This window comes from Citrus sinensis, chromosome 9 (assembly GCF_022201045.2).
Source record: "Citrus sinensis cultivar Valencia sweet orange chromosome 9, DVS_A1.0, whole genome shotgun sequence".
Taxonomy (NCBI): Eukaryota; Viridiplantae; Streptophyta; class Magnoliopsida; order Sapindales; family Rutaceae; genus Citrus; species Citrus sinensis.
The window spans coordinates 13,079,420-13,151,508 of record NC_068564.1 but is presented as its reverse complement, the minus strand read 5'-3'; the positions used below and the strand labels follow the sequence as shown (position 1 = coordinate 13,151,508).

General features: G+C 34.9%; 2 non-coding genes across 2 annotated transcripts; both read left to right on the top strand.

Annotated features, from left to right (window-relative positions):
* The first annotated feature begins 27,391 nt into the window (after positions 1-27,391).
* On the top strand, positions 27,392-27,495 carry LOC127900142 (small nucleolar RNA R71). The gene has a single exon (XR_008052162.1). It is a non-coding gene; the product is annotated as a small nucleolar RNA R71 (small nucleolar RNA).
* Positions 27,496-41,026: 13,531 nt separating this feature from the next.
* On the top strand, positions 41,027-41,130 carry LOC112496410 (small nucleolar RNA R71). Its single transcript, XR_003062959.2, has one exon. It is a non-coding gene; the product is annotated as a small nucleolar RNA R71 (small nucleolar RNA).
* The last annotated feature ends 30,959 nt before the right edge of the window (positions 41,131-72,089 follow it).

The following is a 72,089-nucleotide window of genomic DNA, read 5'->3' as shown; positions in this document are numbered from 1 at the left end:
TTGCACTAAAGCCAATCGCTATGGTATCTCATACCCATCTTCTCAAGATGACGATCTAACTGCTGTTGAGTAAGTGCTTTAGTTAGAGGATCCGCAGTGTTATCAGCGGAGGCTACTTTCTGCATAGTGATATCACTCCTTCCAATGATTTCTCTGATAATGTGATATCTTCTCTCAATGTGTTTGGACTTCTAGTGAGACCTTGGTTCCTTAGCTTGTGCTATAGCTCCATTGTTGCCACAATATAATGAGAGTGGCAATGCTATGGTTGGAACCACTCCAAGTTGTTGAATAAACTTCCGTATCGAAACTGCTTCTTTTGCTGCATCTGATGCAGCTATATATTCCGCTTCAGTAGTAGAATATGCAGTAGTTGCTTGCTTAGAACTTTTCCAACTTACTGCTCCACCATTGATAGTGAATAAAAATCCTGATGTAGATTTTCTATCATCTACATCTGACTGGAAATCTGAATCTGTGAAGCCAATTTTTAGCTCACCCTCTCCATATGTTAAGAACAAATCTTTAGTTCTTCTTAAGTACTTAAAGATATTCTTAACTGCGGTCCAATGTTCCTCACCCGGATTACTCTGGTATCTGCTAGTGACACTCACTGCATGAGCTATATCCGGTCTAGTACATAGCATAGCATACATAAGACTTCCAATTGCAGAAGCATATGGAATCTTATTCATTCGCTCTCTCTCATCATAAGTTTTAGGACTCATGCTTTTAGAGAGATTAATTCCATGTCTGAAGGGTATAAAACCCCTTTTGGAATCCCACACATTAAATTTCTTTAATATCTTTTCTATGTACTTAGCTTGACATAGACCTATTAATCTTCTGGATCTATCTCTATAAATCCTGATTCCCAAGATATACATTGCATCTCCTAGGTCTTTCATGGAGAAGTTTTGAGAAAGCCAAATTTTGACAGAAGACATTTGTCCAATGTCATTTCCTATAAGCAATATGTCATTTACATATAGCACAAGGAAAGTTATTGCACTCCCACTGACCCTTTTATAAACACATGGTTCATCCTCATTCTTGATGAAACCAAATGATTTGATTGCATCATCAAATCGGATGTTCCAGCTCCTGGAGGCTTGTCTTAGCCCATAAATGGACTTTCTTAGCTTGCATACTTTATGAGGATTTGTCTTAGATTCAAAACCACAAGGTTGTATCATATAGATATCTTCCTCAATGTACCCATTAAGAAATGCAGTTTTGACATCCATTTGCCAAATCTCATAGTCATAATATGCTGCTATAGCCAATAAGATTCTGATGGACTTTAGCATGGCTACTGGTGAAAAGGTTTCCTCATAGTCTATACCTTGTATTTGACGATAACCTTTAGCTACCAACCTTGCTTTATAGGTCTCTACCTTTCCATCTAAGCCTATCTTCCTCTTGAAGATCCACTTGCATCCGATAGGTATAATACCTTCGGGTGGATCCACTATAGTCCAGACTTGGTTGGTTCTCATAGAGTCCATCTCTAAATCCATGGCTTCAAGCCATTTCTTAGAGTCAATATTTGATATTGCCTCTTCGTAACTAGTAGGATCATCTCTATGATCCGTATCACCCAATAAAAATATATCGTTCATCTGATGAAGTAAACCATATCTTTCTGGTGGGTGAATTATCCTACTAGATCTACGGAGCTGCTGTGTTCCTTGTGTTTGTACTTGAATAGGCTCTTCATTGGATTTATCCTCATTAGAATTCTCAATAAATTCTAATTTTCTTCCTTGTCCACCTTCTTGAATAAACTCTTTTTCAAGAAATATGGCATTTCTACTGACCAATACCCTTTGGTCAGATTGGATGTAAAAGTAATAACCCAAAGTTTCCTTTGGGTATCCAATGAACCTCCCATTATCCGCTTTAGCTTTAAGTTTCTCACTCTTGAGTCTCTTGATAAAAACAGGACATCCCCAAATCCTAAGATGATTTAGGCTTGGTTATTTACCATACCATATCTCATATGGTATTTTAGGTACAGACTTGGAAGGTACTCTGTTTAGTACATATGTTGCAGTAAGGAGAGCATATCCCCAAAGAGAAATTGGTAAGTCTGTATAACTCACCATTGATCGCACCATGTCTAACAGTGTGTGATTTCTCCTCTCAGATACTCCATTAAGCTCTGGTGTACCTGGAGGTGTCCATTGTGAAACAATACCATTTTCTTTAAAGTAAGACTGGAATTCTCTACTGAGATATTCACCACCTCGATCTGATCGTAAGGTTTTAATAACTTTTCCAATCTGTTTCTCTACTTCATTTCGGTATTCTTTGAACTTTTCAAAGGCTTTAGATTTATACTTCATTAAGTATACTGAACTATACCTTGAGTGATCGTCGATAAAAGTTATGAAGTAGTAATATCCATCGCTTGCCATTTCATTAAATGGCCCACATACATCAGTATGTATAAGTTCAAGTAAATCAGTGGCCCTTGTACTTCGTCCAACGAAGGGTGCCCTGGTCATTTTTCCTTGAAGACATGATTCACAAGTTGGATAAGGTTCTAAACCAAATGGACCTATTAGTCCATCTTTAGCCAATTTTGTGACTCTATCTTCTCCAATATGACCTAGCCTTAAATGCCACTTATATTTGGGGCTTATTTCTTCTCTTTCACGTTTATGTGTTATGGTATTTACATTCACAACATGCTCATTATTTTCTTTCATGTTTAGTACATAAAGATCATTATCTAAAGTACCATGTGCAACATATTTATTCTCATGATAAATGTTACAAATTTTATTTCTAAAATAAAATTCATAATTGTCTTTGCATAAACATGAAATTGAAACTATGTTCCTTACAGCAGAAGGAACAAATAAACAATCATTCAAACTTATTACATGCCCAGATGTCATTTTGAAGAAAAATGTCCCTATAGCTGAGGCAGCAACCATTGCTCCATTTCCCACTCTAAGAGACACTTCTCCTTGTTTAAGTCTTCTACTTCTTTTCAGATCCTGCATTGACATACAAATATGTGTGGTTGCAGCAGAATCTAAAATCCAAGAAGTAGAATAAATAATTGAAATATTAGTTTCAATAATGAGCATACCTTCAGAAGGATTCTCTTTAGGCTTGACTTTCAAGCTGTTGAGGTAAGCTTTGCAATTCCTCTTCCAATGCCCATCCTTACCGCAATGGAAACATTTTCCCTTGTCATTGGGCTTATTAGCTTTCCCCTTCTTAATCCCACCTTTAGCCTTGGGTTGAAACTTTTTCTTTTTACCCTTTTTAGTTGAGGGCCCTTCTATAGCCATAACATCTTTTGGCTTCTTTATGCAACTTTCAGCAGTATTAAGCATCTTTAGCAGTTCAGCAAGACTGCACTCCATTTTATTCATGTTAAAATTCATGATAAATTGAGAGAATGAGTCTGGCAAGGATTGTAGGATAAGGTCGATAGCTAATTCCCCATCCATTGAGAAATTAAGAGCTTCCAGCTGCTCTATGTAGTCAATCATTTTTAGTACATGCTCATTGACCGATCCTTCAGTCATTCTCATTCTGAACAGTTTCTTAGATATCTTATATCTAACTGTTCTGCTTTGTTCACCATACAACTCTTGTAGATGAAGTATCATGGAACTTGCATTAGGCATATTTTCCATGTTGCCTTTGTAGTTCAGTGGACATCGATGCCAATATATAGCTTTTAGCACTTAGGTCATCATCTTGCCACTTCTGATAAGTGACACGTTTTGCCTCACTTGCTCCCTCAGGAATTTCATTTGGCTTAGGTGTATCAAGAACATAGCTAATTCTCTCATAATTAAGAACAATTCTTAAATTTCTGAACCAATCAACGTAATTGGGTCCCGTCAAATAGTAGTTTTCCAGAATTCGTGCCAACGGATTATTCATTATTAAATATTTCTGTAGAAAATATAAATTAAATTATTAGCATTTTATTTTATTATAATCTATTTGATTTTGGTCTTTAAACCAAATAGTACCTCCCACTATTTTATCATTTCATTACACTCCCATATGCACGAAACGGAAACTCTCATTGGTAAAAGTTTCTAGTAGGAATCGGATTCTCATTAGCATAAGTTTACCTCACCTAACAGTTCTTGGCTTACTTATTATAATGAGTAGGTAACTCTTACCAAATGCATCTCATGCATGTACCGATTATCCTTCGGCCTCTAAATCATTAATACCTCACCTAACAGTTCTTAGTATAAATGATTTAGTTAAGTTTACCCTAATACCCTTGCATATTTCAAAACATCTTACTAACCTCACCTAACAGTTCTTGGTAGCTTAATGTATGAATTATGCATCATCGTATGATATATGGTTTGTTTTCAACATTTTAATGAATGAGTAGCCCATGTATCCATGACAACTAGCCCAAGCATAAAATATTTTAAATATTCCATTGGTATTAGTAGGCCGTGATGGATATTCTCAATATTCATCATTACAACTTAACAATAATTATATTTATTTAATTAGGGAGTATTTGGTCATTATTATGGTCTCACTTTTTAGCATGTTATTCCATTTTCAATATTCAAATATGTCTAAGCACCCTAATATACATCTCATGCATATTATAGACAAACCAACCAAGGATGATCATGGAATTTTCTAATAAAACCAATTTGAGCCAAAATTGGTTTTAAGGTCCACCTAGGTATCAAGCAAACAATAATGATTATGAGACATCTTATGCCTCAAATTATTACAATTATTAGATTCTATTTGAGAGGCCAAAATATCATTGGAAGTGCTGCAACGATCCATAAAGTCTTCTTGCTCCAACCTCCAAGGCATTGTAAATACATCGTCCCTCCTTTTACAATCATCTTGTAGAAATTACATATTTAGAAGAATTGGGGTACAAATTTAGGGGTAATGGGATACAATCAGATCTTAATAGAAGGAGAGACATGCAAGTCCCTATTTAAAAATATTACAACCATTTAAGCCTTTAGAAATCGGCCAAATCAACAAATAAATCAATAGCTCATTCAATCACGCATATATTCAATCATCACATGACATAAATATATCATAAAATATCTAGGTCTTTCCATGATCATCCTTCATACCATTATAAATGGAAATAACATAAATCATGCTTCAAAAATTCAAAATTGAATGAAGATGGCTCTGATGCCACTTGAAGGACAACATTTGTCCATGAGGTTCCTAATAAAGCAACTTTTGTGCACTAAAATTAAAACGGATGGCGGAAGCTCTAGAACCCTCGGATCGACTTCATTCAAAAACGTAAATCAAGAGGAAAGATTGAAGTTTAATTACCTCACTTGTAGTTTCAAAAATGACTTCATGAAGTAGGAGAAAATGACTGAAAACAGCAAGCTACGAACACTGTCCAGAAAATAGAGCTCTGCACGAACAGCTTCTGTTTTGCCACGATCTGAGATCCTTTAAGCACCCCAATTGTGATTCCTCTAGTCATTCCACACTTAGAAATGTTCTAAGAGTTCATAGGATTTGGAATCTCGAAATTTCGTTTAGAAATGAGAGAGATAATGAAGAAACATGAATGCTAGTTCATGATGATTCATTCCACCAAATAAAGCCACCATTATCTCCAATAATGGCACCAAACATTATCATGTGCTAGACCCACCCACTTTGCCATTATTTATTGAAAGTGATCTTATCACTTCAATAAATTATTTAATCAAATAAATAAATAGATAAATTAATTAATTTCATAATTTTAATTAATTAATCCCATTTTGATCAAATCAAATAGTTAAATGTGGGCTTCTTTTGTGACATGTTCTAATGCTTTCTCTTAATCCATATTAGATCCAATAAAAACCCAAAATTCTAAACCCAAAATTGATCTAGAAGTCCATAATCATATATGAACCGGAACATGTCCAAAATGGTCATTTTACGTGCTCGATATTACATAATGTTTAATTGAGGATTTATGAAATTTATTTTGTTCCTTAAACTATTTATGGAACATCTAAATTTCTATCTTAAATCATATTTAAGATATATTTATATATATATTCATTCTTAATGAATTATAATATAAATATTGATTTTCCTAAAATTAGGAAATTTAACTTCTCATTTTCTAGTAACTCCTTTTTCATTTCTATTTGGTGTGTGACCTTTTAGGTTCTTAGTTATAAGGTAGTAGAACTATTTTAATGATAACTCTTTATTCATTAAATGATGTTAAACTCTTTAATCATTAATTAGAACTTTTCTAATGACCTTAAGATGCATTGGTAATACGCTATACCAATATTAATCTTAAGGTTTCTACAAGTCATGAGTGATACCTAGCAGTATATCACAACTATCCAAATAACAAGAATTGTTGGATCTATAGAACCTATTCCATTGTATCTCTATGTCTTGGTCTCTTCATCATCCATGTCTAGAGAAAAGCACGGCTTATGGTTTATTATGTTAAGCAGTTATGCTTTATCTCAAAATAAATCTAAATGAACTTGGCATGAAAATATAATTTGAACTCCTTCAAATATATTTCACCTTGGCCAAGGATTTCTCATGCCAATTCATATTATCTCATAGGGACATCCTTTTTGTATATTACAAAGTGATGAATTCCATATTGGCCATACACTTGTCTTCATACATAGCCAACCATGACAGCTATTGCTAGATCTATTCCTTGATTAGGAATCAATCATTATACTTTCACATATCAGAGATTTCTATGTATAAGACATCTGTTATGCCTCAGGTCTGAAGACCATTACTAAACATAGTGTCTATTACAATGTATAATAAGCCATTAACACTCAAAACCATATGGCTTACTATATTTGGTCAAGTTCAGTAAACTCATTCTCTCAATAAGTACCTATGTGTTTGACTTGACATCTCATGTCAATAATATGAAACTCACCATTCATTTTAGTATCACATACCATAAGGAGTCATAACACATACTAGTGTTTATAGAAATTTATAATGTCCAATCATAAATCCACCACTAGGAACTATTTTAGAAGTATAGTACAAAGGATGCATGTTTCATATTCTCGACAAACTCGAGAATGTGTTCCTTAACTATTTTACTTCTTGGACTATATTCATTAAATTAAATTTATGAATGTTGATAACTTTGCCATTTTATAAATATCAAAATGCTATTCAAATACAATAATACCCTAAACAAACAAACACCATTCGATTGGCCTTTAGGGCATATTACTAACATGGATATTGTCTTGAAGGTCGGAAAGAATTTATAAGCCTTTAAAGTTCTAATTTTGATTGTGATTTTATGTGATTGATTGAATGATTTTGTATGTGTTGTATTAATAAAATTGTGAAATGTATGATCATGCATTCATTTAAGTGTTATTGAGTGGAAGTAGTGCTATTATGTTATCCTCGAAACTCTAAATAGTAAATATTGAACATCATACGACTGCTATTTTCATTGAGTTTCATGCACAAAACTTTATAGATTATTAAACTAGAATCTTCATCTTTCTATCTATATATTTAATGTTCAAAAATTCATTGTATATTAATTGTTTTTATTTTTCGAAGTTGGAACACTGATATTGGAAAATTACTATTTTCATTAGTAATTCTCACTTCTATAATTTATTTCATAACCTAAACGACTTTTAAAAATTCTGGGAATTTTTAATTACTGTACACATTATGTCTAGTTTCTATCTTCTCCCTCACCCAGATAATTTCTCTTACTATATTGATATGGATAGTTTTGATGAACTTTTTATCGGTGGTAGACGTGTTAAGAGATTGTTAGAAACAGAAGGTTGGAAGTATATTGGTAGAGCATTTTATTCAAACATGGAGATCTCTGCCTCTACACAAAATAAGATTCTTACTAATTTGGGTGGAGTATATATAAAATTTGATGTAGGGGGATCAAACTCATGTTCAACCATTTTCTTCATGTTAATGTGGTTAGGAACATTTGTAGGCGTAGCAACCATTTCGATGATATTTGCCACCTTCCTTTCCATTCCCAACTCTTACCCTCATAGGTTTGAGTACTTCACAGCATCCTTCAACATTTTGTTACTCCTAGGAAAGGATATGCTAATAAGGTTACTCGTTTGGATGTTAGGTTATTAGATTGTATCATTCGTCATCAACTGATCAACCTTGAGTTTGTAATTATGAGATATATGTTGAGTACTCCTAGGGTCAGTAACATGTTGCTTCCTTATTGTAGTATCATTACCAGAATTCTACGACATTTTAGAGTACCCCTTTATGAGCCAGCTTATAAGGAGTCCAAGATGTTAAGGGAAGAGGCCATTATTGCATCAGAATTTCATAGGAGGAATGTGGAATAGGTTAAGACCACCTCTATTAAGAACCGGGATTTGCTAGTAACGCCTGAAGATGACAAAACTTTCAACAATATTGACTCAACCAATCAGTTACTAGATTTTGGACTGAGACCTAGATCTTAAGAACCTCATCGAACGGCAGCAGCATAGGCTAAGGAGCTAGAGGAACCAAAATGATATGACATGGACAACATGAGCCTCCAATTTCTAAGGGAGTTCTGTAGTAGTTGATGAATGAGGTTCGATCTTTTTTCGAGCAGCAGCAGTAGCTTTAGTCTCAATTTGCTGCTTTCCAACTTCAGTAGCAATGTTCTCGATCAACAGCAGTAGTTTTTGGATGGCCAGTAGCGCATTCGTTCTACTCTTCATGTTCACTTGCCAGCTCTCCACCACATCCATTACAATAGTTTTCTTTATTCTCCGTCACTTTGCTTTTCACACAAGCATTTATCATTTCTTGTTATGTTAACTTTATATTACACTTTTATTTTAATTTAGGAGATTGGATATTGGTTTCTATGATGATGGTTTGAACTTTTTATTACATGATTGTTTGATATTTGAAGGATTTGTGATGACTTCAATGATTTTGAGATGTTAGTATCTGTACTTTGATGATTTGGGTGTAATGTTGCTAAAAACGTTTTTTAGGGGATGCTTGTTGATAGGGGGAAGTTTTGCTGCAATTTCAACTCAGATAAAATTTTCTGCAATCTAGGTGTAATGTTGCTAAAACTTTAGATTTTCATTGCAATTTCTTTCCCTTTAACACTAAATAATTTTTTTTTTATGATGAAGGGAGAAAATAATACAAGCATTTAAACTTTAAACTTGTTAAATTGGCTTTTTACTAAGGAAATTGCATTGTTAAAATTGATGTATACGCATGCACACACGAAAGGGGATGCTTTTAAATTGATTAAAATTGGTATAACCTGTTATATTGACACCAATTAAAACTTCTAAGATACTAAGTGGAAGCTAATATTTTTTAACCATTCACGCTATGAATACATGTAAGATTTGTCATCATAAAAAAATAGAGAGATTGTTGACATAATATACTTATAATATTGATTTTGATGATAACAAACCATATGTGTCATAGGTTATAAAATGTTGGAGTCTTTAAAATTGAATGAAATTCTTAACCTATATAGTGTTTTGAGACAAAATTAAGGTTTTAGAAATAAATGGATTATCGCTAACTTTGAAATGGTTAACTAATAACTTAAGGTTACTTTTTGATTGATTATGGATGATAACTGATAACCGATAATATGCAAACAGCAAGCTGGCTTCGAATAGGTGAGTTTCTAGAGTAAAGCAGCAAACCATTATGCAAAAACGATAAGCCGACTTCGATCAATAAACTCTTTGGAATTAAAAGAAAAACCTTCATGTGAAAATGGGAAGCAGACTTCAATCAGTAAAATCTTTATAATCAAATTGTAAACCTATAATTCTAAATAGTGATTCGATAATGGTTACTTGGCACAAGTTAGAACGACAAACTGACTGAGGTTAAGGCAATAATTTTCAAAAAGTCAACAACGGCTAGTTTTCTTCTTTAACCATAAAGGCTCAATCAAATTCAAATTTAGGTGAGATTCAACAATTGTCATAAAGCTTGCTTTTGCATATTCAAACTATATTGAGTTCAAACATGTTTATTCTTTCATCAAATTGCTCTTTGAGCTTTCATTTGTAAATGCATACACTGTGTGAGGAAAATCTGTCTAATATTCATCTCAATATCAAAATCGAGTGATGGTAAGTGTGGTAAACACGTTGAGAAATGGGTTAGAGGTCATCTCAGATTGTAAAGGTTTTATTGACACCTTAAGCATTTTGAAGCCTTAGGTTGTGAAAGCTTGGATAGTGGAATCCTCAAGGTCTGTTAACTTGGAGATTTAGACATAGGCGAAGTTTGCCGAACCACATAAAAATACATATTTGCTCTCTTCTTCTTTATCTTTTAAATTTAATTATTGTTAAATTTACTATTATTGAAACTCTTAAGGAATTAGTTTAAATATTTGTATACTTTTACTATTTTTTTAAAACTCGTTCACCTCCTTCTTGGGCTGCTTAACTGGAATTTCAAAATGCATGGAACCCAAAAAGGCTGCATATCAATATCGTGTCTCTGGGTTATTCAACAAAAAACTTCACCAACAAGCTTTTAATAAAGGAGATCTAGTGCTCAAGGGGATATTTGAGAACACAAAAGTGGTTTCGAAATGAGTTTTTAGGACTAACTAGGACAGTCCTTATCGAGTATGCAAGCTGGTCGGTTTAGGTGCTTACAAGTTACTAAACATAGATAAGACTCTAGTTAAGTGCCCATGGAATGCAGTTATACTGAAGAAATATTACCAATAGGCCACTCTGATCACTACTCTCTTTATTTGTTGTTCTCTTTAAATATATATTTGTAATACTATGTGTAGGCCTTGTCAATACCACACTAGCTCCCTACAATAGTCAGTTGTTCTTTTCAATTCTTAGAAATTTTTACAACAAATCAAGAGGCCTATAAGTTTCGCCTCCCTTAGGTTAACTCCTGCCATGTCATGTAATGATATAAGCTCTCATTACCTAGAGAAAAATCATCTATGAATACATGTATTTTTTTATCTATAAATGCAGCTATTTTTTATCGTTTTATGAACTAATTGAATAATTAATGATTAAACTCAATTCGTTGAGCTTATCTCTTTGCTTGATGATATATTTATTATCTTATGGTTACTTACTCTTGAGTGATCTCCAGTAACAATTCGCCATATCTTGATGCTTTTAAATCCATGTCCCAAGTTAGCATGATTGTTAAGAGACTAACGTCATGAAAGCTAAAAATACTGCAACTTTGTGTTAGGAGTAGAGATCATAGAAGACCTAAGCATAAAATCAAATCGTGAAGAGCCTATTAAAGGTAATTTTTAGAATTAAATCGCACACACACTCTACCCAAATTAATTAAAGGCCATTCGGCCAAAAGATTAATGCAAGCAACCACTATGATAGTTAACTGAAAATGATATATGAGTTAGCCACCAAGCGGGCTAACCAAACAATGAAGAAAGGCAATGAGCCTTTATGAGTTCACGCCCACACGAGGGAAATGATATTGAAGGAGACACAAATGCTCCCATACTTGTGACAAAACGAGTTAAAAAAGCCCTTGAGAGAGCTCAACCACTCTACGATGCCCACAAGGCATCTCTTAAAATGTCTTATTTCACCATTTATCTTATTTACTGATTTGTCACTTATTTAAATCACCTAGAAAGATGAATATCGCCCTATAAGATATTGCCCAGATGAGATGAACTCCCATATAGTTTATTAAATTAATTGAATTCACCTTGAGTGAATGGATTGAGAATTCCTCTCGATGAAAGCATATTTTATTTGCCATTCAGAAGCATATATGTGTACAGGCATGTATGGTAAACATCCTAAACATGTAACCAAAGCACCATGTGGAAATTTAAGCTCCCCTAAGTGTCTAAAAAATAAGTAGAGAACTCCTCCCCATCAATGGTTTTTCTCTATTTGGTTGATAAGTGTAGATTGCTATGACGAGATGCAAGCCCCCAAGAACACACAAAAAAGAGTTTGAATAAATTTTGACCTAACTGCTCAAAAGGAAGAGCTCTAAAAATTTTCCAAACTGAGAAAAACCATAAACACTGTCAGTAAAATAGCCAAATAGTACTACTTACATAAACATCTTAGCTTAAATCAAACTTCAACGAAAGTTCCTGATTAACTCACCAAGTTTAGGTACCTAAAACAAATCAAGAGCAACTTAACCAAACAAATACAAAATAAAGCCCTATAGGAAGTGTTAATATGGAAATCAGTCATTTGTACCACCTTGAGAGGGTTACGATCTCCAAGGGGGGAAATTAGGATCGCTCAAAGGCAAAAACGAAGATCGCCAAATGAGAATTGAGGACCCCTCAAAATTAAAAATAAGAAACTCTAGATCGAGACCATGAATTAGTCAAAGGCACTAAGCCATTAGGGTGAAAATGTAGGGACAAGGCTTATTAATAGAAGAGAATCATGGAAACGAAATAAAAATGGATGAAGAAGTTGACTACCAAACTACCAAGCACACGAAAATAAGGGCACGACCCCTACTCCTAAAACAATACTCCACTTTCTTTTCAAATTGACTAGAGTCGGATTATGCCGGCTACGCCATCATCTCATGATCTCCTAAAATACAGGAAATGAAGTCAATAACTCCTCATATTCACCAAAATAAGGGACCTACTCACCTATAAATATGGTACACTATAAATACTCCATTACTTTCACAAAGAGAGGTAAGGTTCACTAGAACTCCAATTTTATAATTCAACTTGAATTCTCTAGCCACTGACTTTGACTTAAGCATTGGAGTAGGATCATCGGAAATCCTTTTTTCTAACCCTATCTCACCACTTTTTTTTGTTACTATATGCGTAGGCATACCTCTATAAACACACCTCTATCTGTTACACCAGGTTCGACCCTAGGCAGGAAACAATTTAAGTATCAATAGTTGGAGCTAGAACAAGGGTCTTTATGCCAACACAGTTATTGATTACAATGATGTAGTAAAAGTCACATCAATTGTCGAGTTCACTATAGTAATTTACTTTTAACTTTAACATGTCTTCCGAGACACAAGTTGTCCTAAAATTCACCAAATTTCAGCAAAATTAAAAAGAAGAGGCTATCAATCTAAAGGGCTAGAAAATATCATTCCCTTGGCGAACTTCATAGCATAAAAAAAAGGAAAATACACACGTAAATTTAGGAAAGCAAAAGGTTGAAGACAAAGGATTTCAACATAAATAAAAGAGAAAGACGCATATGAAGCTAGTCAAAAGCATAGGATTTGGAGACTTTAGCTTCCTTAGGAGAGTAAAACTACACTAATCAGAAATTTTGCCGCAAAGCCAAACTTTTTCCTAGAATGTTAAGTGTTATGACCACCTTAATGGTCACCAGATTTTTTTTTTAATCTATTAGCACCTATATCTTTTGAATTGACAATGATTACATGTAAACACATGCTATATGAAGTTGACCTGGCTTAAAGAAGCTTATGTATTAGCACTAGGAGGAAAGCACACATGTATTATATAGCTTCCAGTTAGGAAATTTCATTACATGAATAATCTTAATATATGAAGAAAATTGTATTACATGCCACCTTAAAGCTAAAAGTTCAGTACATTTACGAGGTGAATTATGGCATTTTGAGCGGGTAGAAAATTCTCTTATTATCGGCTAAGTGCGACATTTTAACACCTTATGGAGTAAAGATATGATAGTTTTAAGCTTGATATGGGATAAGTTATGAAAGCAAAATATGAAACTATGGCAAAAAAAGATTGAAATTGTTAACCTACAGTGTAGTTGAGAAATCATTATCACCAATATTTGTTTTGTATTTGTGCTATTAAGCTCAAATTTTGGAAGAACGAATTATTTAACTAAAGGTAACAAAATGTCTATGTAAAGTCATTTACAATTTCAATTTTAAATAATTCATAGATGTTAAGGGAAAACCCAACATTGTTAGCTATCTATAAGAGCATTAATCTCACGCTTGAAATTTCAAAATCTTTGATTGCAATGTATATCATAATCATTGTTCATTTGACATGTGACTATTAAAAAAAGAATGTTAAAATTTTACTTGTTTGTACGCTAATCTATCTTGACAAGCATCAATTGAGGGAAGAAAACTCAGAGTTGCATCAAGTATGTGAAAGCAAATATTATTAAATGATATGTTTTATATACTACTGACATTTGCTTGATATAATGCTCTCCCACTATTAAGCGGTGGAAAAAGCATAGATATGAATAGCGTCCCTCATCTAAGCAAGTGTTGGCAAGGTGCACTGCAAAGATAAAATACTTCCGCCTAAGAAAGAAGAAAAATAATAAAGAAACTAGAAAGCACAACTTTAATTTTGCCAAGCGTCGGATAGTTAAACGGGATAACTAGAGCGTAAATGAAAATGACAATAAAGCTCTTCCGGGAACTCAAAATTTGAAGTCTACAATGGCTACTTCTATTACTCAGTTGCAACTATATAAGATGAGCTTTATAGGTCTTGTTAAGGGGAATTTCATCATCAAATTTCATCTTATAGCAATTTTCATAGTTTCCACCCTACAACATGCTAGACAAAGGGGAGACCACATGAAAGATATTGCAACAAATTGTTCATGACTCATGGATGGAACCCTCAAAATTGATTAAATCTTTTATTCAACAATATTATAATTGAACATTTGAAAAAAGCAACATGGGAATCAGCACAATTAAACTATATGAGGTCTAGTATCATTGAGCTTATTTATAAGTTGTAATGAGGTCAGAGCTTGAGAAATCGATATGCTGACTACTTAACTTGAAAGTTGTTTAGAATTTTTTTTTTTTATATTATATGCTATGTTGGAACAATCAACACTTGGGCCAATTAATATTAGCTGAAAGGGAAGAACAAACCTTTACGGTTAAAGGAGTATTATATATGCATTATGTTTATTGTTTACTTGGAAATACAAAATTAATGATTGTGTTAATTAACTTTATTGCACACAAATTACTTTTGAGAAAGTTTGTGTTCCAAATTTAAGGAATCATTCGTTCTTACATGAGCATTTACCTTTAAGAAAGATCTAGCATCATGCCAGCCCACATGGGAAGATCATGACCTCAAACGTGGCAAATTATAAGTTTCATCCTGAAATTTTACGAGAGGATTGATGACATATTTCATTGCAACAAGGTGCGTGTATATGTTAGTTAAGCAATAAAAGGAAAAAAGAACATTGATACAAAGTCTCCATGAGATGAAACAACCAAGCAAAAATGAAAAGTGCTATAAAATAATCAAATGTAATGCCTGAAGAAAGGCCACTAGCTCAAGACCAGATGAGGGTTTTCAATTTAACCATGAAGACAACTATAAAACAGAGGATTATAATGTTTGATTAAGGAAAAAAGAATGCCCACAAGTGCCTACAATTACCGTGTTCTTTTATTTAAAGCAATTTAATTTCCTCACCCTAATTATAGTTTTCTACAACATAACGTTAGCATAGCGAGAGACGAATTTAGATAAAAAAATGGGATAAAGTTAGTGTACCTATAAAACTTAGTAAAATAAGAAAATACTTAAAGGACGACAAGTCTGCATGTCTGTCTAGATAGTTACAGCCTTAAATAAAGTGGAATTGGATGGTCTCTGTGAGTGCTAGAAAGTGTATATTTATAAAGGAAAAAATCATCATTTTACACTCCAAGTCTCACTAACATCCCTACTTTCATGTATTTAAGTCCCTTGTGATTTAATTATGTGTGTTTTTATTATAATTAAGTGTTTTATGTATTTTAAGGGGGCATCATGGTCATTTCACAATGACCAAGAGATCAGATAGTAAAACGGACATCAATTTTGAACTCAGGACAATTGAAAACCTTAGGAGGAGCATAAAAGGATAAACGACACCGTTCACATATACGGTACTATTCATGACACTATTGACATATGTTGTACGATGACGTGGCATTGACCGATGATGTGGCAGCATTTGATTGGATGAATGATGTGACATTGACTGCTTATGTGGTGTTGATTTATGATGTGACATTGACCGATGATGTGTCACAATCTTATTGGACTGGTGACGTGGTAGTTGTTGTGCAAATTTTAATGTACTCACAAGCGCACGAATCTATTGTAGTATAGATCAATGGTGACGAGTGTCGATCCCACGAGGAGGTGGATTTTAATTGTGTGTAGAATTAATTTTATAAATGGGTGATTGGATTTGTGGTGGAAATGATTTGGAATATGCTAAAACTTAAATTAAAATGGCGAGAATAAATTCTAAAATTGGAATTGAAATGACGAGAATAAATTGAAGAGAATTCTATTGAAATGAAGCACTTGGGTATCCGGATCCGTATCAACATGCCACATGGGCTAAATAATCCGTATTAATGTCAATTAAATCATGAGGGGGGAATCCACACCTCATGAACCACGCTCTAATTAATATGGTGCTAAGGGTTTATCGTACCAAATAATAATAACCTTGTACTAGAGGGCCGGTGAAACCAAGGCGGTACTAGACAAGATTAGTATTATTTGTCGACGAGAAGTCAAAACATCCACAAAAACTAGAGGGGAAGAGAAAATTAGCCACTCATAATTGAACTAGGGGCAAAATGGAAATTTATTAAAATACGAAGAAAATACAAGATAAGAAAGGAATTACAGAAAATAAATCCCAAAAATGGATTCAGAGATATCAAATTAGGGGGGAAGGCCCCCTTTTTATAGATACATGGAGTAAATCATGGCCATCGGATTAAAAACAGTTTGGACGCTTAGGATTGCGCCGTGTCATCAGTCAACAGTACGCGGTTTGACCACGCGGATGAACAGTAACACAGTTTGACCTGGGTTGAACAGTAACGCGCGTTTGGTTGAAAATAATCCTGTGTGATGCATGTACCGTACGCGAGATTTTTCGTCCACTGATATGCTGCCACGTCACTATCAACAGTATATAAGAATTTTAGTCCAACAGGATCGTGACACCTCATCAGTCAATGCCACATCATCAGTCAATGCCACATCATCGATCCGTCTATGTGAACAGTGTCGTGAACAGTAACGTAGACAGTACCGTACACGCGAATAGTACCGTACATGTGAATAGTGCCATTTTTCCTTTTATGCTCCTCCTAAGGTTTTTGACCGTCCTGAGTTCAAAAGTGATGTCCGTTTTGCCGTCTGATCTCTCCTTTATTGTGAAATGACTATAATGCCCCTAAAATACATAAAATACTTAATTAAAATAAAACACATGTAATTAAATCACAAGAAGGTTAAATACATAAAAGTAAGGGTTGTTAGTAAGACTTGAAATGTAAAATGACGGTTTTCTCCTTTATAAATATGCATTTTCTAACACTCAACACACCCCCCAACCAGCTTATTGCTAGTCCCTGGCAAATAAAGCGAAAACAAAATTCAAATTCAAAATGATTTTTTTTTTTTAGAAACACTCGTGTTTATTCAATCAGATTAATGATAACAATCAAATAAAAGTATAAGCATTATCTCCAGTCTAAAGCAACATCACACCCACATCAACCATCCACATGAATCAGCCCAGTAGACTTTGTTATAGCTACTTTCAAGAATGACATGTCAAACCCCAAAATCTCACTGGAAGTACTGACACTCTCACAAAGAAATTAAAACCAATAAAAATAGTCACTCCAATGAATGGTAATTGAGAGAGAAAATAATAAAAAAGTGATATCACATGCTCTCACCAAGATGAAATAAATATGCCATCAGCTTAGAAATAATACGATCTCAAGTCAAATAAAAATGCTAGTCAACCCAATTTATTTATCTTTTTTTTCTTTTATTTATTTATTTATTTTTATTATGCACCACTACATCTTTTTAGCCCATATAACTAGCTCCTACTTCAAACTATAGTTCCCTAAAATTAAGAAGGACTTTTATTAGGACGTAACGTAGGCTAGGGATATGGATAACAAAGAAAGGAAATAAGGAAAACAAAGTGTATGTTTGAGAAAAACGCAGAGATTTTTTTTTTTTTTTTGGAAGTTGCAAGGTGGATTTCACCTATTATTGTTATTTTTATTTTTTTGAAACAACAACTTTTGTTTTTTGTTTTGTTTTGTTTTTTTTTTAACTTATTTCGCATAACTTCACTGAACAACATAATTATTTACATTTTCTCAAACATAAATAGGTGATGGAACTTATAAGACATCGGGTAATACTCCAAATCGGAGTGGGTCAAGATGATAAGTTGACAAAGAAAATGGTTTTTTTTTTAAAGGCTCAAAAGGGTTAACTATGGATATTTAATAAAAGGGATGGCTAGAAAGGCTCAAACGGATCAAAGATGGCCTTTCCATCGTCTTTTAGGGTTCTAAATAATCATCCATATCTACTAGTTAGACGGGCCTCCCAATGTAGCAACACACATTTTTTTTTCTTTTTCTTCTTTTTTTTTATTTTATCATTTTTTTAAGGGTTAACTCAAAAGAAATCTAGAGATCGTGTATAAAATAATAAACTGCTAAACTGTATAGATAATGGGCAAAAGGGTTACTCTCCAAGAAAATGATAGGCTCAACAACTCACTTGGCACTTATTTATGACATGTTCATTCCTTCAAGCAACTCATATTTGTCTCCGACATCAACATGTAAAGTAGCAAACATAGCGTAACATCACTTAAGACCAAAGATAATACATATACTAAAATTTGAAATTAATCATGTCATCCAATGTTAAAACAAATCACACAATGTTTTTTTTTAAACAACATTCTACCACCCAACCTATTCTAAACATGAAAGGAAAATATGCATGCAGAAATGTGAAAATGATGCATAAAAACTAATTAGAAAAGTTACACGTAAAATGATAGAAAACGAAAATGGGTTTTTTTTTTTTTTAAGAAGATGCGTTTCTAGAGGCACTACACTCCATATTCAGCCATCTTCGACTCAAAAGTTAGAAAATGTATATTTATAAGGAGAAATTAAAAAGAAGAAGAAAAATGAACATCAAAACATAATAAAGAAAAAGAAAATGTCTGAATTTTTTTTTTAGTTTTTTTTTAACGATGAAGATGCGTTTCTAGAGTCACTATACTCCATATTCAGCCATCTTCAACACAAAAAGTTAGCAACAGTTAGTTTCTACAACAAAAAATTAGTAAAAACTTAACCAAAATTCCACAATTGTCGACTATTCCCTCCCCCCAACCAGAACGAAACATTGTCCTCAATGTTTGAAAGGAAAGAAGTAGAGTTTAGAAGACATCACTTGGGTGGTGCAACACAGAAGAAAATATTTACAAGCGGAGAGTTAAATCTAATTTGTACTTCTTACTACGGCTACTGTTACCATCATTATTTGGGCGCTCCAACACAAAGGTCCAGGGGTCTGGCTCCGGTTTATAAGCTTGTAACAGATCAAGTAGCTCATTAGCAGTGTGAGCACAAATAAAAAGTTTTTTCACATTAGAAGGAATGAAATAGTTTTTTATTGCATGGTTAAGAAATGTGATAAAGTCATCATAAAAGTTATTGACATTTAATAAACCAATGAGTTTCTGGTGGATGTGCAGATGGGCCCAAGATGCTAGTGTGATAAGTGCCTCTAGTGTTGCAAGATCTCCTGGAAGGAAAATAAAAGCATCAGCATGATTAAGCATTTGAGTTATTCTTTCTTGCATACCTAAGACGACTAACTCTTCTCCAGTTGATGAGTCAGATGAACTGCCCAATGGTTTTAGGACTCTTAGGATGATGCCTAACACTTGACTTCCTCTGACAAAAGCTGCTTCAGAGACCATTTTTGATAACTCTCGGTTACCGCCTCCATACACCAAGTGTAATTTGCTCTCTGTTATACTTCGACCAAGATCGATCGCTGCCTCAACGAACTCTTTATGTTTGTCATAGGTAAATTCAGAAAGCACACAAATGTTCTTGAATTGTCTATTTGGAGTAGTTGCCATTGTGATACTTCTCAAAAAAATAATTTGTGAGTGCTAAAAAAAAATCACATTTAAGAGTCTTGGTGACAGTGAGTCACAGTTGTGTATGAGGTAACATGTCAGTGTCAAATAACGCGTAAAGCACGTGGCTCGCGAGTCAAAAAGGAAACAGTAAAAAGGAAAAAGCAAACAGTAATAAGGAAAAAGCAAACAGTAATAAAATTATTAAAGACAATAATGCACACAATAAAACAATAGTGAAATAAAATAACAGTAAAGTGAAAGGATATTTACAGGTAGTTGCGACTGTGGCTCACATCTTCCTCTGGTTTTACGTCCAGAAACGGCTTGAACGCCCTCTATGGGTCGAGGATAGGCTTCCTATCCAGTTTTCTTATAAACTGACAAACAGGGTCGTTTATTGTCAGATTCCCGAGACTATATCGTGCATGCTCTTTCTGGAATAATGGCCATAACTGGAGAATCGCTCCTTGCACATATCTACTGGGATGCGTTTCAAGAGACAAAAGGATATCATCTAATGACTCCTTATTCAAGCCATCCCTAATGAATTGAATCTTATCTTCTCTGTTATCAGACACCATTCCTAAAGAACATAGGTTTTTATTGCAACTCATTCTGGCACACTTATGACAAGCAACAGAAATTCTTCGAGCTCATCGTTTTCTTGCATAATTTCCTTTACCACAACCAGGCATGTATGCAATAAATTTTGGAGGTAACTCACCTGCCGATCGTACTTTAGCCTTGATTAACCAACGGATGTCAGCAGGTATGTTATTCCTCATGAGTAATCGCATGCATTCGAACCGAGCTTTATAGATCGTAAAGAGGGCATTCTGAGAAGTGAAGGGAATCGCTTGTGAAGCTTCTCTAGAATCTCGTTTCTGTCCATACTTTGGCTTCAGAATATCAGTTATTATGGGAAACTGAAGTAACCGACTTGATTGTCACGGAGTACCGTTATCCGCCACTTCACCGGGGTAACAAACGAAAGCATACAAACAGAGAAACAAATTAAAACACACAAAGAAAATTAAAATCGTCCTCTTATTGAATTTACCTCAAGCTCCAACTGGATGTCGTAAACACTTCTCTCAATGTCTCTGAGTTGGCTTTCTAGACCCTCAACATAAGTACTAACTCTGGTGGTTGTAGAGCCCAAATGTGATGTGTTTTACAAAATTGAATCTGCCTTTTGAGATGAGTTTTGACACGTTGAAGTGGTTTAAGAATGTTCAGGAGGAACGGTCTAAGTAAAGTACTCATGATTAAAAATGATAAGAGAAAACTTAATAGTTAAACAAACACACTTATGCAAAAATAATTTCAATTAGCAAAAGAATAATATAAAGCAAGAAAAAAAATCAAATCAACAAAAAGAAAAAAAATTAATTCAAATCTGGTGGGTCACTCAAATTTATTTCGGTGTCTTCTCCATGTGGTTGGTATTCTAGATATGGCTTTAATCTTTGACCATTAACTTTAAACGTGACACCGTTCGTTGGGTCCTTAATTTCAATTGCCCCATGTGGAAAAACAGTATGAACAATAAATGGGCCAGACCAACGAGAGCGTAACTTACCTGGGAATACGTGCAAGCGAGAATTGAATAAAAGCAATTTCTGACCTGGAGTAAAAGATTTTCTCATAATTTGCTTGTCATGGAAGACTTTCATTCGTTGCTTGTAAATCTTAGCACTTTCGTATGCGTCATTGCGAATTTCTTCAAGTTCTGCCAGTTGTAATCTTCTTTTTGAGCTGGCTTGCTGCATGTCAAAGTTGAATTTCTTGATGGCCCAATACACACGATGCTTGAGTTCCACAGGTAGGTGGCAAGTTTTTCCATACACTAACATGTAGGGTGACATCCCAATCGGGGTCTTGAAAGCCGTTCTATATGCCCATAATGCATCATCAAGTCTTAATGACCAATCTTTTCTGTCCGGCCTCACCATCTTTTCTAATATGTGCTTTATTTCTCGATTGGAGATCTCAACTTGGCCACTAGTTTGCGGATGATACGGGGTCGCCACTTTATGAGTGATTGAATACTTTGTCAAAAGAGCTTTGAATGCTTTGTTACAAAAGTGGGCACCACCATCACTGATTATTGCTCGAGGGAATCCAAAGCGTGAGACAATGTTGCTTTTCAAAAATGCTATCACCACCTTGTGATCATTGGTCCTACATGGAATTGCTTCTACCCATTTCGATACGTAGTCAACAGCAACCAATATGTATTGATGGCCAAAAGAAGGGGGAAAGGGTCCTATGAAGTCGATACCCCATACATCAAAAATCTCAACCACTAAAATTGGATTTAGTGGCATCATGTTCCTTCGTGTAATGCTCCCCATTCGTTGACACTTATCACATGAAGAACAGAAAGTGTAAGCATCTCGAAATATAGTTGGCCAATAGAAACCACATTGTAAAACTTTAGTCGCTGTTTTCTTAGCACTAAAATGGCCTCCACAAGCTTGTTCATGGCAGAATGAAAGGATATTCTGAATTTCAATTTCTGGGACACATCGTCTAACAATTTGGTCTGCGTAATACTTGAACAAATACGGGTCATCCCAAAAGAAATTCTTTATCTCTACAAAGAATTTAGCCTTGTCTTGCTTGGTCCAATACTCTGGAAGTTTACCTGTAACAAGATAATTAACTATATCAGCATACCAAGGTAATACTTCCACACTCATTAATTATTCATCTGGGAATGACTCATTCAATGGTAATGTATCCATAATTGTGTCAAAATGGAGATGAGAGAGATGGTCCGCCATGACATTTTCTGTCCTTTTCTTATCTTTGAATTCAAAGTCAAATTCCTGCAAAAGTAACACCCAATGAATTAGTCTAGCTTTTGCATCTTTCTTTGTGAGAAGATATTTAATAGCAGCATGATCTGTGAACACGATTATTTTACAACCAATGAGATAAGATCGAAATTTCTCTAATGCAAACACTACTGCTAGCATTTCTTTTTCAGTAGTTGAATAGTTCAACTGTGCATCATTCAATGTCATACTAGCATAGTAAATAACGTGGGGAATTCGATCAACTCTTTGTCCTAATACTGCTCCTACTGCATAATCAGATGCATCACACATGAGCTCAAATGGTAAGCTCCAATTTGGGGGCTGAATGATGGGTGATGATGTCAACAACTGTTTTAACTTTTCAAATGCCACAAGACATGAATCATTAAAGACAAAAGGTACATCCTTAGCAAGTAAATTGCATAAGGGTCTAGAAACTTTGCTAAAATTTTTAATGAAACGTCTATAGAAACCAGCATGCTCAAGGAAAGATCTTACTTCTCTGACTGTTTTGGGTGGAGGAAGATTAGAAATGAGATCCACCTTGGCTTTGTCAACCTCAATACCTTGCTCGAAATGATGTGACCGAGAACAATACCTTGTTTTACCATAAAATGGCACTTCATCCATAAAGACTTCAAGGAATCGTTCAACCATATCAGAAAAAATGCTCAACATGCATCATTGAAATGTAGCAGGTGCATTACATAATCCAAATGGCATTCTCCTATATGCAAATGTGCCAAAAGGGCAAATGAAAGTAGTTTTCTCTTGATCTTTTGGTGCTATGGGAATCTGATTATATCCTGAGTAGCCATCTAGAAAGCAATAAAATTCATGGCCTGCCAATCTATCAAGCATTTGATCGATAAATGGTAAAGGAAAATGGTCTTTACGTGTGACAGACTTCAACTTTCTATAATCAATGCATACACGCCATCCTGTAGTCACTCTAGTGGGTATCAATTCATTATCAGCATTCGTAACTACTGTGACTCCTGACTTTTTGAGGACAACTTGTACAGGACTGACCCATGAACTATCAGAAATTGAGTAAATGATACATGCGTCTAATAGCTTAAGGACTTCTGTTCTAACAACGTTTTTCATATTAGGATTTAACCGACGTTGCATTTCCCTAGTAGATTTAGCATTTTCATCAAGGTGAATGTAATGCATGCAGTTTACTGAATTTATACCTTTTATGTCTACTATGGTCCATCCTAATGCTCCTTTGTGCTCTGTTAAAATGTTGTGAAAATTTTAATGTACTCGCAAGCGCACGAATCTAGAAATAGAGCAGTGGTAACGAGGTCGATCCCACAGGGATTGTTATAAATTGAAAAGTCTAATTTAAATCTAAAATTAATATTAATTCTAACCTAGTTGACCAAATTGAGTTTTAAGAGAAATTAAACTAATTAAACTAAGAAAACAATTAAAGCAAATGAGAATTCAATGAGATAAAAATTACCGAGGTTTCGGAATCCACCACTATTCAACTAGTAATTATCTAATTATTAATTAATCCCCAATTTTAGAGTGACAACTCGAAATCAATCTGTGTCATCTCATGGATATAACAATTAAGCCCAAGTAATTAAATCTAATGTAGGTTCTTTTTCTGCTTAATAATATGACATCTAAGAATCTCATGTAAACACATTGAATAACAAAAAGTCAAAGTTTCCTAAGCACTCCATGTAAACAATTTAATGAAAGACATAAAATCAAAGATAATCATGTATAAACTTTATAGATCCAAGCATAGAATTAATCGAATATTAATCCTAACAATCAATAATGTATGACAGAATTGATGAAAAGATTTTATTAACATCCAATTAATCATGTGAAATAAAAACCATAATCATCAAAGAACATATATAGGGAATTAATTAAATAAAAAGATAATTATTTTATTGAATAGGGTTTCATCCTTAACCTCAGTGTAAGAAAATTAGCTAAACATACTTGAATTGGGAGTAACACAAGAAATAAAATCAGCCATGGAAGCCGAAATATTGCTGCTGCGGATTGGTCTCTTCCAAAGCCGAATTCTCCTCCACTGGCGGCTACTCTAATTCAAAAGCAAAACTCCCTTTTATATTGCTTGGCCACCGAATCCTATTGTGATTCTAATAACTAAACCAACTTTTACAAGCTAAAGCCCTAAGCTTGCCACGTAATTGAAAACAATAAAAGCCAAAAACTATTGATTTCCTTCCTTTATTCTACTTTGACTTTCCATTCAAAGGCTTAATTAAGAGCTTTGTTTTTATGTGCTGCCCACTTTAGCTTTAACCTTCTTCTTTGTTTGCACGTGGATGGTGAATGCATTTGTTGAGTTCGGTTTTCTTGGCTTGAATTAACATGCATATAAGCATAATTGCTTCCAAGTTAATTAATCTTTAATCCTCACAAATTGAACTCCTTTGTGCCCTTTTTATCCATAATCTCCAATTAATTCCCTATTCAATAAAATAATTCAATTAATTAAAAATAACAAATAAATATAACTAACAATTATTTAATTAATGGTAAAATATGTATGTATTATATGCTCATCATAACACATCCAACAACTTACCTTTTTGTTCGTCATTTAGGGATGATGAGATGATTACCGGTAAAGTACTTTCTTCCCCCAAAAATGCATATTCCAAAGTGTTGGGCAATGGTTTGAGCTCGAGTTTTGGTGGTGATTCTGATGATGGGATGAGTTTCTTCTCTAATAGTGCTAGTTGTTCAACTCTTGACTTCCATTTATTAGTGTCCATGGATGGTGCTGAGTCAAGCAGGGCGTTGACCTCATCGACTGATCTGTCAATATCAAAATCCAAACCAAAGTGAGTTAAACATGTTTGTAAAGGATCATCACTAAAGTTTGAAAGAAAAGTGTAATCAACTAATGCTTCAATTAAATCCACATCAACAATTTCATCATCTGCATTGTGAGGTTGTTTGGCAATGTTGAAAATGTTCAGCTCCATAGTCATGTTGCCGAAGGACAACTGCATATTTCCAGTCCTGCATTGAATGTGAGCATCCGCAGTTGCCAAGAAAGGTCGACCTAGAATAATGGGGATGTGCTTCCTTGAATCCTGTATTGGTTGAGTGTCAATTACAATGATATCAACAGGAAAATAAAACTTGTCTACCAGGATAAGCACGTCCTCCACAATACCACGAGATATTTTTGTGGACCGATCTGCAAGCTGTAAAACCACTGGAGTTAGGTGTAATTCTCCCAGTCCAAGTTTCAAAAATACTGAGTAAGGCAATAGATTTACACTAGCTCCTAAATCCAACAAAGCATTCTCAATTGTGTGGTTCCCTATGCTACATGAGATAGTGGGAGAGCCTGGGTCTTTGCATTTTAGAAGAATTTTATGTTGGAGGATAGAACTAACGTTTTCTGTTAAAAATGCCTTCTTTTAAACATGCATATTTCTCTTTTTAGTACAAAGGTCTTTAAGAAACTTGGCATAAGATGGAACTTGTTTAATAGCATCAAGTAAAGGGATGTTAGCACTTACCTGTTTGAAGATTTCAAGAATCTCATCTGTGGATTTTTCCTTCTTTCCTTTAGCTAACCTCTGAGGAAATGGAGCTTTCGGAACATATTCTCGTGGGTTGGTTTCTTCTTTTTCTTCCGATGGTGAGTCCTCAACATTCACAGGTACAATTTGATTTTCTTTTGTCACCGGTATCTCCACTTTGTTGTCGACTTCTTTTCCTTTTCACAAGGTCATGACTACTTTGACCTTTCCATGCTGCTGTGGTGAACTGGTACTTGCTTCATGTATTCCTTTAGGATTAGGCACTGGTTGACTTGGAAACTTGTCTTTCTCAACAATCATTGCCAAGGTCTGAACTGAAGAAGCAAGTTGTCCCACCATCTTCTCAAGGCTTGAAATTGATTGAGCTTGTGAGTTGAAGCATGCTCTCAACTCATTTCGTAGTCCATCAATGGTGCGGTTATGTTGCTCAATCGTAGAGTGAGTAAAATTCTTGAGATTCTGGAATGAATCCTCCCATGGTCTGGGTTGAGAGTAGTTCTGGTTCTGATTGTATAGTCTAAATGGGGGCTGAGAGGCTTGAGGATTTTGTGGAATTGGTGGAGCTGGAGTTGCTGGTCCGTTCTGTTGCAATCCTTGAGACCATGAAAAATTAGGGTGGTCTCTCCATCCAAGGTTATATGTGTTAGAGTATGGGTTGTAATTTGATGGCTTTCTCATTACACCTATGGCATTGGCTTGATCTGAGTATGAGTCATGGTCATGTGATTCTGTTGATTTAGCAGTCGATAACGATGCTATTTGTCGAGCAAGACCTTCAACCATCTCCTTGACTTCTTTGATTCCCGAAGTTGACTCGCCAATTTGAACCTCATTTACTCCCTTAATTCTTCTAGTATTCCGGAGTGATTGACTCCGTTGTTGGGAATTATCCGCTTGTCGTTGAAAGAACTCCCAAATCTCTTATGCACTTTTTGACATTAGCTCTCCTCCACTTGGTGCCATTAGCCATTCTTGCACATTCGGCAATAATCCCTCCAAAAAGTATTGACATTGGTGCCATTTCTCGTACCCATGATGTGGACACTTCAAGAGTAGCCCATTGAATCGCGCCCATGTTTCAAAAAACTGCTCATCTTCTCTCTGTGTAAACTCTAAAATTTCCCTGCGAATAGCATTGGTTTTATGCACTGGGAAATATTTATTCAAAAATTTCGTTACCATTTATTCCCATGATGAAATGCTATTAGCAGGTAATGTATTAAGCCATGAGCGAGCTCTATCCTTTAAAGAAAATGGGAATAGTCTAAGTTTAACATCATCGTTTGAAAAATTCTCGTATTTAAAAGTTTGACAAATAGCATGAAAATCATTCAGATGATTATATGGGTCCTCATTTTCTAAGCCATAGAATGTGGGGAGACAATTTAGCACACTAGGTTTTAGTTCAAAGCTCCTAACATCTACATTTGGGTATCTTATGCATGATGTGCTCAAATTAGCTAAAGGACTGAAGTAGTCCTTAAATGGCCTCTCCTGTGGTTGCAAATCCATTTTATTTTTAATTTGTTTGTGTGTGCGAAGTGTTTTTTCTAATTCAAGGTCTATAGGTTCAAGATTAGATAATAATGACCTACGACCATGCATGCAAAAAAAATAAAAATAAAGATGGGAACAAAACAAATAAAAATAAAGAAGAGGGAGAAATTACGATACTAACCTTATTGCGCTATTACAACCTTTCTATAAAAATACACAAAAATAAATACGTGAAATAAATTAACTAAAAATTAAATTAATAAAATAAAAAAAATTACAAAGAAAAATAAATTGAAAATTAAATTACAGAATTTTAAAGAAGAGAAAAAGAAAAGAAATACTAACCTTTAAATGTAGATTCACTTTTTTTTCTTTTTTTTAATAAAAAAATACAAGAAAACAAATAAAAGAAATTATTCACAAAAATTAATTCTATGAATTAAAATTACTTACCTCCCCGGCAACGGCGCCAAAAACTTGTTGTGCAAATTTTAATGTACTCGCAAGCGCATGAATCTATTGTAGTATAGATCAATAGTGACGAGTGTCGATCCCACGAGGAGGTAGATTTTAATTGTGTGTAGAATTAATTTTGTAAATGGGTGATTGGATTTGTGGTGGAAATGATTTGGAATATGCTAAAACTTAAATTAAAATGGCGAGAATAAATTCTAAAATTGAAATTGAAATGGCAATAATAAATTGAAGAGAATTCTATTGAAATGAAGCACTTGGGTATCCGGATCCGTATCAACATGCATCATGGGCTAAATAATCCGTATTAATGCCAATTAAATCATGAGGGGGGAATCCACACCTCATGAACCACGCTCTAATTAATATGGTGCTAAGGACTTATCGTGCCAAATAATAATAACCTTGTACTAGAGGGCCGGTGAAACCAAGGCGATACTAGACAAGATTAGTATTATTTGTCGACGAGAAGTCAAAACATCCACAAAAACTAGAGGGGAAGAGAAAATAAATTTACCAAATAAAGCCCATGACACATTTTGAGACTTCACCTTCAATCCAAGCTTGAAAGAAAATTAGCCACTCATAATTGAACTAGGGGCAAAATGATAATTTATTAAAATACGAAGAAAATACAAGATGGAGAAGGAGTTACAGAAAATAAATTCCAAAAATGGATTCGGAGATATCAAATTAGGGGGGGAAGGCCCCCTTTTTATAGATACATAGAGTAAATCATGGCCATCGGATTAAAAACAGTTTGCACGCTCAGGATTGCGCCACGTCATCAGTCAACAGTACGTGGTTTGACCACGCGGATGAACAGTAACACAGTTTGACCCGAGTTGAACAGTAACGCGGTTTGGTTGAAAATAATCCTGTGTGATGCATGTACTGTACGCGAGATTTTTCGTCCACTGATATGCTGTCACGTCACCATCAACAGTACATAAGAATTTTAGTCCAATAGGATCGTGACACCTCATCAGTCAATGCCACATCATTAGTCAATGCCACGTCATCGATCCGTCTATATGAACAGTGTCGTGAACAGTAACGTAGACAGTACCGTACACGTGAATAGTACCGTACATGTGAATAGTATCATTTTTCCTTTTATGCTCCTCCTAAGGTTTTCGACCGTCCTGAGTTCAAAAGTGATGTCCGTTTTGCCGTCTGATCTCTCGTTTATTGTGAAATGACTATAATGCCCCTAAAATACATAAAATACTTAATTAAAATAAAACACATGTAATTAAATCACAAGAAGGTTAAATACATAAAAGTAAGGGTTGTTAGTAAGACTTGAAATGTAAAATGATGGTTTTCTCCTTTATAAATATGCATTTTCTAACACTCAACAGTAGTATGTTACTGGACCAAAAAAGTGCATACGGTACATGCATATACACGGAATGACAACCCGGATGATGTGTTCTATCCAATCATAACTTGCCACATGTCGCAATCATGAGCGTCTAAATTGTTTTAATACAATGACCATGATTTACTCATTGTATCTATAAATAGGGAGCTCCCCCCTAATTTGGCACCCCTGAATTCATTTTTGAAATCTATTTTCTGTGATTCCTTCTCCATCTTGTACTTTCTATGTATTCTGTAATCCCCCCATTGTACTCCTAATTCAATTATGAGTAGCTAATTTTCTTTCAAGCTTGGGTTGAAGGCAAAGTCTCAAAATGTTCTATGGGCTTAATTTGGTAAATTTACTTTCTCTTACCCTCTAATATTTGTGGATATTTTGATTTTTTATCGACAGATAGTAATAATCTTGTCTAGATATTGCATTGGTATAACCGTCTCCCTAGTGCAAGGTTATTACTATTTGACACAATAAGCACTTAACACCATATTTATTAGAGTGGATTCATGAGAAGTGGAACCCCCCTCATGATTTAATTGGCACTAATAAGAAATATTAAGTCCATGGTGCATGTTGAGTGCAGATCCAGAGACCCAAGCACTTCATTTTAATAGTTTTCACTTTAATTTCTTCCCGCCATTCTAATTTAAATTTTAGAATAGTCTAAATCACTTTCACCACAAATCCAACCACCCACTTAGAAAATTAACTTTACAAGCAATTAAAATCCATCTCCTCATGGGATCGAGACTCGTCACCGTTGATCTATTATACAATAGATTCGTGCATTTACGAGTTCAATAAAATTTATAAAACAGTCTCAAGAAGGCCTTTCCATTTAAAAAAATCTTAATATGCAAATAATCGCAAATTATACTACCCTCTAAGCCATGAATTATATTGTCCTCTAGTAGAGGTGGCAAAAATACCCGCCCGGTCCGGACTCGGACCGTACCCGGGTGTTGCCAGCCCGGATATGAAGCCGGGTCGGTCTTGGGCATCACTTAATAAACCCGGAACCCAGATTTTATTAAAAAAATTATAAAATATATATTATTTTAAATATTTTATATTTATTTGACTCATTTATTATACATATATAAAGTTTTAAACACTTAAGTTTACATTTTCATATCAAATTTTATTAAAATAAATTTAAAACTTATAAAATTACCAAAAAATAAAAAATATATACACATAAGGCCCGGACTCGGACCGGTTGCATCCGGGCAAGGTCCGGTCATGGCAATACCCGGACCCGGCCTGGGGTTTTGCCATCTCTATCCTCCAGGCACAAATCATATTGCCCTATGAGCAGTGTGCAAATTATACTGCCCTTCGAGGCATGAATTATACTACCCTATGCGTAGTGTGCAAATAAGCACAAATTATATTGCACTCCGAGGCATTAATTATACAACCTATTGTGCAAATTTTATTGAACTCGCAAGTGCACGAATCTATTGTAGAATAGATCAATGGTGACGAGTGTTGATCCCATGAGGAGGTTGATTTTAATTATGTGTAGAGTTAATTTTCTAAGTGGGTGATTGGATTTGTGGTGGAAGTGATTTAGATTATCCTAAAATTTAAATTAAAATAAGGGGAATTAATTGAAGTGAAATCTATTAAAATGAAGCATTTGGGTATCTGGATCTGCATTAACATGCACCATGAGCTTAATATTCCTTATTAGTGTCAATTAAATCATGAGGGGGGTTTCCACTCCTCATGAACCACACTCTAATCAATACGGTGCTAAGGGCTTATCGTGCTAAATAATAAAACCTTGCACGAGGCAGCCGTTTATACCAGTGCAGTGTGTAGACAAGATTATTACTATCTGTAGACGAAAAGTCAAAACATCCACAAAAATCAGAGGGGAAGAGAAAGTAAATTTACCAAATAAAACCCATGGAACATGTTGAGATTTCATCTTCAACTGAAGCTTGAAAGAAAATTAACTACTCATAATTGAACTACGGGTAAAATGAAAATTTATTAAAATACATAGAAAATACAAGATGAAGAAGGGATTACAGAAAATGGAGCTAAAAAATGAATTTAGGGGTGTGGAATTAGGGCGAAGCCCCTTTTTTATAGATACAACGAGTAAATCATGGCCATTAGATTAAAATAATTTGAATGCTCAGGATTGCGCCACATGGCAAGTTCTGATCGGATAGAACACATCATTAGGGCTGCCATTCCATGTAATGTATATATCGTATGCACGTTTTTGGGTCCACTGACATACTGCCACGTCATCGGTCAACTCTACATAATCATTTTTGTCCAATAGGATCGCGACACATCAGCGGTCAATGCCATATAAGCAGTCAATGCCACATCATTAGTCCAATCAAATGCTGCCACGTCATCGGTCAATGCCACGTCATCGGTCAATGCCACATTATCGTGCCGTATATGTGAACAGTCTCGTGAATAGTATCATGAACAATACCATATGTGTGAACAGTACCGTATATGTGAGCAGTGTCATTTATCATTTTATGCTCCTAAGGTTTTTGACTGTCCTGAGTTCAAAATTGTTGTCTGTTTTGCTATCTGATCTCTCGTTCATTGTGAAATGACCATAATGCCCCCTAAAATACACAAAATACATAATTATAATAAACACACATAATTAAATTACAAGGGACTTAAATACATAAAAGTATGGATGTTAGTAAGACTTTGGAGTGTAAAATGACGATTTTCTCCTTTATAAATATACACTTTCTAATACTCAACACACCTCCCAACTAGTTTGTTGCTAGTCCTTCGCAAATAAAGCGAAAATAAAATTCAAACCCATAATGATTTTTTTTTTAAATTGTGTTTATTTAATCAGACGAATGATAGTAATCAAATAAAAATATAAGCATTATCTCTAGTCTAAAGAAACATCACCCTCACATCAACCATCCACATGCATTAGTCCAGCAGGCTTTGTCATAGCTATAGTAATCAATCCACTTTTAAGAATGACATGTCAAATCTCAAAATCTCACTGATAGTAGTGACACTCTCACAAAAAAATTAAACCCAATAAAAATAGTCACTCTAATGAATGGTAAATTGAGAGAAAATAATAAAGAAGTAATATCACATACTCTCACCAAGATGAAAGGAATATGCCCATAGCTTAGAAATAACATGATCTTTAAGTCAAACAAAATGCTAGTCAAACTAATGTATTTTTTTCTCTTTTTTTTAATTTCTTTTATGCATCACTACATCTTTTTAGCCTATATAACTAGCTTCTACTTCAGACTATAGATCTGTAAAATCAAGAAGGACTTTTATTAGGACGTAGCGTAGGCTAAGGACATGGCTAACAAAGGAGGGAAAATATGGAAAACAAAATATATGTTTGAGAAAAAGTAGAGATCTTTTGGAAATTACGGTGCATTTTGCTTATTTATTATTATTATTTTTTTCTTTTTCTCTTTTTCTCTTTTTTTTGAAACAACTTTTTTTGTATGGCACAACTTTACTGAACAAAATAATTATTTACATTTTTCTCAAACATAAATAGGTGATGAAACTTGTAAGACATCGGGTGATATTCCAAATCGGAGTGGGTCAAGATGATAAGTTGACAAAGAAAAAAAAATTTATATGAAAGATTCAAAAGAGTTGATTATAGATATTTCACAAAAGGGATGGTTAGAAAGGTTCAAACAAGTCAAATATGACATTTCCATCGACTTTTAGGGCTTTAAATAATCTTCCATATCTGCTAGTTAGATGGACCTTCAGATGTAGCAACACATTTTTTTTTCTTTTTTAAAAATTTTATTTAACCTTTTTTTTTGAGGATTAACTCAAAGGAAATCTAGAGATCATGTATAATATAATAAACTGATAAGCTGTATGAAGAATGGGCAAAAAGGGTTACTCTCCAAGAAAAATTACAGGCTTAAAAACTCATTTGGTATTCATTATGACATGTGCATTCTTTCAAGCAACTCATATTTGTCTCCGACATCAACATGTAGAGTAACAAACATGGCGTAACATCATTTAAGACCAAAGATAATACAAATACTAAAATTTAAAAGTCATCATGTCATTCAATGTTAAAAAAAAATCACAATTTTTTTTTGTTCAAACAACATTCTACCCCCCAACCTATTCTAAACATGAAAAGAAAATATGCATGCATAAAGGTGAAAATGATGCAGAAAAACTAATTAGAAATGTTACACTTAAAATGATAGAAAAAGAAAATGTCTAAAAATTTTTTTTTAACTAAGAAGATGCGTTTCTAGAGTCCCTGCACTTCATATTCAGCCATCTTCGACTCAAAAATTTGAAAGTGTATATTTATGAAGGAGAAATTAGAAAGAAGAAGTTATAAAATAAAAAAATTATTGTCAAAGCTTAATAAAGAAAAAGAAAATGTCTGGATTTTTTTTTTGTTTTTACTTCCAAACTAAGAAGATGTGTTTCTAGAGTCACTACACTCCATATTCAGCCATCTTCGACTCAAAAAGTTAGCCACGATTAGTCTCTACAACAAAAAATCAATAAAAACTTAACCAAGATTGAGACATTCCATAATTGTCAGCTATTCCCTCCCCCTAACCAGAACGAAATATTATCCTCAATGTTTTAAAAGAAAGAAATAGAGTTTAGAAGACATCACCTCGGTGTTGCAACATAGAAGAAAATACTTACAAGCGGAGAGTTAAATCTAATTTGCACTTCTTACTGTGGCTACTATTACCATTATTATTTGGATGCTCCAACACAAAAGTCCTGAGGTCTAGCTCTAGTCTATAGACTTATAACAGATCAAGTAGCACATTAGCAGTGTAAGCACAAATAAAAATATTTTTCGCTGTGGAAGGAATGAAATAGTTTTTTATTACATGGTTAAGAAATGTGATAAAGTCATCATAAAAGTTATTGATATTTAACAAATCGATGGGTTTCTGATGAATGTTCAGATGGGTCCAAGATGCTAATGTAATTAGTGCCTCCAGAGTTGCAAGATCTCTTGGTAGGAAAAAAAAATTAGCATGATTTATTATTTCAGTTATTCTCTCTTACATACCTAAGACGACTAACTCTTCTCTAGTTGGTGAGTCAGACAAACAGCCCAAAGGTTTTAGGTTTCTTGGGATGATGCCTAACACTTGGCTCCCTCTGACATAAGCAGTTTCTAAGACTAATTTTGATAACCCTCGGTCACCTCCTCCATATACCAATTGTAATTTCCTTGCTGTTATACTTTGATCAAGATCTATGGCTGTCTCAACAAACTCTTTATATTTGTCATAGTTAAACCAAGGGAGCACATAAATGTTCTTGAATTGTTTATTGGGAGTAGCTGCAATTGGGATAATTCTAAAAACTAATTTTTGAGTGCTTTAAAAATTTCATATTTAAGGATCTTGGTGACAGTGGGTCACAGTTATGTGTGAGGTAGCATGTTTTTGTCAATTAACGCGTAAAGCACATGGCTCGAGAGTAAAAAAAGAAACAGTAAAAAGGAAAAAACAAACAATGATAAAATAAAATTATTAAAGACAATAATGCAAATAATAAAATAACAGTGAAGTAAAATGATATTTACAAGTAGTTGTGACTGTGGCTCACATCTTCCTCTAGTTTTACGTCTAGAAACGGCTTGAACGCCCTCTATGAGTCGAGGATAGGCTTCCCATCCAGTTTTCTTATAAACTGGCAAACAGGGTTGTTTATAGTTAGATTCCCGAGACTATATCGTTCATACTCTTTTTGGAATAATGGCCATAATTGGAGAATTGCTCCTTGTACGTATCCACTGGGATGCGTTTCAAGAGACAAAAGGATATCATCCAATGACTCCTTATTCAAGCCATTCCTAATGAATTGAATCTTGTCTTCCCTGTTATCAGACACCATTCCTAAAGAACATGGATTTTTTTTTGCATCTCATTCTGGCATACTTATGACAAGCAACAGAAAGTTTTTGAGCTATTCTTTTTCTTGCATAACTTCCTTTACCACAACCAGGCATGTATGCAATAAATTTAGGAGGCAACTCACCTACCAATCATACTTTGGTCTCGATAACCAGCAGATGTCAGCAGGTATGTTATTCCTCATAAGTAATCGCATGCATTCGGATCGAGCTTTATAGATTGTAAGGAGGGCATTCTGAGGAAGTGAAGGAAATCTATTGTGAAGCTTTACTAAAATCTCATTTCTATCCGTACTTTCGCCTTAAAATATCAGTTATTATGGGAAACTAAAGTAACCGACTTGATTATCACGGAGTATCGTTATCCGCCACTTAACTGGGGTAACAAACTAAAGCACACAAACAAAGTAACAAACTAAAACATACAAAGAAAATTACAATCGTCCTCTTATTGAATTTACCTTAAGCTCCAACTAGATGTCGTAGATACCTCCCTCAATTTCTCTGAGTTGTTTTTCTAAAGCCTCAACATTGGATACTAACTCTAGTGGTTGTAGATTCCAAATATGATATATTTTACAAAATTGAATCTGGCTTCTGAGATGATATTTTACACATTGAAGTTGTCTAAGAAGGTCTAAGAGGATCTGTCTAGCTGAAGCACTCATGATTAACAATGATAAAAGAAAACTTACTGGTTAAACAATTACACTTATGCAAAAATAATTTCAATTAGCAAAAGAATAGTAAAAAGAAAAAAAGAAAAAAAATCAAATCAAATCATCGAAAAGAAAGAAAAATCTCAATTCAAATTTGGTGGGTCACTTAAATTTATTTCGGTATCCTTTCCTTGTGGTTGGTACTCTAGATATGGCTTTAATCTTTAACTATTAACTTTAAAAGTGACACCATTCTTTGGATCCTTAATTTCAATTACTCCATGTGGAAAAACAATATGAACAATAAAAGGGCTAGACCATCAAGAGCATAACTTACCTAGGAATAAATGCAAGCGAGAATTGAATAAAAACACTTTTTGACCTAGGGTGAAAGATTTTCTCAAAATTTGCTTGTCATGAAAGACTTTCATTGGCTGCTTGTAAATCTTGGCAGTTTCGTATGCATCATTGTAAATTTCTTCAAGTTCTGCCAGCTGTAATCTTCTTTCTGAGCTAGCTTGCTGCATGTCAAAGTTAAATTTCTTAATGGCCCAGTACACACGATGTTTGAGTTCTATAGGTAAGTGGCAAGCTTTTCCATACACTAACCTGTAGAGTGACATCTCAATCGAGGTCTTGAAAGTCGTTCTATATGTCTATAATGCATCATCGAGTCTCAATGACCAATCTTTTCTGTCTGGCCTCACCGTCTTTTCTAATATGTGCTTTATTTCTCGATTGGAGATCTTGCCACTTTGTGAGTGATGGAATCAAAAGAGCTTTGAATGATTTTTTACAAACGTGGGCACCACCATAACTGATTATTGCTCGAGGGAATCCAAAGCGTGAAACAATGTTGCTTTTCGAAAATCTTATCACTACCTTGTGATCATTGATTCTACATAGAATTGCTTCTACCCATTTCGATGCGTAGTCAACAGCAATCAATATGTATTGATGGCCAAAATAATGGGGAAATGGTCCCATGAAGTCGATAGTGGCATTATATTCCTTCGTGTAATGCTCCTCATTTGACACCTATCACATGAAAGCAAAAAGTGTAAGCATCTCGAAATACAGTTGGCCAATAGAAACCACATTGTAAAACTTTAATAGCTATTTTCTTAGATCTGAAATGGCCTCCACAAGCTTGTTCATGGCAGAATGAAAGGATATTTAGAAATTCACTTTCTAGGACACATCCTCTGATAATTTGATATGTACAATACTTGAACAGATAAGGATCATCCCAAAAGGAATTCTTTATTTTCATAAAAAAATTGGCTTTGTCCTGCTTAGTCCAATGCTTTGGAAGTTGACCTATAACAAGATAATTAATTATATCAGCATACCATGGTAATACTTCCACACTCATCAATTGTTCATCTAGAAATGACTCATTCAATGTTAATGGTTCTGTAATTGTGTCAAATTGAGACGAGAGAGATGGTCAGTTACAACATTTTATGTGCCTTTTTTATCTTTTTGAATTTTCAAGTCAAATTCCTACAAAAGTAACATCTAACGAATTGGTCTAGCTTTTGTATCTTTCTTTGTGAGAAGATATTTAAGAGCAGCATGATCTGTGAATACAATTATTTTACAACCAATGAGATAAGATTAAAATTTCTCTAATGCAAACACTACTGCTAGCATTTCTTTTTCAGTGGTTGAATAGTTCAACTGTGCATCATTCAATGTCATATTATCATAGTAAATAAAATGGGGAATTCAATCAAGTATTTATCCTAATACTGCTCCCACTACATAATCAGATGCATCACACATGAGCTCAAATGGTAAGTTCCAGTTTGGGGGCTGAATGATGGGTGATGATGTCAACAACTGCTTTAGTTTTTCAAATGCCACAAGAAATGAATCATCAAAGATAAAAGGTACATCCTTAGCAAGTAGATTGCATAAGGGTCTAGAAACTTTGCTAAAATATTTAATGAAACGTCTATAAAAACCAGCATGCCCAAGGAAAGATCTTACTTCTCTTACTGTTTTAGGTGGAGGAAGATTGGAAATGAGATATACCTTGACTTTATCAACCTCAATACCTCTGCTCGAAATAATGTGACTGAGAACAATACCTTATTTTACCATAAAATGGTACTTCTCCCAATTTAAGACCAAGTTCTTCTCTATACATATTTGCAGAACTAGTGTTAGATAATGTAAACATTGATCGGATGAATCACCAAAAATAGAAAATTCATCCATAAAGACTTTAAGGAATCGTTAAACCATATCAGAAAAATACTTAACATGCATCGTTGAAATGTAGTCGGTGCATTACATAATCTAAATGACATTCTCCTATGTGCAAAAGTGCGAAAAGGGCAAGTGAAAGTGGTCTTCTCTTGATCTTTTAGTACTAGGGAATCTAATTATACCCTGTGTAGCCGTTTAGAAAGCAATAAAATTCATGACATGCTAATCTATCAAGCATTTGATCGATAAATGGTAAAAGAAAATAGTCTTTACGTGTGACAGAATTCAACTTTCTATAATCAATGCATACAGGCCACCCTGTAGTCACTCTAGTGGGTATCAATTCATTATCAGCATTGGTAACTACTGTGACTCCTGACTTTTTAGGGACAATTGAACAGGACTGGCCCATGAACTATTAGAAATTGGGTAAATGGTACTTGTGTCTAATAGTTTAAGGACTTCAATTCTAACAACTTCTTTTATGTTAGGATTTAATCGACGTTGCATTTCCTAGTAGGTTTAACATTTTCATCAAGGTGAATGTAATGCATGCAGTCTACTGGGTTTATACATTTTATGTCGGCGATGGTCTATTTTAATGCTCATTTGTGCTCTTTTAAAAATTCCAACAACTAATGTTTTTGTTCGTCATTTAAGGTTGATGAGATGATTACTGGTAGAGTGTTTTCTTCTCCCAAGAACGCATATTCCAAAGTGTTGGGTAATGGTTTGAGCTTGAATTTTGGTGGGGATTCTGATGATGGGCTGGGTTTCTTTCCTGATGGTGCTAGTTGTTCAACTCTTAACTTTCATTTATTAGTATCCATGGATGGTGCTAAGTCAAGTAGGGCATTGACCTCATCGACTTATCTGGCAATATCAAAATCCAAACCAAAGTAAGTTAAACATGTTTGTAAATGGTCATACTAAGGTTTGAAAGAAAAGTATCATCAACTATTTCTTCTATTAAATTCACATCAACAATTTCATCATCTGCATTGTAAGGTTGTTTGGCAATGTTGAAAATATTTAGCTCCATAGTCATGTTGCCAAAGGAGAACTGCATATTTCCAATCCTGCATTGAATGTGAGAATCGGCAGTTGCCAAGAAAGGTCGGCCTAGGATAATGGAAATGTGCTTCCTTGAATCCTGGACTGATTGAGTGTCAATTACAATGAAATCAATAGGAAAATAAAACTTGTATACTTGGATAAGCACGTCCTCCACAATACCACGAGGGATTTTCATGAATCGATCTGCAAGTTGTAACACCACTGGAGTTGGATGTAATTCTCCCAGTCCAAGTTTCATAAATACTAAGTAGGGTAACAGATTTACACTAGCTCTTAAATCTAACAAAACATTCTCAATTGTATGGTTCCCTATACTACACAAGATAAGGGGGGAGCCTGGGTCTTTGTATTTTAGAGGAATTTTTTGTTGGAGTATAGAACTAACGTTTTCTATTAAAAAGGCCTTCTTTTGAACGTGAATGTTTCTCTTTTTAATATAAAAGTGTTTAAGAAACTAGGCATAAGATGAGACTTGTTTTATAGCATCAAGCAAAGTGATGTTAACACTTACCTGTTTGAAGATTTAAAAAATCTCACTTGTGGATTTTTCCTTCTTTTCTTTTGCTAACCTCTGAGGAAAATGAGCTTTAGGCACGTATTCTCGTGGGTTGGTTTCTTCTTTCTCCTCTGATGATGAATCCTCGGCATTCACAGGTACAATTTGAGTTGTTTTTGTCACCAGCATCTTTACTTTGTTGTCGACTTCTTTTCCTTTTCGCAAGGTTTTGACGACTTTGACCTCTCTATGTTGTTGTGGTGAACAGGTATTTACTTCATGCACTCCTTTAAGATTAGGCACTGATTGACTTGGGAATTTGCCTTTCTCAACAATTATTGCCAAAGTTTGAATTGAAGAAGCAAGTTGTCCCACTATCTTCTCGAGGTTTGAAACTGATTGGGCTTGTGAGTTGAAGCCTACTCTCATCTCATTTCGTAGTTCATTAATGGTGCGATTATGTTGCTCGATCATGGAGTGAGTAAAATTCTTGAAATTCTGGAATGCATCCTCCCATAGTCTGGATTGAGAGAAATTCAGGTTCTGATTGTATGGTCTAAATAGTGGCTGAGAGGCTTAAGGAACTTGAGAAATTGGTTGCATTGGTGGAGCTGGAGCTGCTGGTCCATTCTGTTGGAATCCTTAAGACCATGAAAAATTGGGATGGTCTCTCCATCCAGGAAATACCTTCAACCATCTTTTTGACTTATTTAATTTCAGAACTTGACTCGCCAATGTGAATCTCATTCACTCCCTTAATTCTATTAACATTCCTGAGTGATCGACTCCGTTGTTAGGAATTATCCGCTTGTCGCTAGAAGAAATCCCAAATCTCTGATGCATTTTTTGACATTAGCTCTCCTTTACTTGTTTTAATTAGTCATTCTTACACATGCGGCAATAATCCCTCCAAAAAGTATTGGCATTGGTGCCATTTCTCGTACCCATGATGTGGACACTTCAAGAGTAGCCCATTGAATCGCTCCCATGCTTCGAAAAATTGCTCGTCTTTTCTCTGGATAAACTCTGAAATTTCCCTGCGAATAGCATTGGTTTTATGCACTAGGAAGTGTTTATTCAAAAAATTTGTTACCATTTGTTCCCATGATGTAATGCTATTAGCAGGTAATGTATTGAACCATGAACGAGCTCTATCCTCTAAAGAAAATGGGAATAATCTAAGTTTAACATCATCATCTGAAAAATTCTCATATTTAAAAATTTGACAAACTGAATGAAAATCATTCAGATGATTATATGGGTCTTCATTTTCTAGGCTATAGAATGTTGGGAGACAATTTAGCACACTAGGTTTTAACTCAAAACTCCTAGCAGCTACATTTGGGTATCTTATACATCATGTGCTCAAATTAGCTAAGAGACTGAAGTAGTCCTTAAATGGCCTCTCATGTGGTGCTGGTTTTGGTTGTTGTTGCAAATCCATTTCACTTTTATCTTTAATTACAACGTGTATGTGTGTGCGAAGTGCTTTTTCCAATTCAAACCTTATCACTTTTATCTTCGACCATGCATGCAAATAATACAAAAAGAAATGAGAACAAAATTAATAAAAATTAAGAAGAATGAGAAATTACGATACTAACCTTATCACGTTGTTACAACCTTGCAATGAAAACACACTAAAAAAATAAGTGAAATAAATTAACTAAAATTAAAATAAATTAATAAGATAAACAAAAAAATTACAAAGAAAAATAGCTTGAAAATTAAATTACAGAACTTTAAAGAAGAGAGAAAAAATAAAAGAAATTCTTACCTCAAAATTGAAGATTCACTTTTTTTTAAATAAAAAAAAATTACAATGAAACAAACTTTATTGAACTCACAAGTGCACGAATCTATTGTAGAATAGATCAATGGTGACGCGTGTCGATCTCATGAAGGATGTGGATTTTAATTATGTGTAGAGTTAATTTTCTAAGTGGGTGATTGGATTTGTAGTGGAAGTGATTTAAATTATCTTAAAATTTAAATTAAAATGGCGTGAATAAATTGAAGTGAAATCTATTAAAATGAAGCACTTGGGTATCTGGATCTGCATCAGCATGCACCATGGGCTTAATATTCCTTATTAGTACCAATTAAATCATGAGGGAGATTTTCACTCCTCATGAACCACACTCTAATCAATATGGTGCTAACGGCTTATCGTGCCTAATATTAATAACCTTGCACTAGGGAGCTGACTATACCAGTGCGGTATCTAGATAAGATTATTACTATTTATCGACAAAACGTCAAAACATCCACAAAAATCAGAGGGAAAAAGAAAGTAAATTTACCAAATAAAGCCCATGAAACATGTTGAGACTTCACCTTCAACGCAAGCTTGAAAGATAACTAGCTACTCATAATTGAACTAGGGGTAAAATGAAAATTTATTAAAATACGTAAAAAATACAAGATGGAGAAGGAAATACAGAAAATGGATCTAAAAAATGAATTTCGGGGTGTCGAATTGGGGGGGAGCCCCCTTTTGTACATACAATGAGTAAATCATAGCCATCAGATTAAAACAATTTGGACGCTCAGAATTGCGCCACGTGGCAAGTTCTAATTAGATAGAACACATCATCAGGGCTGTCATTCCATGTAATGCATGTATCGTATGCACGTTTTTTGATCCACTGACAAACTGCCACGTAGGCTTGGCAAAATCTGGGTCCAATTCGGGTTTTGGTGTTGCCCAGGACCAGACCGGATGAGTGAAACTCAAGACCGGACCCGGGTTAAAACACGATTTTTTCGAGTGCGGTCCGGGCTCAAGCCCAGCACTCGTTAGGCCTGGGTTTTTTATCCGGATTTCTAAGCCCGCATGTGATAAATTCAATTTTTTTCTTCAATTTTTTCTTTCATTTCTCTAACAATGCAAATTTTTAAAAAAGAAAATAGTCAAATACAAATATATAACATACTAACAATGCAAATTTTACACAAATAATAAATAAAAATTATTTCAATATACTTTCTAATACCTAAATTCATTCAATTTCTAATCTAAACTCATTCAATCTATATAAAAAAAAAAATTAAATTCAACAACATAATAAATCTAAATAACATCCAACATATCATAAATTCATAATTATATATTTATATATAATATATAATATATGATATATTTATATTTTCTTTTTTAATTTATTAAGAAACCGGGTCCAGGTCCAGGTTTCGGGTTTTTGGTGTTAAGCCCGGACTCAGGCCCGGAAATGTCCGGGTTTGAGAATTTCAAACCCGAATCCGGTTTTTTTGTGTATGCGGTCCGTGTATTGTCCGGACCGGATTGCCCGGGTCCGGTCCGAGTGGGCTTTTTTGACACCCTTACTGCCACGTCACCGGTCAACTCTACATAATCATTTTAGTCCAATAGTATCACGACACATCATCGATCAACACCAACTCATCAGTTAATGCCACATCATTCGTCCAATCGAATGCTGCCACGTCATCGGTCGGTGTTACATCATCAGTTAATGCCACGTCATCGTACCATATATGTGAATAGTGCCGTAAATAATATCATGAACAATACCGTATGTGTGAACAATACTGTATATGTAAACAGTGACATTTATTCTTTATGCTCCTCCTAAGGTTTTCGACTGTCCTGAGTTTAAAATTGTGAAATGAACATGATGCCCCTAAAATACATAATTATAATAAAACACACATAATTAAATTACAATGGACTTAAATACATAAAAGTATGGATGTTAGTGAGACTTAGAGTATAAAACGACGATTTTCTCCTTTATAAATATACACTTTCTAACACTCAACACTCCCCTATGAGTAGTGTGCAAATAAGCACAAAGTATATTGCCCTCATAGGCATGAATTATATTGCCCTATAAGTAGTGTGCAAATAAGCACGAATTACAATACCTTTTGAGGCACGAATTATACTATAATATGAGCAGTGTATAAATAAGCATGAATCATGCTGCCCTTTGAGGCACGAATTATACTGCCATTCAAGGCATAACTTATACTACCTTATGAACAATGTACAAATAAGCACGAATTATTTTGCTTTCCGAGGCACAAATTGTATGACCCTCTAAGCCATGAGCAAGTAAGCACGAATTACACTGCCCTCTAGGCCATATGCAAGTAAGTATGAACTATACTACCCTCTAAGCAGTGTGCGAATATGCATGAACTATATCGCCCTTTGAGTTATGCATGGATATCGCAAGTTATTGCCATCTAAGCAGAAGTGCAGATAATCATGAGTACTTACCGTCTGGTCTGCGTGTAGATAATCGTGAATTATTGCAATCATGAGTAGAAGAATGGATAATTGTGGATTATTCCCATTTGAAAAAAATTGCAAACACGAATTGTTCATACTTGAGTAAGATGATGCATGAATTATTGCCACAGGAATACTGTGCCGATTAAAAACAAATTATTGCAACCAGAATAATATGCTAACTAAGCACAAATTATCACCATATGAGTAAATATATGGGTAATTACAAGATGTTCCTTTTGAAAGTGTGCATGTATGGACAAACCATATTGCCAGTAAGTAAAAGTAAACACTTTCTAGGCAAATGTTTAAGTAAGCACAAATTATACCTTCCAAGCAATGCGAAGTAAGTATGACCATATTATCGTATGTCAAAAGTGCAAAAAATCATGAATCATTGTTGTATATCCAACGTGTAGATAATCATCAATTATTGCCATATGAGTAGATGTACAAACAATTGCGAGTCTTCCTACCCAAAAAAAGTTCAAACACACACGCATTACTCACTTGTGAACAAGATAAGCACGAATTATTGTCATTTAAGCAAGAAGTGCAAATAAGCATGCAAAGTGCAAATAAAGCATGACTAATCACCATTGTAATAATGTGCCAACTAGGTACGAGTTATTCCAATTAGAATATTGTGCTAATTAAGCACAAATCACCATTATCAAAATGATGTGTAGATAGTATAACTAATCGCCATCAGGATAATGTGCTAGCTAGGCACGAATTATTGCAATTAGAATAAAGTGTTGATTAAGCACAAATTGTCACCATCAGAATAATGTCTGACTAGGCATGAACTGCTGTAATTAGAATAATGTGTTGATTGTGCATAAATCATCACCATCAGAATGAAATGCAGAATAAGTACAAATATCACCATCAGAATAATGTGTGGGTTAAATATGAATTGTCATCATCAAAATAATGTGACGACTAAGCATAAATTATCACCATCAGAATAACATGCCAATTAAAATAGTGTAGATGAAGCACAAATTATTACCATCGGAGCAAAGTGTAGATAAAGCACGAATTAACACCATTGGAATAAAGTGCTTTCAAGTACGAATAACTACCAATTACACAAAATTGCATTCAAGCAAGATTGCGACCTATGCAATTTTAGGTGAGTGATTCCTATCTCTCCAGAACGATTACATGTAAGAGCCAATCAAGTGATCATACATTGATTTTATGCATAATTCATTAAGTCCCCTTTGGAATTAAGGTGTTGTAGCTTTTAAGCTACAGTTGCTGTGGAAAAAGCTATAAATATTAAACAAAAGTTAATAATACATAATAAATATAAATTTTAAATAATAATTTGGACAAAATTATTAAACATATAATAGATTTTCTATTATACAAGTGAAAAATCATATCAAAATAGGTTTCAAGCTACAGTAGCCAGTGTTTACCAAATACTTTAGTGTTGTAGCTTAAAAGTTAAAGCTGTCCAATCTCAATCTCAAGCACACCCTTAGGCAATTCAACTTGCCTCAAGACAAAGCTATGCAATTGCCAAAAAAAATTGCCACCAAGGGAAAAATAATTAACATGAGACAAGTGTGCTGATAGACTATTACAAATGTGAAGAATTGCTCCATAAGAAAGAAATATGTTGAAGTTGTATAATCAGTCTTTGCAAATCAGATCATCAAAATGGACAACAAGGCAAAGACAAAAGTTACAAAACAAAAATGGCCTACATAATGGGTATAAACGTCTTCATTTAGAAAGAAAACATAAAAATATCCTTCAAAGTGATTTCTTCCCTAAATTCAGTAACATTTGTCGATTAAAAAGTGCCCAAGTAAGGGTCTAACAATACTTTTTGAGAAAACGATTGAGTTACCCAAGCATGAAAGCATACCACTTAAGCATACCTACAAGCTGTCTAACATATTGATGTTTAGCAAAAGACTACACCTGATGCAGCTTGCCTCTAGAGTACTACAACTGATGTTGTCTCATAATAAAAAGGCTACATCATATGCATCTTAACTCCATCATACTTCATCACTCGCTCTTAAACAATAAAACTTCTAATATCGCCGTCAAATCTTTTATCTTGTTAAGAAGTTGCTGCAATCAATATCTTCAAAAGGGCTATAACTTATAAAGCTTTATTAAATGCTGGAATAAACTCGGTAATGCTCCAAAATCTCCTAAAAGTAACTTAAGTTCAAGCAATAAGAAATCTTTCTCCTCTTAGATTTGAAAGGTACAAAGGAAGAATTGTGAAAAATAAAATGTCACCTTAAAAATGAGTGTAGGCACATATTTACTAGTTAGTTCATAAAATAAGACTTCTGAATTTAAAAACTCTTTTCATGAACTAGAGTATGTGTTGACATGGAAATTTGTCATTTGTACCACCTGAGGTGGTTAGGATCACCAACGAAGAAATTAGGATCCCTCAAAGGCAAGAAAAAATATCACCAGGCAGTTAATAAGGACGCCTCCATATAAGAAACAAGGAACTGTTGATCTAGGCCATGAATTGGTCAAAGACAATAAGCCAACATGGCAAAAACATAAGGACGGGTTTATTAATAGAAGAGAATCACAGAAACACAATAAAAATGGATGAAGAAGTTGAATATCAAGCTATCAAGCACACAGAAGTAGAGGCACGACACCCACTCTTAAAAGCATGGTCCACTTTCTTCTCAAAGTGATCCTAAGGATCGAATTATGCCATCTATGTCGTCATCTCATGACTTCTTAAAAAATAGGGGGTAAAGTCAATAGCTCCTCACATTCACCAAAATAAGGGACCTACTCTCCTAAAAATACGGTATACTATAAATACTTCATTACTCTATCAAAGAAAGGTAAGTGCACTCGAATTCTAATTTTAATATTCAACTTGAATTGTCCAACCACTAACTTTAGCATCAAAGTAGGATTGCTAGAAGCCCCATTTTTTGCCCTATTTTTTTGCTTTTTGTTTGTTATTGTATGTGCAAGTATACCTCTTCTGTTTGCCTTCTTTATCAACACTTGAGGAAATCTCCTCATTTCAATCTGAAGTGTCCTGCAAGCCTCCTTTAATGCCTCCTTTGGCCATTTTTTCTTCTTCTATTAGAGCCAAAATATCATTGTTCACCATGAACGACTCCAAGTATGGGGCCTCGAATTGAGGAGTATGATTGCCTGAGCTTGCTGATCACTTTGTTCTTAAGTCTCCTAAGTAATCCTTTTCTCTAAACATAGCTCATCTTCCAACTCCTTTTTCTCTCATGTGAACCTCACAAAGATAAGTGAGACCCTGCACTCAACGATGTTCACTTGCCAAGATTTGTTATAATTCAAATTCAAATGACTATAAAATAAAGAAAAAATACAATGGTATAAGAAATAAAGGGTTGATGTCATACTCAAGAAAAAAGAAAATATCATGAGTGGTGAGTTCAGAAAGAATGCCACAAAATGAAATCTTAATAAATTCTGAAAGTTCTTTAAAGATCCAAAGAGAAACGCTCTTACTATTATTATAAACTCTCATCTAAAATTCCTAATAAGATTACATGGGTTTATATAGTTATATTTACTAATGGAATAAGGTTTTCCTTATTACTAAATATAACCTAAAGTAAAGAAATAAAAGATCCTAAAATTAAAAAAATAAATAAAAGATCATACTTCTAAAATAAATTAGGAAAGAAAGATTTTGCCTTTTTTTAAATTGCCTAATGCCTTGTTTGTCATTCATCCAACTCAATCCCAATCAAAATTATAAGCTTGAATAATATTGGCAAAGTATTGATTATGTTGAATACTTATTTTAAATAGAATAGTGTCATGGATAAGGCATGAATTTCATATGTGCTCAATTAATCTGATTAATGCTTCCTTCATTTTATTGGTTCTTACCTTTATCATTAGACCTCCACGGATACTTAATGGATCTTGTGAAGCTTAATCAACATGGTCCTCATCGTTCTCAACCTTGTACCTTGGTGTGTGCAATCTCTAATGCTATGGGTGTTGATAACTCTATGAAATGAGAGTTATTATGACACTTTTAGACTTAAGTCATGATTACTTAGAGAGTAAATGACATGTTTTTATTGTATTTTAGTAATGTTTTGCATAAACATCCATTTTAGTTTACTTCTAATAAGTTTTATTTGATTTATAATAAATTGTGTGCTCATATGAATAATTATAGGTGACCGGAAGCAAATTGCGAAGAAGAAATGCGGCTACAATAGGCTTATAAAGATAAGGAAAGAACTTGGTTAGAGATGAATTGAAACAAGTCTGAAACAGTGCAGATGCTAAAGTTGTTGCTGTAGCAATCCTAGGGCATTGACAAAAAAGATTTCGCGCGAGATATTTTGAAGATTGCGATCTAAAGTTTCTTAAACTAGAAGATGCGCTCCCTAAGCTTTCGGTTGCCCTAATTTTCAACTATAAAAGGAGTAAACACACAAGAAAAAATGAAGGGCCTTTATTAGAGAGAATAAGATAAATAAAACAAGAGAAAATAAATATCAAGAGAGAAAATTGGTGATTGCAACAAAGGATTCAAGAACATCGAGTGGATCTTACTCTTATTTCTTGTTCTCTTGTTTTTACCTTGTTATGATGAATTGTTTGATGGTTGAAACTATTTTGCTTATTATTTTATCGCAAATTATGAACTAAATTTACTTGTGGTTGAGTGATAAACAAACTTGATGGTTAATTGACTAATATTCTGTGTTGCTGCATGTTTGCTACAGCATATTGTTATGATAATACTTATTTCAATTCACTATTTTGACTGACCACCTATTTAGTGATACTAGTTAAGAAAGAGCCTAAAAAAAGATAGACTTAGTGGAACATATTAGAGTAATACTTGGTTTTAGATTGGGTTTCCTAAGTTGGGTTTAACTTGATTCGAAAAGGGCCATGTTTAATCTAAAATTAGTGATGAACTAGATATAAGAATTCACCATGTAGGGTAATTAGAATCTAAAACGTGTAATGATATATCTTATGTTAGCATAATAATTGGTGACTGTTAAGTTACATTTAGATATAAGACATCTAACATGCGACAGCTGATGATACATAAGGATTTTGCCCAATGTTGTAGCAAATGTTGTAGCAACCGAACCAAACATTAAAAAAATAGTCAAAAACCATTAAGTGAGTTTAATCACTCAACTACTCCATTCCCCTTGGTTACATTCTTGTATTTGCTGTGATATTTTACTTTATTGCGTTTTTCTTATTACATTTTTATTTTAATTAGTTTATTAGTTTAAGAATTTATTTTAGGGATATTATCATTCGTATATCCTATCTAGGGTGAAAGTATTAGACAAAGATGAAAGAATTAAGAATGAAAGAGCTCTTACTGCCGAACTGTTGAAAGAATTGCTGGGGAGACTGTTGCTGTAGTAACACCAGAACATGTTACTGTAAGGAGGCTGTAAGAATTGAGTGATGAAAAGGAGATCGAGGATGAGCAGGATGATAAGCCTCTAGTTGCAGTGTTTCCAAGCAAGGACAAGGAAAAAGTTCTAACTGATGAAGAATCTAACGACGATCAAGATAATATTGATGCAGAAATTGAAACAGCTACTATGAGGGCTACAACAACTGTTGCAGAAAAGAAGATTTTGCTGGACATTATTGCTCAAATCACATCAGGGGAACCTGCTACAACAACACCTACAACAACCACTACTCAGAAACCTCCCCTCAAATCTCCTTCCCAAACTCCCAAGGTATCCAGCAAGTGCAAAAGGGCACAACCCTCTAGAGATGTTGCAGTAATGCACGCATCAGAAGAACTAGAGACTAAGAGAACAAAGTTTGATCAGCCCGCATCTTAGGAAGCTGCTAAAACCCCCATTCACCAACCAGTCCAGCAAGAAAAAGAAGAAATCGAGTGCCGCAACACGCATCTTACCAAGAAAGAGTGTCCAAGGTGGAGCCTAGCAGCAGTGACTCTGCTTCACCAGTGCTACAGCATAGCCCTCTAACAACGGACTACCCCTTACCAGCCAGTTTACTTTAATTATTTCTAAAAATTTTCTTTTATTTAGATATCTTTTCTTATATATTTTGCATGTCTTTTTATTTCGTCTATGCTTGTTTATCGTTATTTGGTTTTATGTGCATGTAAGGACACAACACCTCTCAAGTTTGGGGGGTGTTGTGTTATAATGCATTGTGTTTGTGTTGTGCATTATGTGAATCTCTGTTATCTAGTATTTGTGTATGAATTGAAAAACTTAATGAAGATAAATTGAGTGTTGTTCAATATTTATGACTGCCAATTAAGGATAGTTTATAGATGGAGGTTGAAATTTTGTCCCAACACTTGAGCTTTGGTTGAATTTTATGAGAATGTAGTAGTAGAGCCAGGAAAACTAAAAAGGGTATAAAATATTTCAAGTTTGAAGGAAATTTTTTGTTGAACTGTGCTTGTTATGAAATAAAATTATGCTCCAACAGTTTAAGTTGTTGAGTAACCAGGGCTAAGTATGCACCTCATATGCAGACTTGAGTCTAAAAGCAACAAGAGTTATGAGCATTGTTGTAGCAACGAAAAAAAGAGGTCCTCTATTTAGGATATTGAATAGTCACGTCTGTTCATGAGCCTCATGTTCAGCCTAGAGTTAAAGGTGTCTATATATAAGATTATGTTGTGAGCATTGCTACAGCAACTCTAACATGTACTTTGAGTGAGTAATTGGGTATCGTCATTACAAGTGATAGGCATTCACATGAAAGCTCAATGTACATTGAAGGGTTTGACTAAAAAAAAAATTAAGGATGATTGCTGTAGCATAGTTTAAAGTTGTTTTAAGACATTTGTCTTCCCCACAGGATATAATTGGTTATATTGTTTTCATCTGTAAAATACATCTGATGCTTGAGTGATGCTGCAACATCTCTAAGATTTGATCAAGGCACACACACACATTTTGGACATAATAAAGCCTAAGTATAAAACTGAACTACTATGGCAATTTTGCATGATTAAGAGTGTGATCTGAGGGTTGAAGAATCCTTGCAAATTTGATAACAGAGCTAAGTTATTTGTTGCATGATTGTATGATTAAAGTGTGAGTGTTGTTGTCATTACTTAAGGACAAGTAATAATTTAAGTTTGGGGGTGTGATAACTCTATGAAATAAGAGTTATTATGGCACTTTTAGACTTAAGTCAATGACATGTTTTTATTGCAATTTAGTAATTTTTTGCATAAACATCCATTTTATTTTACTTCTAATAAGTTTTGTTTGATTTAGAATAAATTGTGTGCTTAGATCATATGCATAATTGTAGGTGACCGGAAGCTCAAATTGCAAGGAAGTAATGCGACTGCAATAGGCTTGTAAAGATAAGGAAAGAATTTGGTTAGAGAATAATTGCAACAAGTCTAGAACAATGCAAATGTTGAAGTTGTTGTTATAGCATTATTGTTGTAGCACCGTTGTTGTAGCAATCCTGAAGCATTGACAGAAAAGATTTCATGCGAGATATTTTGAAGATTGTGATCTGGAGATTCCTAAATTGGAATATGCGAGCCCTGAGCTTCTGGTTGCCGTAGTTTTCAACTATAAAAGAAGCACACACAAAAGAAAAAAGGAGGGGTCGTCATTAACGAGAATAAGAGAAACAAAACAAGAGAAAACAAATATTAAGAGAGAGAATTGGCAATTGTAGCAAAGGATTCAAGAAGAACATTGAGCGGATCTTACTCTTATTTCTTGTTCTCTTGTTTTTACCTTGTTATGATGAATTGTTTGATGGCTGAAACTATTTTACTTCTTATTTTATCGTAAATTATGAACTAAATTTACTTGTAGTTGAGTGATAAATAAACTTAATGGTTAATTAACTAATATTTTGTGTTGCCGCATGTTTACTATAGCATGTTGTTCTGATAATACTTATTTCAATTCACTATTTCGGCTAACCACCTATTTAGTGATACTAGTTAAGAAAGAGCTTCAAAAATGCATATCTTAGTAGAATATATCAGAGCAATATTTGGTTTCCTGAGTTGGGTTTAACTTGATTAAAAAGGGTCATGCTTAATCTAAAATTAGTGATGAACTAGATATAGAAATTCACATTATAGGGTAATTAGAATCTAAAATGTGTAATGTTATACTTGATGTTAGCATAATAGTTGGTCATTGTTCAGTTGCATTTAGATATAATACATCCAACATGCAATAGCTAAGGTTACATAAAGATTATACCCAGTGCTGTAGCAGAGAGTGTAGCAATTAAACCAAACATTAAAAAAATAGTCAAAACCTATTAAGTGAGTTTAATCACTCAACTACTTCATTCCTCTTGGTTACATTCCTGTATTTGTTGTGATATTTTACTTTATTGCATTTTTCTTACTACGTTTTTATTTTAATTAGTTTATTAGTTTAATAATTTGTTTAAATTATAATTTAGACTAAAAACTACACTGATAAAATTACTATAGCAATTCCCATAACAACAATCCATGTGGAGATGATCTTGAGTACTTATTATTATATTATTTGTTGAGTACAATTGCACATTAACACCAATAGCAATAGAAATCCTACAACAGGTGTCAATGTGCAAATGTACACAATGTATTATACTAATGAGTATCTAGATTGTCTCCACAGGGATTGATGTTATCAGATTTGCTCCAGCAATCTTAACAGTGTGGTTTTGTTCTAAATGAAAATAAAGCGGCTAAAAAAATAAACTAATTAAAATAAAAATGCAGTAAAAAAATTCTCACATCAAACACAAGTATATAACCAATGGGAATAGAGTAGTTGAGTGAATAAACTCACTTAATGGCATTGATCATTTTCTCAATTACAGTACCGTTGCTACAACATCTACTATAGTACTGGGCAGAATCCCTCACGCATCTTCAGTTGTCGCTTGTTAGATATCTTATATCTAATGCAACCTAACAGTGACAAGTTGTTACGCCAACATTAAATATAGCATTAAACAATGTATGTTTCATTTACCCTATAAGGTGAATCCTTATATCTAGTTCATTACTAATTTTAGGTCAAGTACGACCCTATTCAAATTGAGATTAACTCAACTTGGGAAACCCAATCTAAAACCAAGTATTGTCTTAATGAGATCCACTAAGTCAGACTTTTTTAAGGCTTTTTGTTAGCTAGTATTTCTAAATGGGTGGTCAGCCGAAATAAAGAATAGAATAAATACAATTAAGACAAAATACTATAGCAAACATAGAGCAACACGCATATATTAGTCAAACATCCATCAAGTTCGTTTATTACTCAAGTACAATCACATTTAGTTTATGATTTGCGACCGAAAAATAAATAAAAAAGTTCCAGGCATCAAATACATCCCCACAAGTAAATAGAAAACAAGAAAAGAATAAGAAGAACTGATTTCAAATGGACTTTTGTGATTTCTCCTCTATCAGCCTTCGATCTCTCTCTTGATTTTTATTTTTTCTTATGTTTTTCTGTCTAGTTTATTCTTGGGTGGCGGCTCTCTTTTTTCCTTTGCGTGTGTGCTCCTTTTATAACTTAAAATTAGGGCAACTGGAAGTCTAAGGCGCACATCTTCCATTTTTGGAAACTCCAAATCGTAATCTTCTAAGTATCTCACGCAAAATCTTCTTTGTCAATGCTCTAGGATTGCTATAGCAACAGTGCTACAGCAACGACTACTATATGTTACTTCAAATTTAAGCTTCTGATCACTTACAATTATGCATATAATTCATGCACAAATTAATATAAAACAAACTAAATTTATTAAAAATAAACTAAAATGGATATTCATGCAAAATATAAGTAAAATGCAATAAAAACATGTCATTTACTCTCTAAGTAATCTTTATTTAAGTCTAAAAATGTCATGATAACTCTCATTTCATAGAGTTATCATACCTCTACTTTTGGGATTCCATTAAGGAGTTCACCTCTTCTAGTCACTCATTCTTCTGCTTATTTGAACGCTCATACTTCCTTTAGAATTGAGCCACCTGCTCTTCATATTTGGCATGCGCTAAGAGAACAGTAAAGGATTCCTTGGCCAAGTCATAGTTTTTTGTTAGCACAAGGTAGCTTGAAAATAAGAGAAAGATAAGCTCTCTACAAGGAGGAAATAAGAGAGGAATACATACAACAAAGCCAGCCATAGAGGAAAACTTACTTCCCGACGGGCATCAATGCCCTAGTAGCACTGTCCAAAGAGACTCTATTTGTTCATTACGGCGTCAGCTTCAGAAAGCAGGTGTTCACTTATGAATTGGAGAAACCTCCCAAGGTGAGAAGGTTCCCTGCCCAATGTTATATCTAAATCTACAACTTCTCGAACACCTGAAAAGAAAAACAGCTCAGGATGCTTTTTTATTTTAGAAAAAAAAGTAATCTCAAAAGGTTTCTTCAAGCCGATCATCAAGGAGTGCTAATGTCTAGTCATCATACTAAGGGCGAGAAGATAGCTCCTTTGTCAGAAAAATTCACATTCAGTTTCTTTTTAATTGACTTTGACATAAAGTCAACAAAGGCCTACTTGTCCAAAGCCTTCTGCTTACTCTTGTTATAACCGAAAGGGTATTTAACGGTTCTAAAGGATGACAACTATTGGCCATCAAGTAAACTTGTAAGGGAGAACGATCAAGCAAAAAGATAAGAAAAATAAAGAAAGAAAGTCTTAGAGGGATAATTAAAGTAATCATCATATATCTTACATGCTCATTAGATAAAAGGTGCTCCTTAATAAGCCAAAACTTAAGAAGCCTCTTCTTACTCAGTACATCTCCCCTTTTATCAGGATTAGCAAATCTTACTTTTTAAGAAATCAAAAAATCTTGTACCTCTTTCATTAGAAAGCCCCTCGTACTCTATATAATATCTACAAGGGCACAAGGGTAGTTTAAATCAATTCTCAAGTGTAAGAGGTAGCTCAACTAACAAGAAGCAAAATCTAAGATAGGACACTAAGTTTTAGAGTTAAAGGCAGTCTTGACGTAGCTCACTTTACCCTTGTGCTTATAGCAAAGCCCCAATCCTCCTTTGCTATAAATTGCCCATATCTGAAGCCTTTCTTTAAAGTAGGAATAAGAGGCATTGGATTGTTACCTGTTGTCCAGGGAAAGAGGTATATTTAACTAGATAAAGGTATTTTCTTGAGCTAGTAAAGTCTTTTAATGTCACCTAAAGCAATCTTTTCCTTGATGTAACGCTAAATTTCCATGATTATAAATTATGGAAATTTTGCTTTATTAGAAATTACAAATGACATTATTGCCCTTATTAATAAGGATTATTTATGGGGTAATTTTGGAAAAGACTTACTTTTTCCAAATCTAATAAGGTTTCTTAAGACTCCCTATAAATTCATACTTTTCCCTCTTCCATAACCCTAAATCCACAAAATTTTCTTCTATTTCCTCTACTACTCATTGCTTTCTTACTCATACCCTAGGATTCAAACCATTGCTTAGGAGAGAATCATAATAATTGGTCAATTTTACTCTCCCTATTCTCCACAAGTTTTCCTATCACTCTATTTAGAGTTTTCATTGGCATGGTTTTAGATTGTTATAGACCATTATGCATGATTTAGGATGTGTTTAAGTTGTGTTTAGGGCTTTGATTTATTGTTCAATCTTGTTAATCAATCCTTGATACAATAAACACACTGGACAATTTTGAACAGTATGAATATCTCGAAATTAAACATATATTTTTTGAATGATTATTAGGACGAACCTTACCTTTCTAAAACTAAACATTTGAGGCCTATTTAATAAATTTTTTTTTCATAAGATTTGACTTCATTTTCAATTTTATATGTATTTTTGAAACAGACATTGTTGCACTGTAAAAAATTGACTTCAGCAGAATGACAAAATTCACAAAATTATTTGTAGTACCAAAAGAATTCAAAAACTTCCGAAATTTTAAACGGAGATTGATTTATTTTTCTAGTATTTGAAATTTAAGTTCATAATTTTTTTTGATTAATTTATGATTTTATAAAAATCTTGGAACCCATTTTGTTCAGTTAAGGCACTGTGAAACAATTTCGAATTTGTCAAGAAATAGATAGTTTTGAAAATGTTTTTGTTATCGGATCTCCTTGAAATTTTTACATGAGATGCCCATGGATGTCCAAAATAGTTCTATAGAATATTAAGTGATTCTGACTTTTAGATTGAGAGTTAAAATTCTAAGAATCAGACTTGTACGGGTATGAATTAGAAAATCATGTTCTTAGAATAAGTTCTTAATAGTTATATCTTGTATTTGTTTAAGGTGTTGGAGGTGTTTGAGGTTCTTAGAGGTGTGCTGGATCAATTCTTTATCGAGGTAAGTAACTTCATGCCTAATATACTGGATATGTATAGTTACTTTGATACTAGTAGTTTTTTTAGTTCTTTGAAAATTAATTGTTTTTCATAGCAAAATTGGTTTACGTACATATTTTCAAATCTAAAAATTATGTTATTTTTATGGGTTTTAAAATAATATTATAAAAGCCTTTAAATATGTAATTTAATTTGTTAAATGATTATCTCTTATGAAATTATCTTTAAACTACCATAACAGAATTTGTTTTGCAAGCCTAACTTAGTGTTATGATCTTTAATAAGTCTGACAATAATGTTTTGATCACATATACAATTAAGATTATTTATGATTGTTCGAGGGCCACCTCTTGAGGGCCAGAGCGTCGCAAAGTATCACATACAGTGCAAAGTATCATGTACAAGTCATTACATATGAAAAACTAATTTGAATGCTTTTGCTCATTGTCCATAGTTATTTTGATTCTTATTCAAATTCCATTCTGTTAGCAAGCTCTTGCCAATCCACGTCCTCTGGTTGTGGGTCTATTTCTGGCTACAGCCATTGTTCTAGGTCTAACCAGTCAGCGATCTCTTCAAGCTCTCATCTCCACCTTTCGATCTCAGGGGTTCTCCATGGATACCCTCCTTACTCTCTTCCATAGTGCACGAGGTATTCTCTCTACCTTTCTTGCATGTCTTCCTCCCCTTCGTTATCATTGTAGAGTCTCGCATCCCTGATTCCTTTTCTGTAGTAGAGATCTTATGCTCCCTGGACTTGTCGATAAATTGGGCTGTGAGTTATGTACATAGGAACTGTACCATAAACTTCAGCCAATGCTTTCCTTACCGTGAAGCATCTTGTCCACATAGAGTCGATGTCTTCACACGAATGGTTGTAATCTACTACCTTGACTATTGGTTCTACGAACTCCTTTTGTCTCCCCTAGATATCTATCAATTTCACAATCACAATAGTGGTATGCGTGATGTGATAACCATTGATCAATTTAAGTGTCAGGATATCTTCAAAGATAAGGGCCAACATTCGATCAAACCAGCGGCCTCTTGCATATCTCCTGCTGATGTGGATTAAGTTTGGTTCGAACTGAATTGCTACCGGATAGATATTCAGCCAGTACCAGAATATATAGTAAGCTTGTAGGGTTATATCATAGATGACATAATGTCCCCAGTTTGTGTTCTCATCCATCACGTGGTGGAATGTACAGCCTAACTTGAAGACTGTTTCGTGCATCTAGTTTAAATTCGGATGTGGCTCAAAAGGTCTTTGACTCCTTTTATTGTAAGCGGGCCTGAACTCCTGTATGGCCATGAGCTGCCATATTCGCCATGTTAAAGCTCTGTCTTCTGGGTCTCCCTTGTGGTCAATCACCTTTTTGAAAATTATTTTTTGTACATCATCGAGAAGCCATGCGATGAAGGTGTTGAGATTTTCGAGGAAGTGTCCCCTGGTTTCGTGGGCTTTAGAACTTCACGTGTGTACAGGAGAGATTCTATTTAGATAAGGATAAGAGTGTGATGTGAAATGATGTAGATAATGAGTTGTAAAGTAGATTCCTTAGTTATAAGGATCAATAATGTAAATAGTGTGTAATAGTGGATCCCTTGAGCATATAAAAAGGAGCCCCTGGTTTGCATCTAGGCATCAAGTCTTAGAGCGAGTCTAGTATCTGTAAGCTCTACTCTGTAATCAAACAACCCTTCAGTTCTAATAAAATATTCAGTTTTCAAAAGTGGTATCAGAGCCAAATTTCCCAAAAGGAAACCCCTGGGTGTGCAATAATATTATACTCTGTGGTTGCCGAAATACTTCGGATCCTCCACATCAGAAAGTTGTTGGATACTAGTCTGCCTGTTAAAATTTTCCAAAACCTAAAACACTTCTGAGAGAATTCCCTAAGGTGTGGCGCCCGTTTGAAAAGGCCATGAGAGCCGTGTGTTTAGGGCTTATCACCACAAAGAAAACTCTTTGAGTCTTTTTAGCCATGGAAAATCCAAACAGTCCCGGAGTAGAAACCCAACCAACTTCTAATGCCCCTTCATCAATTGCCTGGCTTCCCAGAAATAGCTCACCCTTCATAAACTTTCATTTTGAAACCCAAGAAAATGAAAACAGAGAAAGAGTGGTACAATCCTTCAGACTGTATCCACTCGACCCCTACATATACTACCATGTAAACACCACCCTAAACCACTTGAGAGCCATAATTCCTATCAGACAACCTAAACTAAAATCCATCTATAAATCCTCCAAAATAACCGTCCAAGCCATATCCTCCAGTTCAAAAGAAACCTACCTGCCTATTCTTTCTTCTCCTGAGATTATCAGGTATAGGAGAGAATGGTACAAAGGGTTACACCTTGGAGCAATCCAGAAGGATTACAACTATTATTCCTAGCTGGAAAAGTTGTCACATGTTTTGTTGCTATCATCGATACAAGATGGCAAACATTTGAGAAGGCCTTAATTACTGTTGTTGAAGCAGGGCTCAATCAAGGCCATATTGTCCTCCAAGTAGAACCCAACTTCACCCTTGACCTATCTAAACCATCCCTCATAGATGCCATTAAAGTGTTAATCCAATTAAACGGGTTAACAATGAAACCTGATGAGTCAGCCTTAGCTATCCATCACTCCATAACCTATAAAGTCCAAACCCACATGTTCTCCATAAGCAGTTCTGGAAAGCCCATCACCATATTCATAGCTGGTGAAGGCAGAGTAATTCAGTCTATGATTTATAAGCAGAACCAACTCATTTATCCTCCTCAATGGATCAATGAGTATGAGAAAAATAGCAGGCCTCAACAAATCCATAAAGCCCCACAAGTCAGCAGGATGCAAGGTGGTAGAGTGTCAGTCTCATTTCCCTTAGAAACTAGACCTCTCTATCCATGTGAAAATTGCCAAATTGAAGGGAAGCCTCCATCTTTTTGCACTCATATGCCCAAAAGATCAACTTCCTGGAGAATCATTGGTCCAATTACTATGATCAACACTCCTGATCTTGATAATGAATTTATCAAAGATATGTCAGGAGGCATGGCTGTAGTAAAATGGGTGGTACAGAAAGCTCGGACCTATTGAAAAAGCGATCAACTGGAACAACATCAATGTTGTTGAACAAAATCAAGCATTGGGAGAGATCTTAATTAACCAGCAGCAAATACTGTCAGAACTAAACAATCTGTGAAATCAGATATAAAAGACCAGAAAGGGTGACAGGATGACTACACAGCAGCTTTCACAACTCCACGAAAATCTCAGGCTTATCAGCATGATAGTTACTACGGGAGCAGCATCCATAGAAGAAATGGAAAGAACAAGGCAGTGCTTCACGAGAAAAGTGTCTAGACACTGGGAAAGCAAGCCTACCAAACCTTGGCATATTTGGGAAGAAAATGCATCTGGAAACTGCCAAAAGGCATTTTGGAGAAGTTATGCTATGAGGTACAATTTTCTTAAATATAGTAGAATTTATTTTTAAGCTAACAAACCCCTTGAGTTTATAATATTTAATTTTAGGAAACGATGACATAAGAAATGACGTAAGAAATAATGACGTAAGCGATGACATAAGCGATGATGTAACAAGAAGTGTAAAGAAAGTTAAAGAATTCTAGAATTTAGTAAGTTATTTATGAAGGTTAATCTCAACCATTGATCAAGAGTTATGGTGGCAAAATCCTAGCCATCCATTAGCCTTAAAAAATCCTATAAATACCCCCCCCACCACCATATCTCATTTTCAATGCAACCTAGAAATTTCATTCCCTTCTATTTTAAGTCATAATAACAAGAGTAAAGGAATCCTTAACTTAGAAAGGTCTAAAGAAGTCAAGATCAAGAGGTAAGTAACACTTCAACTGCAATGTAAGGATAAAATTATGTTTATACTTAAGTTCCGTTTTAACAATCCCTTTATATTATGATGGCTATTATAGTGTGATTAGTATATTCTAAATCTTTATACGATCGGCCCTGTCGCCTAATATGTGATGTTATAGTCGGCTCTGCCGCTAAATATGTGATCCTATGGTCGGCTCTACCGCCTAATATGTGATGTCATGGTCGGCTCTGCCGCCTAATATGTGATGCTTATACTTAATTATGCTATGGTCGGCTCTGCCGCCTATACTAAAGACTCTTATTTTTAAATAATGTTGTGTGTTGATTTTGTTATGCATCGAGGAATTTAAAATGTTATAAGTTGCATTAGATTCATGCATATCATGGACTACATTATGAAGAAGACATTTCAGAAAATGAATTTATGAAAAATAGGTGGTTGTAATACCAGGTGGCAAAGTTCTAAGGAGGGCAAGCCCTCAAAACTAAATTGAAAGAAATCTTTTGAGGACGGCAATATATAACGCCCAAAAGATCAACTAATGAGGTCCAATGGCATATTGTTTAAAGAATAAAAGTGCCAACCTTGCAGTGCAACATACCTAGGGCCCAAATAAAGTTATTTTGTATTTTCTAAGTTTATTTTAAGAACTTAATATGGTCATCTATATGCATCATAATTTATACATGCATTAAAGTGTTATCTTACTAGGCATTAGCTCACTAAATCCTTACATTACAGGTAACGATGAGTAGGGCAAACTGGCGCCAAGTCCTAACCAAGACGAAATACAAATGGACATAACCGACCTTGGGATTTTATGATGGGCTCAGCTTTGTGTTAATAAAAATAAGTATCTTGGCTTTATGTAATAGTTAAGTTTTTAAATAAACTAAGAAATCTCTATATGACTCTTACTTTTCTGTAATAACGTTTTGTTAGATTGTGCTAAACTTTTAGAATTCGTATTTATATTAAAAGTAACTATGTTTTTAAGCATTTTTTTTAAGTAAATAATATAGTGGAGTGTTACATATGCTCCACCACCAGAATATCTGTGGCCAATCAAAGCAGCAGGTTGGGGAAACGATGATGAGGAAACTAATACTTCTTTAGAAACAGAAATTTCTTCAGATGAGGAAGAACCAAATCCAATACTTATGGAGAGACCTGCTAATCCATTCTATATGGATACCAGGAGAAAGTTTACTACATCAGCAACAGAACAAGGCCAGACCTCTGATCTTAACAGATAAGTACCAACTCAAAACCCATCTAGAGCAACCCAATTAACAGCCCCAGAATATGCTGCAGAACCAGCAACATCTGAAGTAGAATCTTCTAACCCAGCTAGGAGACCACCCAGAAATGCTCATTCAACAAAACAAGAAGATGAGATGCCCCAAGGAGAAAAATGGGAAACGAGAGTCTAACTTAGGCACTCAACAACAGGAAAAATGTTCTGGAATATAGACGGAATAAAGCCAAAAGAAAGATTGGCTTATTTTGAAAAGATGGTAGCATGGTATAAAAGAGAATGTTAGTGAGCCCCTCAACTAACAAGGAGAGCAGCTACTATAAGACTTATAGCAGGCTTTGTAAGATCGCTAAGAAGATAGTGGGGAAGAAAACTTACCAAAGATGAAAGAGAGTTCATTCTGGGCAGAAAATATCCTTGTAGATCCCTCATGGAAAATCTATCTTTAGATTTTCTAGGGCAATTCACAAGAGAAGAAGAAGTAACAGAAAAATAATTTCTCCAGAACAAATATTGTGATGTCAGGCAAATGGAAGAATACTATTTGGAGCAGGAAAGGTTATACTACATCTTCCACAAACCCACTGACACAATTCACAAAACATTCATGCTCAACATGCCAGGACCTATAGCAGAAATGATGGAAGCAAAATTCAAAGCGGATGCAGTAACAGACTTATCAATGTACAGCATAGTATAACTGTACCAGATGGTAACTAAACTCATTCAAAACCACTACAGATCACAGGAATTAAGAAAGAATATGAGAGGCTTTAGTTTCTGGAAAATTTAAACAACCAGTTCAGGATCTAACAACTTTTTAGTGGAGGATCTGGAGTATTTCAGCAACCACAGAGCATAATATTGTTGCACACCTAGGAGTTTCCTTTTGGGAAATATGGCTCTGATACCAATAATAAATAAAAACACAGAGGATAATTATATTACTGGAATAAATAATACAAGATTTGACCCAAGTATCCTTACAACTCTATATTACAATGACTCCAAGACTCGATAATCCAACACACTACTAGAGAGTCCTTTTTATAGGCACTAAAGTAATCTTTTTTTACTATTTACATCATTGCATTTTTATCCTAAAAGAATCTACTTTATGACTCATCACACTTTACATTACACCACACAGTACATACTTATCCTTAGGGGAATCTCTCATGTGTACTTGTGATACATGCATATCTTTATTACAAATGTCTACATATTATTATCACCATCACTTCCACTGCGAGGTCCACCTTGCTTTCGCTATAGTCCAGAGTTGCCACTCGTTGGCGTGCTCTTTTCTTCAGATGCAGCTTCCATTTTGTCTTCTAGTTCTTGCCAGTCCATGCTTGTATTGTCAGTTGGTTGTGGTTCAAGCTCAGGTTGTGGCCACTGTTCAGCGTCTAGCCATTCTGCTATCTCATCCAATTCTCCTCTCTATCTGTTAATATCTGGAGTTTCCCATGGGTTTACTTCTTCTTATCTGCCATGACGCATGAGGTAGTCATTATACCAGTCTTGCATCTCCATTTCTACATTCTTGTCATTATGCAGTCTTAAGTTCTTGATCTCTTCTCTGAAGTAGAGATCTGGTGTTCTTTGAACCTGTGGTAAAATAGGGTTGTGAGTTATATACATAGGGACTGTTTCCTATACCTCTGCCAGTGCTTTCCTTGTAGTCAAGCATCTTGTCCACGTGGAGTCTATCTCTTCATGAGAGTGTTCGTGTTCTACCACCTGGACCATAGGCGATTCGTATCTTCCCTAGATGTCTGTTAGTTTGATGGTCACGATCATACTATGAGTGAGATAGTATCCATTGATACGTTTCAGGGTTAGGACGTCTTCAAAGATTGCGGCAAACATCTTATCAAACCATCTCCCTTTTTCCATATCTCCAACTGGTATGCATGAGGTTTGGCTCGAACGACTGGGTATATGTTTAACCAGTACTAAAACACATAGTAGGCTTGGGGGGTTATGTCACAGATAACATAATGTCCCCAATTGGTGTTCTCGTCTATCACGTAGTGGAATATGCATTCTACCTTGAAGATAGTCTCATGCATCTGGTCCACTTCTGGGAACGGCTCGAACGGTCTTTGGCATAGCCGATTCTGGGTAGGCCTGAATTTTTGTTTGCTCAAGAGCTGCCAGACTCTCCATGTTAGGGCTTGGTCATACGAGTCTCTCATATGATCTATGACCTTTTTGAAAATTATTTTGCTTATTTCAGAAGAAAGCCATAAAATAAACGTTGACAGATCTTTCAAAAAATAAGCCCTTTCTTTATGCCATCTGGATGTTCCTTCTTGCCAAGGTTTGGGCAAGCTTCTTTTGATCATTGTGATTGGTCTCGAGAAAAAAATCTACAACAGTGTTGGATTCTCCCTTGTGTACTCAAACCACCTTGCTAATTGAGAATATAGAATTTGTCCTTCTTTTCTTTTTAGAAGTCCCTACAAGTATTTGTAATCTGTTTCAATTACAAAGGGTGTTAGAGAGAGAAAGAACTAGAACTTCTTGATCCCTTTGACAACTGCTAAGACTTGCAATGGCATGTTTTGTCAGTGTATTGGCAACTAAATTTGTTGGGCTTGTCATTGCAGTATTTTCGCAATGACGTTTTTCCATATGTTTCATGGCCTTTTCAGTCCCTGAGTCCTGCAATGGCTTTGGGTTAATTCCATCGCCATTTGGTATAATTGTACCAAGCTAAGAGTTTTCATATCTCTCACAGCATCTGCCTTGAGCTTTGCTTCCATCATTTCAGTAACTGGTCCTGGCATGTTTAAAACAAATGTCCTGTGGATTATGTCTGTTGGCTTGTGGAAAGTATAATATAGTCTTTCTTGCTCCATATAATACTCTTCCATTTGTCTAACATCATAGCATTTGTTTTATAGGAACTGCTTTTTCGCTACTTCTTCTTCTTTCTCATATGGTCCTAGAAAATCTAGGGATAGATAATCTAGGATCGCTTGGCAAGGATCTTCTCTACTTAGCATGTAGTCTCTTTCTTGTCTGGTTAATTTTCTTCCCCACTATCTTCGCAATGAGCCGGTGAATCCTGCTACTAGCCTTAAGGCTGCTGCTCTTCTTGTCAATTGTGGAGCCCTCTCCTTCATACCATGCCACCATTTTCTCAAAATAACTTTTCTTTAGGCTTTATGCCATCTATGTTCCAAAAGACTTTCCCAGTAGTAGAATACCCAATTTGGACAGTCGTTTCTCATTCTTCTCCTTGGGAAAACTCATCTCCTGGTTCGGTTGTAGGGGCATTTCTTGGACGTATCCCTGCTGATTTGATGATTCTACACCAGGTGCCTGGGGTTCTGCATATTTCGGGGCAATGAACTCAATTGCTCTTGATGGATTCTGGGTATGTATAGTTCTGTTGGGATCAAAAGTTTGGCCTTCTCCTAGTATCCACATAAGTAGGATTAACAGGATTAAGTCTCTCCATAAAGATTGGAATTGGGGGTTTATCTTCCGAAGAAGAATTAGTAAAAGTATCTGATTCCTCATTTCCCCATCCCAATGATTTAATGGGCCATGGCTCAACATAAGGCATTGTGTAGTCTCTCATAATTGCCTTTGTGTTGTTTCCTGTATAGCTTTCATCTCATATTTGCAGGGGCCTCGTAGGCCTATCTCTTTTCCAGGAAATTGGCCTTTTGAAACATTCTCTTGTTTTTCTCATCTCCTCATCATAATCTATTCTAGTTCTTATTATCACATTTATTGGCCTCGATTTTTCATGGAGCAGTGATAGTTGTTAAATGGTCATCTTATGAATCATTTTGGCTTTCTTTACCTGCTTATCCAATTTGGCTCATTGGGCTATGATTTGTTGTTGATTGATTAGGATTTCTCATAATGCTTGGTTTTGTTCAACAACATTGATGTCGGTCCAATTTATCGCCATTTCAATTGGTCCGAACTCAGCAAGGCTAGTTTTCTGGATTACTTAATGTACTGAAGTTATCCTTCCAGTTATATTCTTAACAAATTCATTGTCAAGATCCGGAGTATTAATCATGGTGATAAAACCCATAATTCTGTAAGAAATTGATCTTCTAGGCATATGCATACAAGAGGGGGGATGTCTTCCTTCAATTTAACACTTCTCGCATGGATAAAGGGGTTTAGTATTTGATGGAAAAGAGGTTTCAGGAAGAGAAAGTATAGGTAGGTAGGTTTCTTTTAAGCTGGAGGATATTGCTTGCACTGTTATTTCAGAGGATTTGTAAATCGTCTTTAGTTTGGGTTGTTTGATTGGGATTATGGCTCTCAGGGAGTTTAAGGTGGTATTTACATGGTAGTATCTGTATGGGTCTAGCGGATCTAATCTGAAGGACTGAATTGTTCTCTCTCTGTTGTCATCTTCTTGTGTTTCATAATAGAAGTTTATTGATGGTGAGCTATCTGTGGGCACTATGATGGCTAAGAAGGAAGGATCAAAAGTTGTTTAGGATTCTAGTCTAGGATTGTTTGGGTTTTCCATGGCTAGAGTGTTTTAAAGAGTTTTCTTTGAGATGATAAGCCCTACACACACGGCTCTCCTGGCCTTTTCAATTAGGCGCCACACCTAGTGGAACTTTCTCTGAGAGGCTTTAGTTTCTGGAAAATTTAAACAACCAGTTCAGTATCTAACAACTTTTTTATGTGGAGGATCCGAAGTATTTCAGCAACCATAGAGCATAATATTATCGCACACCCAGGAGTTTCCTTTTGGGAAATATGGCTCTGATACCAATAATAAATGAAAACACAAAGGATAATTATATTACTGGAATAGAGAATACAAGACTTGACCCAAGTATCTTTACAACTTTATATTACAATGACTCCAAGACTCGATGATCCAATACACTACTAGAGAGTCTCTTTTTATAGGCACTAAGGGAATCTCTTTTTACTATTTACATCATTGCATCCTTATCCTAAAGGAATCTACTTTATGACTCATCACACTTTACATTACATCACACAGTACATACTTATCCTTAGGGAATCTCTCTTGTACACTCGTGATACATGCATATCTTTATTACAAATATCTACATACATAAATATATATATTCTGGACCAGTACTGGATTTCTGTTATGATCACTACACATGATATTTTGATTATGATTCTGTTTCTGTCTGGGTCAGCAGGATTATAGGTGACATTATGTGACATGAGCTAACCTTTTATTTTCTGTGTATGTGTTATGCGATTTACTTTTATAATTAACTATGCTTTTGATATTCTATATTACTATGAATTTATGTCATCTTATCGTGATATGTAGTTTTATGAAATTTATGAATTATAATGTCTTTTACTAAAAAGAAAGCTTGCAATATTTTTGGTATCGATAAGCCTAGTGTATCAAGAATAGTTTTACTCATCGAGTTGACAGCTCATCCATTGTCATTACTTTTTACAGATTAAGTACCTTACTGAAAAGCATGCTTATCATTGGAGTTAGAGATTTGTTCCTTTTGCTAGTTGAATAAGAGTAGGATAAACTCATGTTTCTCTTAAGTTTATTTATTTTATGAACTTGTAATTGGGGAGTTGAGACTTTTATTACATTTATGTTTTTGGGAGAGATTATTTAGTGTTAAACGCATAGATTTGTGGTTTTAGTTGATTAATAATTTGAGGCATTTCAGTTTGAGATTTTTGTGTAAGGATTTTGATTTGTAAGTAACATTCTTCATCGCGTGCACCGCACGTGTTAGATTTAGGGTGTTACACTTGAACAACTCTCACCAATACACGAAGCACCTAATAATACTCCTCTAAACAGGGAGAGTAAGTTGGACAGGAGGAACATCAAGACAAACAAGCAACTTCTTAATGAACAACTGAAGGGGTAATATAAGGGTGAAGTGAAAGAGGTCAATGTAAAAGAAAGCCCAAATCTAAAGTACATAAGGCCTCTCATCCTCATTGGGATCCCTAAGCCTAACCAAATAAGGGATACAATATTTTCTCACGACTATGTCCAAATCCTCTTGGGACATCGTAAAACAAGTGTTAGATGGTGGGGAATTTTCAGTTGAGTCAGAAAGGAACTAAAGCTTCAAGAAATGGCAATGTCCTTCTCTTTGGAGTTACAGCTACACCTAAGAGTATTGCTTTTCTTTTTGGTTTTATAGAAGGTAAAATTCTATGTGGGTCAAGAGCCATAGCACTCTCATTATTCCCCTCAGAATCCTCTCTAAAATTGCTCCTGGACTCAATCTCTTGTTTATCCCCCTCCTCCCGTCAGTTCTTTATATTTACCTTTATCACCCTCACCACTCAATGTATGAGGATAACTATACTTAAGGGCAATCTTAAAATAGAAAAACTCATCATTGTTTGTACTCGAGTCATCATTGTTCCCCAAAAACAAGTCACCAGCTTTTCTCGTTATAACTATCACAAATCCACCAAGCTATACCCTCAACACAACCTCAATGCAAAGCCAAAAAAAAAATGGCAGGAGGTAACCAATAAAGCCAACAAAAGAAAAGGTAGGGTTGAATATACTTAATTTGATAGAAGGTAAAATAAATTCAAAAGAGTGAAAGGAAAAGGGGCAAGAAACCAAATAATAAACTGCTTAAAAAAAAGAGAAAAAAAGGGTTATGATAAACAAAAATAAGAGAGAAATTAAACTTCAATGTAAAACACCAACAAAGAGGTTGCAACAACAAGGTAACAGACAATAAGCCCTACACTACAATGGCTTTGATCAGAATATATGATTATGAGATGGAGCAAACCTCATAGAGGAGAGAAAAAGGAGAAGTGAGTCCCACTGCAAAGGTCAGCTTCAAAATGCTCAAAACAAGCCAAAAGCTTATTTTTTTTAAGAAACGAGAGCTTGATTATAAGAGATACCGATTCAAGTTATAGTATTTCCTCAAAGTAATTGAACTAGTGCTTTGACTAAATAGATATGGGCATAGAGAGGAAATCCTAAACGATGGGAAAAAAATGAGAGCTACTTGCCAGCAGAAGGGAAGGAAGAAGCAAAAGCTTTCGCATGTAGTCACTAAAATTTTATTTACTTTACGTAAGCCTGTTAGTGCAACTTGGCTGGAAGAGATTTTAAGCGAGAGGCAGTACTGAACCGGAGCCACATCGAGTTAGTTCCCCTCAAAGCCTTCTTCCGAACTTGCCAACAAGTGCTTATGAAAGCGGGTCGATCTTTATCAAAGAATCAAGCGCTAAAGACAACAGGGACTTAGGGCAGGGGCACCAGTAGATCGGAGCCATAATATACAGTAGCAAAACCAGAACCATATGCGGGGGTAGGTGATGCATCACAAGTAAGGGCAGGTACAGATCCATGCCTAGCAGTACGCCTTCTAGTTCATTCCGTTGATTCAGTGGATTATTTTGTTGTTTAGCTCAGTAGTGGGTTCTATAGTTAGTGAGGAACCACTACTTCACCTAAAAACACTGAATACCAAAGGGTGGAAGGGGTGACACACAGGGCGAACTATAGTGGTTTTTATCTGATTGGTGGTGATAACATTGTTTTCTAATGCACAGGATCCTCGAAAAGGCAAGTGCAGAGCATACTTAGTGTATGGATGGAAATGAATGATGATGATAGTTTTTCCTTTTCTTATCAGGATTTCAAGAAAGTAGGGAAGGAGATTAGAAAGCCATAAATTTGCACAAGCTGATTTTTTAAACTTTAAACTTTTTTATTCTTTCAACAAAAGACTTCTCCCTTTATATATAGAAAGAAGCTAAGAAGACGACAAGCTTTTCTGACAAGAGCCCGACAAATACACATGGGCCAAAGTAAAAGTTGGTACAATTATTACAAAAGCAAAAGTCAAAAAGCAACCAGTTTCTGGACATGAACCCGACAAGCACACATGCGCGAAAGTAAAAGTCAAAAAACAACCACAATTATTACAATATTTTTTTAAAGTGCGAGCTTAAAGAAAAAGCTAGGAGATGTCATCTCAAAAGCTATGAGATGGAGACAAGTTGTCTACATCACTATCTACTTCATCAAATAGGGACATAGGTTGTCGTGTTGGAGAATTATTAGGAGAGCTGTCACGAGAGTTGACAGGTGTCTTGTTTGGTAGGGTAGAAGAACTTGATGCAAGGTGAATGCTTGGAGTCTTTTGCGAAATTTCTAGAAATGAGAAGAGAGACATGAATTCTTCCCAATGATCTTGAGAGTCTTGGAATAAAATGTCTGTATAGTCTGGTCTTTCTTTCTTTATGATGATTCCGCTGGTGGGTGGAGTACTGTTTACGCCAGGTGGAGGTAACATGAGGATTTCATGTTGAGGGCCTTGAGAGGTGTGCTGGATGAGAGTTAAAGGTGGTTGGTAATGGTTGATCTCAACGAGGAAATTCCTTAAGGTTGAGACAATAGTGGGATCATATTTTATGAGAGAAATTGGTAAGGTTTTCCATTCATAGAGCTGATCATGAGTCCAAAAGAGGTTGGTGACAAGATGCTGAAAATAAGGTCGGTGGATGATGAAGACTGATGTGAACTTATTGGCTACACTTGTTGGAATTAAGTGAATGTGATTTTGGTGGTGAATGCCGGTGAGTTCTTTTCTCCACCAAGGGATGGGAGAAAACCACTCAAGAAGAGTCCATAACAGAGAACTAGCATTCTCAGGAGTGTCGAGATGTTGGCGCATTTCTTGGACTGGAAATACTAGTGTTGTAGCATAGAGAACCGTTAAACACCATATGTACCATAACTCATCTTCAGAGATATCCTTAAACGGACTAACTGAAAGACCTGTCAAAAACAAACAGTCAGGATGAAATTGCATGAAACTATCAGGACTAGTTTGGTGGACTTTAAACATATAACAATAGACAAATTTCTAGGTGAAGTCTTTAATCTAGTTAAGAGTGGTGAAGGTAAGATTTAAAGGGAAGGGTTTCTAGATAAGAGCTTGATTAGGTAGTGAGGTTGTCATGGCTATGATAGGAAAGTATGTCTGAAAGGTGATGAGTGAGATTTTATGCGGTCTGGACAAGAGGTCTGGGATGAGGTTTTGATTTCCCTTTATGTGTTTTACTAAGAAGTCATATTGGGAAAACCAGTTTTTCAGTCTCAGCAGTTATTTATCCGGAAGGGTTCGGTTTTTAAATTCAAGGATCTTAGGGAATGAAGAGTTGTCAAGAAGGACGTGATAATGATGACCAATCAAGTGGAACTCAAATTTTTTAATTCCATACTTGACAGCCAAAATCTCTTTATATATCACATGGTAGTGCTTCTCGAAGTCCTTGAATTGCCCACTGGCATGGGCACAAAAACGTTCTTTGCCATCTATCAATTCGAGTAAAATGGCACCCCAGTAATTGTCGCTTGCATCGGTCTAGAGAATTCTGGCCAGTGGATGGAATCTTTAAAGCTGGTAGATTTTAAGTGATCAGTTGTAGGTGTTGAACAGCCGAGGTCTGAATAGATACTTGTGGCAGGAAATCCCAGAGATAATTGATTATCCCGAGGAATTGTTGGATCTGCTTTTTGGTCAGGTGCTCATCTGGAAAGTGTAACAATTCTTGTGCTATGTGGGGACCAGGACGGTAGTATCCATCTTCGAGGATCATGCCATGAAACTCAATTGTGGATTGACTTAAGGTACTTTTCTTTTCAGAAAGCATAATATCGTGGGATTCTACTGGAGTGAGGAAGTGGTCCAATAATTTTTGGTGAGTCACATGGTCTTTGGAAAAGATAAGGATGTCGTCAATATAGACCAATGTGTGATGGAGGATTGGCTCAACGATTTTGGTCATAGCCTTTTGAAAAAGAGAATGGGCTACTTTTAAGCCAAATGGCATGATAGTCCACTGATAATGTCCATTGGGTATGCAAAAGGCAGTTTTGTGTCTATAACTATGAACAATGCCTAGTTGCCAAAAACCTACTTTAGGGTCAAATTTTTAGAATACCTTTGCATCATGGAGGTGGACGAACAAAGATTGGATTTTGGGTAAAGGGAACTTGTCATCTTGAAGAAAACAATTTAAGGGTTGGTAATTAATGACAAGTCTCTTCTTTTTCCGAGTGATTACGGATCGTTTTTCTACATAGAATGCTTGACATGCCCAGTCTGATTTGGTGGGTTCAATAAGACGTTGTTGGAGGAGGTTCGAACATTCTTGTTGAGCCAATTTGAGATCTGTAAGAGACATACCTAGATGTGTGGCTTTGGTGGGATTAACATCTTCGTTAAGCTTGAAGGGAAGCTTAATGAAGAATTGAGTATTTTTC